Here is a 72,089-nt window from a genome sequence, read left to right as displayed (position 1 = left end):
ACCATTCATGACTATCAATCCAACAAATAGGTGACAATAGCCAAAAGTCACAATAATGAGCATCGCTCCCTTTAGCCATGTGACGATAGGGTCACCAGGGCTTAACTGATAGGTGATTTCTTTCATAAGCTTGCTCAGGACAGGTGCATGGTGATTGGTCACCAACATAACCTTCCTCACGACTCTAGAGTCAAAACTATGGACAACGTCCCTTAGCCACGTGACAAACGGTCACCGGGGTCATATACCTTGGCTATCGTCATCTGGTCGTAGACCAGGCAAGCGCTTATAAGTTCTTCGACCTTAGGGTCGGTCCCGCATTAATTCCATAGAGCCATTCAATGCGTGATCATCGACTTTAGAGTCGATCTCTGACTAGTCAGTGTCTCAAACAGGTAATCAGCGTTCACTAGCATTTAACATGCAATCCATGTCCACATAAGTCAACCAACATGCCTCAATATCAAACCATGCAGGTCATATACCTATACAGGGTGCAACTGTATTCATACACTGTTTTCTTACCCCTGGTTCGAGTGAGAGTATAATATGAACGACCCCTGAGAATGATCAACCTTTAAAAACCTTGAAGGTCACCTGGTCATAACCAAATTATAGAATTCATCAATAAAAATGATAACCGAGGGTTCCCTAACCAAATCCCAGCCCCCGAGACCTCAAATACTACCCAACCGGGTACTAGGTTCAACCCCGAGGCCTATGGTTTGAATCCCTAAGCTAAAAACCACATTTTAGCAAAATTGGCCTTAAGGGCCGCGGCCCCCCTCTGCTGCGCCGCGGCGCACCCCCAAACAGAGAGCCTCCCCATCTGCCAGACGCCAAGGGCCACGACGCTCCCCTGCTGCGCCGCGGCGCCCAGCCCAGAATGGCAATCGACCCAACATGAACCAGTTTTTTTCCCTGAGCTCTTTCCTCTCAAACCAGTCCCTCAAACCCTCTCTAAACCTCTTCCAAACACACAATTAAACCCCCAAATAACACCCATAGCTCACCCTCATCAAACCCCAATCAAAACAACATAAAAACTCCCTTTGATTCTCACTTCCCACATCAAAAACATGAATTGACAGCTATAAGCAAAACAGAGCACCAGCTATAATTAATGGCCAAAACTCACCTTGAGACTAGCTTTAAACCTCCCACACAGGCTAACACAAGTGCTCCAACCCAGCCTTAAGTTCCTCTAGCTTGAATTACCACCAAGAACACAAAACCATCAAAGGAGGAGTGAAGAAGATGAAGCAAGGAGAAGGTACGGGAATGAAGGAAGCAAACCCCTGTTTTTACTCTGTTTATTCTACAGCCTTCTAAGCCTCCTAAGTCACATATATCCTCCCAAAAAGACCAAAATACCCTTGTGTCATCCTAAGCCTCTCAAGCTACTCTAGGGGTAAAATTGGTACATTCCACTAAACCCGTTAATTATAATTAACGCTTCCCAATTCCCGCTAACCTCAATATCCTCAAACACCAATAATTCACATCCCGTTACCCTAAAATCTCCGGTAACGCTATAACCATTAATAACATCCCGAGACTCGCCCTGAGCCCCGAGCTCAAACCTGTTATGACCAAACCGATAAATCATGTTTAAAGATCGTCTCATGTCGATATACTCGAACCAATCCACATTATAATGTGGTCTCACAATATACCATTAACGCGCATACAAATATGCAATTATACCCTCAACGGGCCAATTTACCAAAATACCCCCTGTAAACAAATGTGGACTCACATGCACGCATTTAACACCATATTATAATATAATTCTCATAAACATGCATAAACACATTTAATGGCATAATTAAACAGTTATGGCCCTCCCGGCCTACTAATCCGGCCATTAAACCATAATAAGGAATCCGGGGCATTACATTTCGACCTCACCGGATAAAAAAGACCCATACTTTCTGCACAAAGGAAACACATTGGTTAGTCTCGATAAAAGAAAGGAAAATCACAACAGAATAAAGTGTGAGACCAAGCATAAAACTCCTCAGGAGCCCGACCATAATCAGGCTCCTCAAGGTGGAGGACAAAATGGGCGAATTCATGTATGAGTCGCCCCATCTCCTACATTAGGTTGGTCTTGTACTGACAAAACTAAGAGGTGTGCATGGTCGTCGTCTCATCAAGAGGCATGAGGCCTTAAGGGTGCCTCTTCCTCCTCAGGTTGCTAAGAAACACATCGATGAGGTCTTGGTAGTCTTGGTACTCCTCCTCGGACCAGCGACGCCCCGAGACTTGGTCGCATTCAAGAAGGGAGGGGGAAAAGGATGAATGGTCAGGACTAATTCCCTCCCATACACACCTAGCATAATGAATTATGATCAGAGATTTACCTTGAGGCATGGAAGACAACTTGATCACCGCCTCAAGCTCCGCCTCAAGCTCCTCGTCTTCCTTCACCTCTGCGTCTGCCTTGATGGCAAGGACGCTCCCAGTGTGCTTCTCGCGAAGGCACCTTGGCCGCCATGTACTCCATGTGTAACCTTTCCACATTCCAAGATTGCTTCAAATCCCATAATTCAGTTAGGACCACTGGATTTATGCTCTTCCCCACATGTAGTAGCCCGTATTGTCGGAGGTGGGCATCGGTGACAGGGAAGGGGAGCTCTAGCTCCTCGTTGCAGATGGACTCCATCGCTCGAAGCCTTTCATCAAAAGAGTCAATGAAAGGAGTGCGGCGACACAGACCTAATTAAGATGACACCGATAGAGATGAGTCGTGAGCTAAATATTATAATACTAACTTACGCATGGACAGAAATACCTACCAACTGTAGCGAAGTCCAGGAGTAGAGTAAGATTGGTCCTCTTTGGGAAGCCATCCACCCAAAAGAACAAGTCTTTGTAGCCCAAGAGTGATTCTTGTTACCGCTCCTGGCTTTGTAGTCTCTCCCTGAGACCGTATGCTTCATTAGGGTATAATATCCCCCTTTTTCCCCTTCTTTGTGCATTTTCGGAAACTGTAGATGTAAAGTATTTTGTGGGGGACGGAGTAGGCCAGTTCTGCCTTTTGTACAAAATGTACAGCCCTGCCAGACCCAATATCTGTTCGGGGACAACTGGATGGGATCTACGCCGATGAACTTAAGAAAGTCAAAATAGTATTGGTGCAGTGGCAGGGCTGCACCTGCTTGGAGATGGGAGGCGCTCCAGGGCCAGAGCCCGAGAATGCTCTCGTGCGCCCTCTCGTCCTCCCGAGCCAGGCTCACCAGTATTTCGCCATTGTCTACCCAATAGCTTTTTAGGATCCCCTGCAAGGCGCCTTTGTGTCGTAGTTTGCATGGGATGTCTTCTGCCTTGAACCCTATGGCGCGATGAGGGGAGTCTGATGCCTTGAACCCTAGAAAAAGAAAAGAAGAAAATAATGAAAAGTGTTGTCATCTCTCTCTCTAATTGTATAAAAGGGTGATTTTGGGTGTGGTAAAGAAAAATTTGGTTGGCTTTAAGGTTTTATGCTTATGGTAACGATTGAGCTTAAATGAGAATTTCATCTACCCTTACCTAAGCCTAACACTATAACCTGTGAAAGTCCTGTTGATTTCAAAACATGTGTTGTTGACATTAGTGGAGAAGGTCGAGTAATGCAAGCATATTGTAGATTTGGTTTGTGGAATTATCTGGAATGAGTTGAGCATATATGATAGAATGCAAGTGTTGTAGTCATTTTCATGATATATTATTGATTTTCCTAATTGAACTGTATAAGTTGGACTTTGAGGCAATTGAGCTGAAATTCTGGTTATAAATATTGCAATTGAGATTTCATGAGTGTTGGCAAAGCAGTGTAGATGGTAATGATGGTTTAGCTTGTTCGTTTTTGTGTTTGTTTCTTTTTGTTAGTGTAACTTGGTCTTTACTCGAGGGCGAGTAAAGGTTAAGTTTGGGGGAGTTTGATGAGTCTAGTTTTTATGATGTTTTGGTGATGTTTTTAGTAGTCTTTTATTTTGTTTTTCTTTGTTTTAGCGCGGGTTTACGCTTTGTTTGGTTGTTTTTGTGAATATCAGGAAGAATTGAGCATGTGGAAGGAAATGCCAAAGAAAGGGAAGAAATAATCGAGTTTTTCATCATATTTTGATCAAGAATGGTTCTTAACACAATTTGGAAGTGTTGGTGAAATTTTGGGATGAAAACTTGAAGAATTGAAGAATTCCTTAAGAGCCACGGCTTGATCAAAGTAGGGCCGCGGCTAGGGGGAGAAACAGAAGCATGGTTTTTGAGGACATCTTCGGGCCGCGGCATGGCTAGGTAGAGCCGCGGCATGGATGGGCATTCTGCCCAGAAGACAATGATGCGGGCCGCGGCATGGTTTCAGAGAGCCGCGGCATTGAAAGGATAGTCTGCCCAGAAATTTTGACACGGGCCGCGGCATAGTGTATGTAGAGCCGCGGCCCGCCTCTTTAAAATCTAAAAATCCTAGGTTTTAAAGGACGAAAAAGAAGAGAGAAAGGGGTACGGACGAAGGGAGGAGTTCTGGTGTTGAAGGCTCAAGCTTAGAGTATTTTTACATGTTTTTCTTCTTGATGTTATCTTTAAATTCTGTTGTGATTAGCACTATGACTATGAACTAATTTTCTGTTTAGGATGTTCAATTGAATCACTTGAATTTCTATTATGACCTAATGCAATTTTAATTTCCTCTTCTTCAATCTTCTTCAATTCCTTATAACCTGTTCTTATAGATTGATTATTGATTGGCCATCTTTAGTCATATATATATATGTTTTTTAAGTCAAAATCTGAGAAGTGAGATTTAATTATGCTGTGGTTATATTGGACATAATTCTAATTTAGAACGAAAGTATCTGAATTAATTGTGTAACTGTTATTAAGTTGTGGAATTTAATGCTACCTTTGTGGTTCAATTTACCATAGAAATATAGGAAATTGTCACCTAGGTTGAGTTTATAATTCATAGAATGATTATAGGCTGCTGTCTCAACTTGTTAATTGAATTAGGTTAAAATAAGAAGAATTCATACTTGGCATTAGGGAATAATAGGAAGGATAGTTGATGAGATTGAATATCCTAATTGTTTCTCAGTGATTGAATTACGAGTTTTTACTATTAGTTATTATTCTATTTAATTGTCGATTATTATTTCTGCACTCTATCGATTCTTTTGCTGTATTTTACAAAAATCAAGAAATTTTAATTCATCAAATAGAACAAGAGATTAATTGACTGGTAATTGATAATTCAGTCCTTGAGGACGATACTTGGTTTTACCATTTTATTACAAGTTTGCGACTGTGTGCACTTGCATAGCAAAATTATCGCAACAAGTTTTTGGCGCCGTTGCCGGGGACTGAAAATTATCAATATCAGTCTAATTAATTTTTATTCTAATTTGATTTTAATTTCTCTCGTTTCTAATCTGTTTAGTTGCTTAATTTGTCTATCTCAGGTGAATTTTGGTATATGCGTGGCAGAAAAGGAAAAGCCATACTTGTTCCTCTGAATCCCGAGATCGAAAAGTCTTGCAATCAAATCAGAAAGAATAAGAGAGAGACCCAGAAATCTGTGAAGATGACACAGAATGATGGGGATGGTAGGAATGGTCTAAATCCAGGAGTTGTCCAAGGGGTTCAGGCTCAGACCAACGCTGAGAGGAGTCTGAGAGATTATGTGCTACCCACTCTGACGGGAGTACAAAATAGTATACGCCCACCAGCTGTAGAGGCCAACAACTTCGAAATCAAGCCTGCTATTTTACAAATGGTGCAGTCCTCTGTGCAATTCAATGGGTTGCCCTCTGAAGATCCTCACACCCATTTGTCCAACTTCCTGGAATTGTGTGGAACCTTCAAATATAATGGGGTGAGTGATGACGCAATCAAGCTTAGGCTCTTCCCATTTTCTCTAAGGGACAGAGCTAAAAGTTGGCTGAATTCTCTGCAGCCAAACTCCATTGTCACTTGGCAAGATCTGGCTCAGAAATTTTTATCCAAATTTTTCCCTCCGTCAAAGGCTGCTAAATTGAGGGGAGAGATAAATAACTTTTGCCAGAATGACGGAGAGTCACTGTATGAAGCTTGGGAACGGTTTAAGGAACTCCTGAGAAGATGTCCTCATCATGGCATAGAACAGTGGATGCTAGTACAGAATTTCTACAATGGTTTATGTCCGACAACCAGAACCATTATTGATGCTGCAGCGGGTGGCACTTTTATGAGCAAGAGCGCAGCTGGTGCTTATGAACTGCTGGAGGACATGGCTACAAACAACCATCAGTGGTCTGAGGAAAGATCATCAGGAGTCAGAAAGGTAGCTGGGGTGCATGAGCTAGATGCAATCACTGCCTTAACAGCGCAAGTAGCCTCTTTGACCAAGCAGTTGCAACAGAGTAGTGTGTCTGCTAATGCGGTTCAGATGGCAGTGAGATGTGAAATGTGTGGTGGTGCTCATTCTGTCGATCAGTGCCCTATCTGTATGAATAACACCCCCATGGATCATGCTCAAGTTCAGGCGGTGGGAAATTTTCAGAGGCCACTCAATAATCCATTCTCCAACAACTACAATCCTGGGTGGCGAAATCATCCCAATTTTTCGTGGAAGAATAATCAAGGCCAACAACCTCAGTTTCAGGGTCAATTTCAGAATAACATGCCTCAGCCACCTATGAATCAAGCTTCGTCATCAATGCAGCCTAGGCCTCAACAATCAATGCCTCAACCTGAAAGACCTAATGAACTGCAAGCTGCCCTGTTGACTCTTACTAACACTCAGACTCAATTTATGACTGAGACAAGATCCTCCATTCGAAACCTTGAGACACAGGTTGGGCAGTTGGCAAATATGCTCAATAACAGACCCCAGGGAAACTTGCCAAGTAATACTGAAGTCAACCCCAAGGAGCAAGTTCAAGCAATCACTTTGCGGAGTGGGAAGCAAACAGAGCAGCCTAGACCTCCACAGGCAGTGGTTCAGAAAAAAGAGATGGGTGCACAGTCTGATTCAGAAAGGGTTACTGAAGACCATCAGAAGTCAGAACAGAGTCCCCCAGTTGTCATTGAGCAGCCAGTTAGAGTTCCATACCCTCAGAGGCTTAGAAAGACTACCCTTGATAAACAGTTTTCTACGTTTCTTGAGGTGTTTAAAAAGCTGCACATAAACATTCCTTTTGCGGAGGCCTTGGAGCAGATGCCCAGTTATGTTAAGTTCATGAAGGAGATTCTGTCAAAGAAAAGGAGAATGGAGGACTATGAGACTGTAGCACTCACTGAAGAGTGCAGCGCTATTTTACAAAGGAAGTTACCCCAAAAGCTGAGAGATCCGGGGAGTTTCACCATACCTTGCACCATTGGCAAGTTTGAATGCAAGCACGCCTTATGTGATCTGGGGGCAAGTATCAATTTGATGCCCTTATCTGTGTTTAAAAGACTTGGTTTGGGGGAGGCAAAACCAACAACTGTCACTTTACAGCTCGCAGACCGATCGTTAACACATCCACGAGGTATTATTGAGGATGTTCTTGTGAAAGTGGATAAGTTCATATTTCCCGCTGACTTTATTGTTCTGGACATGGAGGAGGACACAGATGTTCCTATTATTCTTGGTAGACCATTTTTAGCCACAGGCCAAGCTCTTATTGATGTTCAAAAAGGAGAGCTTAAGCTGAGAGTTCAAGGAGATGAGGTGGTCTTTAATGTCTTCAAGTCTATGAAGTATCCGGTGGCTAGTGACAGTTGCTTTAGTGTGGATATGATAGAAAAGGCAGTCTCCAAGAGAAGGATGAGCAGTGATGCCTTAGAGGCAGTATTATTGGGTGATGAGGGCGATGATGATGAGGATGCTGAGATCAGAGAATGTGTAAACTGGATCAACTCTTTCTTACCATATTGGAAAAAGTTCCAAGAATTAGCGGATGCGACTGATAAACCGCTAACCTCCATTCAGCAGCCACCACCGTTGGAATTAAAGGTCCTCCCAGATCACTTGCAATATGCTTATTTGGGAGAGAATGAAACTTTACCGGTCATTGTGTCAGCTGACTTGTCAAAGGTAGAATTGGAGAAACTGTTGAGGGTTCTAAGGGAGCATAAATTGGCCATTGGGTGGACATTGGCAGATATTAGAGGAATAAGCCCAGCGACAGTGATGCATAAAATTTTATTGGAGGAGAATAGCAAGCCATCCATAGAGGCCCGGAGAAGACTCAATCCAGCCATGAAGGATGTAGTATTGGATCAGATTCTTAAATGGTTGGATGTTGGGGTGATCTACCCAATTTCTGATAGTGCATGGGTGAGCCCTGTGCAAGTGGTACCTAAGAAGGGTGGAATGACTGTGGTGAAAAATGAGAACAATGAACTCATTCCAACCAGGACTGTAACGGGGTGGCGGATTTGTATAGACTACCGCAAGCTCAATAAGGCAACAAGGAAGGATCATTTTCCTTTGCCTTTTCTTGATCAGATGCTTGACAGATTGGCAGGCCACAGCTACTACTGTTTCTTGGATGGGTATTCTGGGTATCATCAGATCGCTATTGCACCAGAGGATCAAGAGAAAACAACCTTCACATGTCCTTATGGCACATTTGCTTTCAGGAGAATGCCATTTGGACTATGCAATGCCCCTGCAACATTTCAACGGTGCATGATGGCCATATTTTCAGACATGGTAGACCGGTGTATTGAGATTTTCATGGATGACTTCTCTGTTTTTGGCTCATCATTCGACCTCTGTTTGGGTAATTTAAAGAACGTGCTGCGTCGTTGTGAGATGGCTAATCTGGTGTTGAATTGGGAGAAATGCCATTTTATGGTGAAAGAGGGGATTGTCCTTGGCCATAAAATTTCAAGTGAGGGAATTGAGGTAGATAGAGCGAAAATTTCTACCATTGAAAGGCTGCCTCCACCAGTTTCAGTCAAAGGAGTTAGAAGTTTTCTTGGTCACGCTGGGTTCTATCGAAGATTCATCAAAGATTTCTCAAAGGTGTCTAAGCCTCTCTCGAATCTGCTTATGAATGGAGTTGTCTTTGATTTTAATGACGAATGTTTGAGGGCGTTCAATTTCTTGAAAGAAAAGCTTATTTCTGCTCCAATTGTGATAGCTCCGAGATGGGAATTGCCTTTTGAGTTGATGTGTGATGCCAGTGATTACGCAGTGGGGGCAGTTCTGGGACAGCGGATTGATAAGGTATTTAGGTCTATTTACTATGCTAGTCAGACTCTAAATGATGCTCAGCTTAATTATGCCACTACAGAAAAAGAGTTGCTAGCTATTGTGTTTGCTTGCGATAAATTCAGACCATATCTGATTGGTAACAAGGTGATTGTCTACACTGATCACTCTGCTATTAAATACCTGATGTCAAAGAAAGATGCCAAGCCCCGCTTGATTAGATGGATTCTGTTGCTTCAAGAATTTGACATGGAGATTCGTGACAAGAAGGGCAGCGAGAATGTGGTAGCTGATCATCTCTCTAGACTTGAGGTGGAGGAGACTGAAAATAAGAAAGCAGTGCAAATCAATGATCATTTTCCTGATGAGCAGTTGTTTGGGGTAAGTGAGACTTTAGCTGTCCCTTGGTTTGCAGACATAGTGAACTTTTTGGTTGCAAAAATTGTGCCTTCTGAAATGTCAAAGCAGCAATTAAAGAAATTCTTTTCTGAGGTGAAACACTACTATTGGGAGGAACCTATTCTCTATAGGCACTGTGTTGATCAGATTATCAGAAGGTGCGTTCCTGAAGAAGAGATGCAGTCCATTCTTAATCACTGTCATACTCAACAATGCGGAGGGCATTTTGGAGCATCAAGAACGGCGGCTAAGGTATTACAAAGCGGTTTCTATTGGCCTTCATTATTCAAGGATGCCAATGTGTTTGTCAAGGCCTGTGATAGATGTCAGAGAACTGGCAATATCTCGAGGAGAAACGAAATGCCTCTACAAGGGATTCTTGAGGTGGAAATGTTTGACGTATGGGGCATCGATTTCATGGGGCCTTTTCCACCATCTTACAACAATGAATATATTCTATTGGCAGTGGATTATGTATCCAAATGGGTGGAGGCTGCAGCAACTAGAGCCAATGACGGTAAAACTGTGCTTAATTTTCTGCATAAACATATTTTTACTAGATTTGGCACTCCCCGAGCTCTGATTAGCGATGAAGGGAAACACTTTGTGAATAAGCAATTGGATGCACTGCTGGCTCGTTATGGAGTTTATCACCGAAAAGCTTTGCCTTATCATCCTCAATCAAATGGGCAAGCTGAAGTTTCGAACAGAGAAATCAAGAGCATCCTTGAGAAGACCGTTGACAGTTCGAGGAAGAATTGGTCGAAAAAGTTAGATGATGCGATTTGGGCGTACAGAACTGCATTCAAAACACCAATAGGCATGTCTCCTTATAGGTTGGTGTTTGGTAAAGCGTGTCATCTACCAGTCGAATTGGAGCATAGGGCATTTTGGGCTATGAAAAAGTTAAATTATGATTGGAGTGCCGCTAGTGAAAGAAGACTGTTGCAACTGAATGAACTTGACGAGTTCAGAAATGAGGCTTATGAGAATGCTAAGATTTATAAAGAAAGAACAAAGGCTTGGCATGACAAGAACTTAATCAGAAGGGAGTTCCAATCAGGGCAGCAGGTACTTCTGTTCAATTCAAGACTTCGACTGTTTCCTGGCAAATTGAAGTCAAGATGGTCCGGACCATTCACTGTCGTTCAAGTTTTTCCTTATGGTTCTGTAGAAGTTCGGGGCAACTCAGGTGATTCATTTAAAGTCAATGGTCAGAGATTGAAACCCTACTTGGGTGGTAGTTTTGATCAAGCGAAGTCTATCCTCCTTCTGAAGCCTCTCTGAAGAGGGTTCCGCGTCCGGCTAAATGACGTTAACGACAGCGCTTGTAGGAGGCACCCTATATTTTACTCGTTATTTTTTTACTTTTGTATTTGTAAACGATGGATATTTGGTTTATTTTTGGACTTTAAGAATCGTGAAAAACGTGAAAAATGAAAAAAAATTTTAAAAATCAAAAAATTAAAAATTCCTTAAGGGCCGCGGCATAGCCCTATGATGCCGCGGCATTGGGGGGTTCCAGAGGCTCACGGATTTGGCATAGATGAGGAGGGCCGCGGCATAGATGAGGAGGGCCGCGGCATTGATCCCAAGTTTTCCCAGAATCACAAGGCGGGCCGCGGCATATGTCTGAGAGGGCCGCGGCATTCCAATGTGGAAATTTGATGCGGGCCGCGGCATAGTCAAGGTAATGCCGCGGCCCTAGTCCGAAAATTGGGATAAAAAGCCCTAAATCAGCCATTATCCCATTCATTCACTCTCACAATCTTACTCACACTCAAAACTTCTTTTCTTTCTAATTTTGTTTGAGACTTCCATCAGTCAAGGAGACCACAAGAAGGATTTTTGTGCCATTCAAGTAAGTGTATCTTCTCTAATCTAATACTTTTGATTAGAGATTAGATTGCATTGTGGTGTTGTGGATTGTTCTTTGTTGTTCTTGTGAGAAGATTAAGGGTTTTGTCAATTTTTGATTGTGGGAATTATTGTTAAAGGCTATTGATTGTGGGAATTAGTGTTTGGGGTGTTGATTGTGGTAATTAGTAAGTTTGGGGGGGAGTGACACCAAAAAGGAAAGTATATTCAAGTTCTTGAGAGCATATTTGGGGGTTTAGTTGGTTCTTTTTGAAAGATATTATGGGTCCTAAGAGAAATCCCCCTAGAGGCACCTCCTCCAAGAAAGCATCCTCATCACGCACTCAACCACCACCAACACCACCTGCCCCAGCTGAGTATGACACGAATCTTTTTGTGAGTAAGGATGCTGCCGATTTGTTTAAAAAGATTTATAAAAGATCGGTGGTAAGGGAAAGGGGGTTTGACTTTGATGAGGCCCCTGCTGTACAGCACCCTGGTTATGAACTTATAAAAGCTGAAATAGTGCGTCGAAGATGGAATTTGTTTTGTGATTCGAACCATGTGGATTCAGCCAACTGCTCTATTATATATGAATTTTTCGCCAATTTCTCCTATCAAGATGCAGAGCAGAATAATTTTGTCAGAGGCAAATTGGTGCCTACATCAGCCTATGCATTCAACCAATTACTGGGTCTTCCCTCTTTTTCTGCACAAGAGGATGAATACTGGCAGTTGGCCCATTTCGAGGAGCCAGACTATGATGCGGTGGCTGAGGTCTTAAGTATGGAAGGGGCACGTTTCAGTTATCATAATGGGAGGCCCAAAGAGTTGTTCAGGTGGCAGCTAAACCCAATTGCGAAGGCGTGGTTTTATTTTGTGTGTGCACGTTTACTGCCGACGTCTCACCTGTCTTCTGTTGATCGAGAGCGGTGTTTGTTAGTGTACGCTATCATGACTCAAAAGAAGGTCGATGTGGGCCGCATTATTCGATATAGCATACGCAACATCAGTCGATTCAACACTACCGCTGGTGTCGCCCATGGTACCTTCCTTTCGACTTTATGTAGCACTTATGAGGTACCAACCTTTTCCAGCGATCTAGTCCGGAGGCCAATGGGGGCCATCAATCAGACCTTGTTTACGGCCTTCCCTCCAGCCTGTCTTACGCAGCCTGACTCTACTCAGCCAAATAAGCGCAGCCGGGCTGATGAAACAGGGGGCCCTGATCGCGCTGAGGAGGAGGAAGTAGAAGAAGCGGGTCCCAGCAACCCACATGAAAATTTGGCAATTGGAGGACCGATTGACGAGCACACGCAGAGTTCGCATGCTCGATTGGATTACATTATTCAACAAAATCAATATTTAATCCAATCGCAGCAGGCGCAAAATCAGCACTATAATGACTTTATGGTGCAACAAAATGAATATGGGCGGTCTCACATTGAGGAGTTGAATACTTTGGTCACGAGGTGGACTATGAGTTCAGCCGATGAGAATTATTTCACTCCACCGCCACAGTACACTCCATATCAATGGCCACCTCCACCGCCATACTGATGTGGCGTCAGGTAAGTTCTCTTCCCTTGTTCTTTTTCTTTATCACATTGGGGACAATGTGCGTCTTAAGTTTGGGGGGGAGCTTATTTTGTTTTATTTTTGTTTTCTGCGTTGTTTAGTTTAGTTTAGTTTTCTGTAGTGTAAAAGTTAAACCATCATTCTTGTCTGTACTTGCTTTGTCTTTGCTTGTGAAAAGGAAATTGAATTCAACTGTGTGCTTGGTTCAATTGTTTTAGAGTTGAATTTAAAAAGTTCTATGGGAAATTTTTAATATGTTTTGAAAAGATAACATTTTGGATTGTATTATATGTGTTTGACTAGGGTTGGTGGAATGACAATTTGAATCTAATAGAACTTGCATTATTTGGCTTTTGAGGCGAAATTCTTGATGACATGTGTTTAGAAAAGTGATTTAGGCAATTTTTTTTTGGATCGATTGTGCCTTTCAAGCCGACCTTGAGTTAATTATCCTTAGTTACCCTTTTGAGCCTTGAATTTGGTTTTTGTTCTTGATCATACTATTTGAGCCTAAATTTCTTAACTTCTTTATTTTTGTTTTCCTTTCCTTTTGTTATCATAAGCATATAATCTGTGGGAAAGAAGAAGGAAAAATAGTAAGAGGTTGTTATGATTGGAATACAGTATGATTGTACAAAAAGAAGAGAGAGAGAAGTCTTTGAAAAAAAAAAAAAAGAATAATATCACTTTGTCACACTCCTTGATCATATTTATATATAGAAAATAATAAGTTTGGGGGAGTGTGATTTGAAAAAAAAAAAAGAAGTGATAAGTCTAGAAAAAGAAAAGAAGAAAATAATGAAAAGTGTTGTCATCTCTCTCTCTAATTGTATAAAAGGGTGATTTTGGGTGTGGTAAAGAAAAATTTGGTTGGCTTTAAGGTTTTATGCTTATGGTAACGATTGAGCTTAAATGAGAATTTCATCTACCCTTACCTAAGCCTAACACTATAACCTGTGAAAGTCCTGTTGATTTCAAAACATGTGTTGTTGACATTAGTGGAGAAGGTCGAGTAATGCAAGCATATTGTAGATTTGGTTTGTGGAATTATCTGGAATGAGTTGAGCATATATGATAGAATGCAAGTGTTGTAGTCATTTTCATGATATATTATTGATTTTCCTAATTGAACTGTATAAGTTGGACTTTGAGGCAATTGAGCTGAAATTCTGGTTATAAATATTGCAATTGAGATTTCATGAGTGTTGGCAAAGCAGTGTAGATGGTAATGATGGTTTAGCTTGTTCGTTTTTGTGTTTGTTTCTTTTTGTTAGTGTAACTTGGTCTTTACTCGAGGGCGAGTAAAGGTTAAGTTTGGGGGAGTTTGATGAGTCTAGTTTTTATGATGTTTTGGTGATGTTTTTAGTAGTCTTTTATTTTGTTTTTCTTTGTTTTAGCGCGGGTTTACGCTTTGTTTGGTTGTTTTTGTGAATATCAGGAAGAATTGAGCATGTGGAAGGAAATGCCAAAGAAAGGGAAGAAATAATCGAGTTTTTCATCATATTTTGATCAAGAATGGTTCTTAACACAATTTGGAAGTGTTGGTGAAATTTTGGGATGAAAACTTGAAGAATTGAAGAATTCCTTAAGAGCCACGGCTTGATCAAAGTAGGGCCGCGGCTAGGGGGAGAAACAGAAGCATGGTTTTTGAGGACATCTTCGGGCCGCGGCATGGCTAGGTAGAGCCGCGGCATGGATGGGCATTCTGCCCAGAAGACAATGATGCGGGCCGCGGCATGGTTTCAGAGAGCCGCGGCATTGAAAGGATAGTCTGCCCAGAAATTTTGACACGGGCCGCGGCATAGTGTATGTAGAGCCGCGGCCCGCCTCTTTAAAATCTAAAAATCCTAGGTTTTAAAGGACGAAAAAGAAGAGAGAAAGGGGTACGGACGAAGGGAGGAGTTCTGGTGTTGAAGGCTCAAGCTTAGAGTATTTTTACATGTTTTTCTTCTTGATGTTATCTTTAAATTCTGTTGTGATTAGCACTATGACTATGAACTAATTTTCTGTTTAGGATGTTCAATTGAATCACTTGAATTTCTATTATGACCTAATGCAATTTTAATTTCCTCTTCTTCAATCTTCTTCAATTCCTTATAACCTGTTCTTATAGATTGATTATTGATTGGCCATCTTTAGTCATATATATATATGTTTTTTAAGTCAAAATCTGAGAAGTGAGATTTAATTATGCTGTGGTTATATTGGACATAATTCTAATTTAGAACGAAAGTATCTGAATTAATTGTGTAACTGTTATTAAGTTGTGGGATTTAATGCTACCTTTGTGGTTCAATTTACCATAGAAATATAGGAAATTGTCACCTAGGTTGAGTTTATAATTCATAGAATGATTATAGGCTGCTGTCTCAACTTGTTAATTGAATTAGGTTAAAATAAGAAGAATTCATACTTGGCATTAGGGAATAATAGGAAGGATAGTTGATGAGATTGAATATCCTAATTGTTTCTCAGTGATTGAATTACGAGTTTTTACTATTAGTTATTATTCTATTTAATTGTCGATTATTATTTCTGCACTCTATCGATTCTTTTGCTGTATTTTACAAAAATCAAGAAATTTTAATTCATCAAATAGAACAAGAGATTAATTGACTGGTAATTGATAATTCAGTCCTTGAGGACGATACTTGGTTTTACCATTTTATTACAAGTTTGCGACTGTGTGCACTTGCATAGCAAAATTATCGCAACAGCACCCTTGCCGTTCTCGGCTCTTGCCGATCATTCACATATATGCATACATAGCATAACTAAACAAACACTTAAACATGTATTAACATAATCAATGGGTTATACCCTGCACATAATCATATAGGGTCATGCCCTGCAACACAACTATGGGGCCTCGCCCCGCTCTATGGGTACAGCAGTTTTCTTACCTGTGTCCCGAGCTTCTTGAGCACCAAAATCTCGAGCATGGTCTTCTAACCCGAGCCTCACTGAAAACCTAGTCATAACACATACATAGCACTCTCATTACTAACCAATTCATAATCATCTCTTGGAACCAATCCCGTGCTCTCGGGACCTCCCGTTTCCCCACACAAGGTAGCGGAAGCGTCCCCCAAGCCCCCTGAGCCAAAACCCTAAAAACACAACTTCCCCTGCCCAGAAATTGGCCTAGCACCGCGGCACAACCCTATAGAGGCCGCAACGCCCAGAGTGGTGCCCCCTTCCTGATTCAACCTAGCGGCATAGCGCGAAAGAACAGGGCCGCAACGCTCATACGCGAACCCAGAAAACTGGGTTTTTCCCCAACATTTTCCCGAGCCAAAACTCTTCCAAATCAACCCCAAGGTACTCCCAAGTCCCAAATCAACTTAAAACTCCAAATAGACAGTAAGGCAACTCAGTAACAACAACAACAAGCTCAAATACCCTATCAAACCCATAAATCACCTTGTGGTTTAAAACTTTATCAAACTTAAACCACAAACCAGAAACTTAAACCATTTCAAAGCATAAACCTCATCAATGCATGGAATTCTTACCTTAAACAAGAATTCGACCTTGAGCTTCCTCCAATTCCAACTCCAAGCTAAACCCCTTTGATTCCCAAGCTGAATTCTCACAATAACAAGCCACAAATCCAGCTTTCAACTTTCATTCTCAAACTCTCAAAAACATGCTTGGAAACTTAAAGAAAAACAGGGATGAAACCTTACCTTTGTGTTAAACACACCCTTGAATTGATTCCTTTAGCCACAGCAGGTAAAATTCTTCAATTCCTTAGTCTAAAATCCTCAAGATTCTTCAAGCTCTCAACTATCAAGGAAAAGGAAAGAGAGAATCGAATGTGAGAGTAAGAGAGAGAGAATTGGTTCCTTTTTTCTTTCTTCTGTTTTTGGCTAAGTGTTTCCCCGGCCCTTAACTGAGTATATCCATTTGCCCAAAATGACTCAATTACCCCTTAAGCTAACCTAAATCCTCATATAACACCAAGGGCGATTTAGTCTTTTAACACATCCCGCTAAGTCCTCCAGTACGCCTAAAAATCCCCGTTTAATCCCGACACGTCTAAACCATTACTGAATTACAAACTGCTACTCAATAATTCCCGTTCACTTTATAATATTCCTAAAATACCCCTAAGCTCCTCCCGAGCTGGGTATTTAACCCTGTTGTGCCTTTCTAGCTAAACAGCTCTCTACGACCATCTTGGATCATGCACCACAACTATATCACCACTCACACATGGTATCAATCACAATACACATAAATATAACATTTATGCCCCCAACGAGCTAAAATTACAAATATGCCCCTAACAGCCAAATGGGGCCCACATGCATATTTAATCACTTAAACATGCAATTCTAATCACATTTTCATTAAATTCACATATTAATACAATATATCAATTATTGCCCTCCAGGCACGCTAATCAAGGCCCCAAGCCTTATTAGCAAATTTGGGTCGCTACAACTATCCCCTCCTTACAGAAATTTCGTCCTCGAAATTACATGAACAACTCGGGATATCGCTCCCGCATATCTGATTCAAGTTCCCATGTCGCCTCCTCAACTTTGTTGTTCCCCCACAGCACTTTCACCAAGGTGATGGTCTTGCTCCGGAAAACTTTATCCTTCCGATCGAGAATCCGAACTGGTTTCTCCTCATATGATAAACCCAAATCTAGTTCCAAGTTCTCATAACTCAACACGTGTGAAGAATCTGATACATACTTCTAGAGCATGGATACGTGAAATACATCATGAACCCCTGATAAGGCTGGAGGCATTGCCAATCTGTAAGCTACCTCCCCAACCCGTTCCAGAACCTCGAAGGGGCCAACAAACCTAGGGCTCAGCTTGCCCTGAACACCAAACCGTTTCACTCCTCTCAAAGGTGAAACTCTAAGGAACACATGGTCACCAACCTGAAATTCTACGCTCCTGTGTTTCAGGTCCGAGTAACTCTTCTGGCGACTCTGGGAGGCGAGCATTCGAGCTCTAATCTTCTCAATCACCTCACTGGTCTTCTGAACCATTTCAGGACCCAAATAACTCCTCTCACCCATCTCATCCCAATGGATAGGTGACCTGCATTTCCTTCCATAAAGCATCTCATACGGAGCCACTCCGATAGTCGCCTGATAACTGTTGTTGTACGAGAACTCTATCAAAGGGAGATACTTACTCCAAGATCAACCAAAATCTAACACACAGGCTCGTAGCATATCTTCTAGTATCTGAATCTTCCTCTCAAACTGTCCGTCTGTCTAAGGATGATAGGCAGTACTAAACCGTAACTGCGTGCCCATAGCCTTTTGCAAACTCTCCCAAAACTTAGAGGTGAAGGTGGGGTTCCTAACGGATACTATCGACCTCGGAGCCCCATGAAGTCGAACAATTTCCTTCACATATAACTCGGCATATTGTTCCACAGTATAAGTCTTCCTGACAGGTAAAAAGTGGGCAGACTTGGTATACCTATCCACAATCACCCACACCGAGTCATGATGTCCCACGGTCTTCGGCAAACCAACCACGAAGTCCATGGTAATATCTTCCAACTTCCACTCTAGAATCCCTAGAGGCTGCAGCAACCCTGCTGGCCTCTGATGTTCAGCCTTGACCCACTGACAAGTTAAGCACTTAGCCACATAATCCACCACATTCTTTTTCATGCCCGACCACCAATACAAAGCTCTCAGATCTTGGTACATCTTCGTCGTACCTGGATGTAAGGAATAGGGAGTGGTATGCGATTCATCCAAGATCTCTCGCCGAATTTTAGAATCCATCGGAACACAAATCCGATCCTTGTACTTCAGTATCCCCATATCCGAGAGAGAGAAGTCCTTAGCCACTCCGACTAAGATGTTCTCCCTGTGAACTCTCAACTGGGAATCCTTCCCCTACGCCTCCTTGATCCTCTCAAGGAGTGTAGACTGAAGAATGATGTTGGCTAACTGACCAACCACCAATTCTATACCTGCTCTAGTCATCTCCTCCACTAGCTTATCGGATATCTGTCTTGAACTGAACAACTGTCCTGGGCCCTTCCGACTCAATGCATCAGCCACTACATTAGCCTCCCAGGATGGTATAGGATATCACAATCATAATCCTTAACCAACTCCAGCCACTGCCTCTGACGCATTCTCAAATCCTTCTGAGTAAAGAAGTACTTCAAACTCTTATGGTCGGTGTATATCTCGCATTTCTCACCATATAAATAATGTCTCCAAATCTTGAGTGCGAATACCACCACTGCCAATTCTAGATCATGCGTGGGATATCTTTTCTCATACGCCTTTAACTGTCTTGATGCATAGGCTATCAATTTTCCAACTTGCACCAACACACACCCTAAACCATGTCTGGAAGCATCAACGTAAACCACAAACTTCTCATCATCTGTCGGCAAACTCAACACTGGCGCGGTGATCAGTCGCCGCTTCAACTCTTTGAAATTGTTCTCTCATCTGTCTGTCCAAACATACTTCGTCTTCTTCTTTGTCAATTTCGTCAATGGTGTAGCTATCCTGGAGAACCCCTCAACAAACCGCCGATAATATCCTGCCAATCCCAGAAAACTTCTAACTTCCGGAACGTTGCTCAGTCTAGGCCAATCTCTCACTGCCTCAATCTTATTTGGGTCAATCATAATCTCCTCCTTACTAACAATATGGCCCAGAAACGTGACTTTCGGTGGCCAAAACTCGCACTTACTAAACTTAGCATATAGCTTATGCTCTCTCAACTGCTGCAATACCAAGCGTAGATGCTGCTCATGCTCTGTCTCTGACTGTGAGTGCACCAGAATGTCATCGATAAACACAATTATGAACTTGTACAAATAGTCCTTAAGAACCCTATTCATCATATCCATAATTGCTACTGGGGCATTGGTTAATCCAAAGGACATAACCAGGAATTCATAGTCTCCATACCTCGTGCAGAAAGCGGTCTTTGGTATGTCCTCTACTTTGATCCTTAACTGATGGTAACCTGACTGGAGATCAATCTTGGAAAACACTGTACTTCCCTATAGCTGGTCAAATAAATCGTCAATCCTAGGCAGTGGATACTTATTCTTAATGGTCAACTTGTTCAGCTCCCTGTAGTCAATACACATCCTGAGAGATCCATCCTTCTTCTTGACAAACAATACTGGATCACCCCCATGGTGAGAAACTCGGTTTGATGAACCCCAAATCCAGTAACTCCTGTAACTGAATCTTCAACTCTTTCAACTCTTCCAGAGCCATTCTGTAAGGTGTCCTAGAAATTGGCTCCGCCCCTGGTGCCAACTCTATAACAAACTCAATCTTTCGCTATGGCGGCAACCTTGGCAGACCTGCTGGAAACAAATCTGGAAACTCACTTACCAATCTGGTCTCCCTCGGTCCAACCGACACAACCCTACAGGTATCCACAACATTCGCTAGGAATCCTGTGCAACCTTCCTGCATTAGGTCTCTAGCCTTCAGTGCTGAAATCATAGGTACTCGCGATCTACTGACTGTTCCCACAAATACAAAGGATACCTCCCCTTCTGGTTCAAAAGTCACCATCCTGCGCTTGCATTCAATCGTCACCCCATACTTCGATAACCAATCCATCCCTAGGATCATATCGAAGTCATCCATCGCAAGCTCAACCAGATCAACAGACAACTCCCTACCATCTATCTCTACTGGTAAAGCTCTAATCCACCTCCTAGAGAGTATCAATTCCCCAGTTGGCAACAAAGTCTGAAAACCCCTAGCATACAATCACTAGGTCTACACAGCTGATCTATCACTCTAGCAGGCACAAATGAATGGGTAGCTCCTGAATCAATCAACTCAGTAAAAGATGAACCAGAACTAGAAATCTGACCTGTCATAACCAAGGGGCAAGCCTCCGCCTCAATCTGAGTCAAAGTAAACACTCTGGCAGGAGCGAGACTGTCGTCTGCTTCGGCTCCTCTCTCCTGGCTTGTGGGCAGTCTTTCTTCAGATGATTGGCACTCCCACAAACAAAACACACCCTGATCCTACACTCACCCTGGTGTTGTCGTCTACACTGAGGGCACATTGGAAAACTCTTCCAGTTGTCACCTCTGCCCTGACGACCACTAAAAGCATCTTGTGCCCTCCTATCCGAGCTAGGAGGAACAAAAGAATATGGGGCCTTTCTCTTCTGCTCACTGGAACCACTACCCCGACTGGATCCAATAAAAGGGGGCACCGTCCTCCTGGCATCGCGCCTAACAGCGCTGTCTCTCCAAATCTGATCCTCGGCCCCCTCAGCTCTAAGGGCCTTGTCCACAACTTGAGCATAGGTAGTAGCCTCTGGATCTAAGGTGATCTTTACATCACGAGCGATCATAACATTCAACCCCCGTACAAATCTGTCTCTCCTTGCCGCATCAATCGGCACCAAATCCGGTGCGAACTTCACCAACCGATCAAATTTCAGAGCATACTCAGTAACAGTCAACCGGTTCTAAGTTAGGTTGATGAACTCGTCAATCTTCGTAGCTCGGACTGCAACACTGTAATATTTCTCGTTAAAGATGTTCCTGGATTCTTCCCAAGTCATAACTGCCACATTCCTCCTCTGAACTACTACATCCCACCATATGCGGGCATCCTCTCTGAACATGTAGCTAGCACAAACTACCCTCTCATTCCCTTCAACCCTCATAAAATCCAGATTAGAGGAAATCATATTCATCCACTGCTCTGCCCGTAGTGGGTCTGGTCCACCCTCAAAGGTGGGAGGATGCTGCTTCTTGAACCTCTCATATAAAGGTTCCCACATGTTCTCCATCACAGGCTGAACTGGTACTGGCGCCACAACCTGCTGAACTGGCAACCCAATGACTTGTGGAGGGGCCTGCTGCCTTAACTGTCAAAGTTCTTCCTCTGTTCCTTGCAATCTTGCTTCCATTTCGGCAAAAATATCTTGCCAGTTCTATGGGGCAAGTGGAGGGTCCTGACCCTGGTTGTCATCCTCGGCTCTGCTGCCACGGAGTCTCGATGATTGTCGAGGCATCACAACAATATGCCTGCAATCAACAACGCCGCTCATCAGGCATGATAACAACATCCAAAACAACCTCCCAATCACATCAGCCAACCACAACCAGCAGTCCACATAACACAAATAGCATATAACACTTAACGGGCCATGCCCTGGCATCTTGCATATGTTAACTCATTCATCATGCTCTATATGAAATAGGCAGGCAAACAAGGCATGTAAGCACATATTCAAGCATGTAAATCAATTATTACCAACCAACCTTGAGTCGAGCTTGTCACTGATAGCGAGCGTACATGTTCGGTCAATCTCCAAGAACCATAAACCTTGGCTCGCTCTGATACCAAGTTGTAACGCCCTACTACCTTAGAGTCATTACTAAGTGAGTTTAAAATGTGCATTTAACTTACTAATCAACCATTTAGCTCAAAAGTGTAACTAAATTGTATTGAAATCACTTAATTTGAAAATGTAATCATTCATTGAAAATTATAAGTGTTTTACATTAGGGATCCCAAAATACTGTTTATAAATATTTACAACTCAAAATATGTTTAAAGTCGACTACACGACAAAATAGGATTCAGTACAAAGCATCTCCCAAAAAAGCCCTGGTCATGGCAGCCAGGCAAACCAAACATGTACGCGTTGCCTCACGCTCTCCGTACTCATGGTTGGTCGATCTTCCCATTGCCTTTACCTGCACCATAGAGCACCCATGAGCTGAAGCCCAGCAAGAAAACTCCACACAAATAGGTAACATATGCATATCAATCACTCAACATATAGAAAATCCGCCAACAGGCCAAACACATACGGCCATGCCGTCCCAGGCGCTTTACCAGGCCCTAGGTTCGCGGTCTACACCATAAGGATATCCCAGGTATCATTTAGGGTCTTACCCTGGCAACTCGCACTCCACGTGCTAAACGATGCTCCCGGCCCCCTTGCCATTCTCGGCCTTCACCGTTCCCGGCTCTTGCCGATCATTCACATATATGCATACATAACATAACTAAAAAAACATTTAAACATGTATTAACATAATCAATGGGCTATGCCCTGCACATAATCATATAGGGTCGTGCCCTACAACACAACTATGGGGCCTCGCCCTGCTCTATGGGTACAGTGGTTTTCTTACCTGTGTCCCGAGCTTCTTGAGCACCAAAATCTCGAGCACGGTCCTCTAACCCGAGCCTCGCTGAAAACCTAGTCACAACACATACATAGCACTCTCATTACTAACCAATTCATAATCGTCTCCCGGAACCAATCCCGTGCTCTCGGGACCTCCCGTTTCCCCACACAAGGTAGTGAAAGCGTCCCCCAAGCCCCCTGAGCCAAAACCCTAAAAAAAAAATTTCCCCTGCCCAGAAATTGGCCTAGCGCCGCGGCACAACCCTATAGGGTGCCCCTTCCTGATTCAACCTAGCGTCGCGGCGTGGAAGAACAGGGTCGCGACGCTCATACGCAAACCCAAAAAACTGGGTTTTTCCCCAACATTTTCCTGAGCCAAAACTCTTCCAAATCAACCCCAAGGTACTCCCAAGTCCCAAATCAACTTAAAACTCCAAATAGACAGTAAGGCAACTCAGAAACAACAACAACAAGCTCAAATACCCTATCAAACCCATAAATCACCTTGTGGTTTAAAACTTTATCAAACTTAAACCACAAACCAGAAAACTTAAACCATTTCAGAACATAAACCTCATAAATGCATGGAATTCTTACCTTAAACAAGAATTCGACCTTGAGCTTCCTCCAATTCCAACTCCAAGCTAAACCCCTTTGATTCCTAAGCTGAATTCTCACAATAACAAGCCACAAATCCAGCTTTCAACTTTCATTCTCAAACTCTCAAAAACATGCTTGGAAACTTAAAGAAAAACAGGGATGAAACCTTACCTCTGTGTTAAACACACCCTTAACTGATTCCTCTAGCCACAGCAGGTAAAATTCTTCAATTCCTTAGTCTAAAATCCTCAAGATTCTTCAAGCTCTCAACTATCAAGGAGAGGGAAAGAGAGAATCGAATGTGAGAGAAAGAGAGAGAGAATTGGTTCCTTTTTTCTTTCTTCTGTTTTTGGCTAAGTGTTTCTAGTGTTTCCCCGGCCCTTAACTGAGTATATCCATTTACCCAAAATGACTCAATTACCCCTTAAGCTAACCTAAATCCTCATATAACACCAAGGGCGATTTAGTCTTTTAACACATCACGCTAAGTCCTCGAGTATGCCTAAAAATCCCCGTTTAATCCCGACACGTCTAAACCATTACTGAATTACTAACTGCTACTCAATAATTCCTAAACACTTTATAATATTCCTAAAATACCCCTAAGCTCCTCCCGAGCTGGGTATTTAACCCCGTTGTGACTTTCTAGCTAAACAGCTCTCTAGGATCGTCGAATTACCTAGGGTACATAGGTACTCGAGAGCGATCCAAGGGTTGAGATCTGAAAGGTGTGGATCGTGATCATTGGCATTGGAAAAGGAAAATCTCGAGTATAGGCTGAAAGGACACCTAGGGTACGGAAAAGACGTTTTGGGCCGCTGATCTGACCCTTCATTAATTGCATGGATTGATGGGCCCAACAATAGGGGCTCAACACATGGTAGAAAATATCGTAGTGGCATTAGAAGAAGTCCAAACGTTTCCATCCGAGGACTATTCGATTTCTCCCCAGTTTTAAGTCTCCGTTGTCTGATGATGAGTAGAGACTTGGAGGGCAAATGTCATCCATGTTTTCACCAAAGGACACGTGGCAATCCGAGTAGGGCACGTGGCGAGGACACATGCCTCTTCAAGTGAGGCCACGCCCCGAGGGTCTGTCCTCGTAGGGTGGATATCTCGGCTAGAGGTCGCGTCCCTCGGATAAGGTAGGGCACAAACGTCTCTCTGAGGCCATGCCCCTAGGACTAGTTATTAGTCCTCGAATTCCTTACAAACAGTTGTCTTCCAGGGCAAGGACCTTGTCCTCGGGACCTAGAAGACTAGCCAGGTGTCAACCAATGCAGGTTTGCAGCATCAGAGGATCGCCTGACAATCTTTTCGGCGATCCATCCATAGTGTTGTCAATTGTACGACCCGACAATTAGCACTGCCACTACGCCACCTGATAAGGAAATACGTGCGGCATGCCCTGACAGTGCCAGGGGCATGTTCCCCATAAAGTAGGTAACTTTCAGCAGTGGGCCCCGCGTTTATCGCCTAGGCCGTGGTCTCTAGTTAATGCAACTCAATGCATTAAAGTGGTATTAATACGCCAATAACAGGGAGAATGTGTATTAATTAGCCCAATGTGTATTAATTATAGATGATTAGCAATTAATGACCCCAACCTCTATAAATAGGGATGGGGATCTCATTGTAAAATGTTCAAAATTTGTAGAAAAAGATAACATTGTACTCAGAGCAATATAAACGCTACCTAAGAAAATCCCGTTGGAGATTGCCTTAGCAAGCTTCCAATCTCCTTAATACCAGAGACTCGTTGATTATGACTCTTTTATAGCATGAACCACGTAAAAACTGTTGTGTTCTTGTTATTTATTTCTTTAATTTATCATCTTTAGGTTGATAGCGAAAAATGTAATCAACAGATTTTTATAAGAAAATATAATAAGTACATAAAGTTTAAATTTCTATGAAAATTATAAAAGATTAGGTCATGTTTTATTGCTCTAATTTTTAGTTTTATAACTTAATAACTTGATATTCTGTTACAATTATACATATCTATATTTCTTATTTAGTCATGTTTTATTGCTCCAATTTTTAATTTTATAACTTAATATTGTGTTATAATTATACATATCTATATTTCTTATTTTCATCTTATATTATATTTGTTCTCTATCACGTACCTTGACTAGTTGTTGTAAAAATCTGTTTTTCTTTCTAATACAAATTGTTGGAGGCCCACGATTCAACCCAAGAAAAACCACAAACCCAATGTAGGGAATAACTCTTGGGCCTTTCTCTTTCTTTGAAGAGTAAAAGTATGTTAAAGGTTACACTATAACTAATAAACATGCCATATCTGTACTCGTATTGTTTATTTGTCTTTCTTCCATTAATTTCTTTAAAGTTTAATCTGTCTAGCAGATAGTTATAATGGGCCTTTATTACCATCGTTACATATTTATGTTATTTTTTTAAGAGAGAGAGGGATAAATAGACAATTCAGCATAGTGATATTATTAGCTAATTAACTACACACCTAGGTATGTAGCTTAAAGTGGCAGTTGGCAAATTAAGATTGTGATCATAATTCAGAAGCAACATCGCCTACAAATTAGATTACACGACCTAACAATTCTTAATTATTTAACTGCCCTTCAACAAGATATCAAAAAACACACATATATATTAAGAGTAATGAATATCAAGCTACCAAAGTCATCCACCACTGTCATTCTATTTAATTCACTTCCTCTTTTTAAAAAAAAAAATTGTTGTCATAAAACTACTGTCATGTGTTAAATCTTGAAATCAGCGAAAGTTTTAGGAATGTTGCTTTTTTTTGATAAAAAACTATAGTTTCAAATAATTCTAACTCTTCTCACTTGCATTTAAGAGAGCAAAACAAACTTGCTTGTATTTAGAGCCAGTTCAGTACAACTGTACAGGGAAAAAAAACAATTGTAATTGTATTGGGACGAAAAACAGATGCAATGCAGTTCTATTGTGAAGAAAAAATATGAATGTTTGAAAAATTATAAATTTTAAAGTGTTGTGAATTGGAAAAATTATATCAATGTGTCATATTTATTTTATTTTATTAAAACAAATTCACATATTTAAATTAAATATGTTTTTAATAAGAGACTAATAAAGTGATCATAAATAAAAATATATATTATATAACTAGTCGATGTAGCTAAGATTCGAATTATAATGATAATGGTATTATAATCTTGTTCATGATATAATTATAAATATATAAAACTTAATTAAGTTATCTCAAAACTCTCACTCACTACTAGAAATATAGGTTTTGATTTCGTTTTTTATACTCAGCATACAAAAAAACTGAAGTAAAAGCCTTTTTAAACTCCTTTACTTTGTTTTTTAATTTGGCGCTTAAAAAAAATTAGATACTACTTCGCTTTTTTAAAAAAACGAAGTTAAAAATTCAATTGAAAGAGGGTCATGTTTGGTTTCACAGGCCCGTGACTTCTGTTTAGAAAGAATAAAGATGTAAAAAAACGGTCAAGCCAAACACGCCCCTTATTAATGGCTGTGCACTTTCTACTGTGGTTTTTATGTAAAAATTGAAGTGGAAAGTATACTTTCTACTCGGTTTTTACATAAAAACCGCAGTAGAAAGTGCATATCCCAACCCCCTTAAAACTTTTTTACTGTGATTTTTATATAAAAACCAAAGTAGAATGGTTTTAAAACCCCCTTCTTCGACCCGAACGGCCATAATCCCTCTCTCTCCTCTGTTGAAAACCCCAAAAAACATCCATTAACGTAACCATGCGGTAACACCATTTTCTTAAATCAAACCTTTTTTTTATTTTATTTTTTCATTATTTCTTACCATTTTCCTTCATTATAAACCGAAATATAGCCCTAAAATCCTTCTTTTTTTGTTTTTTAGAGGAAAAAATACATTTGACCGTGGGTATTATTTCTCATGGTTTCTTGGTGTTTTTTGCCAGATTTTGACCGGATTTTTGTTATTGCAAGGTGTTTTTGAGCTTCAAAACATGTATGGATTACTAAAACATTGTTTTGATGATTTGTTTTTATAAAATTTGGAATAATATAAAAAAAATAAAATAAAAAAACGTAGAAAAATAAAAAAATTTATTTTAAAAAAATTTCTATGTTTTTTTTTATTTTTTTATATTATTCCAAATTTTATAATTAAATTTATTTTTAATATTTTGTTAACTTTTCTAATTATTTGTTTATTTTGTTATTTTAAATAATGTGATAAAAATTATGTTTATTATAAATATATATATATATGTGTATATTAGTAAATTTTAGAAATTGTGACAAGATGAATTTGCTTTTTAAATATTTGAAAAGATAAATAGCTTGAAGATGATCAAAGTGTTGTTCATTAGTTTCTATAACTAGTTTGATTTGTTTTTTTTATTTATTGGTTTGATAATTAATTATGTAGTTTACTAATTATGTAAGTAATGTTTTAGTAGGGTCGTCGATTGAGTGGTGACTTTGTTGTTCATTTCGGGTGAATTGAAGAGTAATATTGAATGTTAGTTATTTTTTATTTTTATTTATATTACTACAAGATTTATGTATAAAGATAAGGTTAATTAAATAATGCATATTGGATTTAGTGAAAGTTATATTTGAAAATTAGTGAAGTAGGCTCTGGAAAATTTGTGTGTTGTGGTGATATAAGGATGGATTCATTTATGCTTGATTATTGTGTTTGTTTATGTTGTTTTTATAGGAAATTATGAAATTACGGTATGCTATAGAAACAAAGGATACTCTGCTGAATTTTTTAAAAATTTTATAAGACTAGAACCTAATAATAATGCATTCATCTATGCTTGATTATTGTGTTTGTTTGTATTGATTTTATAGGTAATTATGAAATTATGGTATGCTATAGAAACAAAGGAAACTCTGTCGATTTTTTAAAAAAATTATAAGACTAGAACCTAATATAAGTTTTTTTCTAACTTATTAGGAATTTAATATTATTATTAGTATGGATAAATAATGGATGCTTGAGAGGAGAGAAACATCACAATTTCAAGATGGATTCAACAAATTTTTAGAGTTTTGCATAAAGAAATGTAGTGATCCACAAAAAATTTGTTGTCCTTGTATCGATTGTGGTAATGGAGTAAAGGGGAATATTACCATGATAAAGGATCATGTATTTTGTCGGGGATTCGATATAAGTTATAGTAAATGGTATTGGCATGGAGAATTATTAAATGACGATCCATATCCATTAGGTAGGCGAGGTGTAGATGATTTTGAGAGTAATGATTTTGATGATCATCCTATAGAATTGCTTGGTGAAGCACATAAAGAGTTTTTTCATAATCCATAAAATTTGATAGTATGGTTAGAGATGCAGATAGACAATTGTTCAGTGGTTGCAATAAACTAAGATTGCCAACAATGGTTAAATTTTATAATATAAAAGCATAAAATGGAGTCACTGATAAGTGTTTTAGTCAATTTTTAGCTGCTTTCAAGGAGATTTTGTCACTAGAAAATTGTTTTCCGGAGTCTACATATGAAGTAAAGAAAACATTAAGTTTGATAGGGTTGAAGTATGAGAAGATTCATGCATGTCTGAATGATTGTATTTTATATCGTAAGGAGTATGCAGACATGGACACTTGGCGAGAATGTGGTTTACCACGGTAAAAACCTAACAAAAGTAAGGAGATTAGGAAACTTATTCCTTAGAAAGTGTTGTGGTACTTACCTTTGATTTCGCGCCTGAAGCGATTATATCGAAGCGTAGAACACTCTAAGAACTTAATATGGCACGAGACTGGACGAGTGAAAGATGGTAAACTCCGGAATCCTGTAGATTCACAGCCCTGGAAGAAGGTAGATTTTATCAATCCAGAATTCAAAAATGAACCAAGCATCTTCGTCTTGGTTTAGCTGCTGATGGAGTAAACCCGCATAGATCTCTTAGTAGTAGGCATAGTTCATGGCCTGTCTTCCTGGTTATGTACAATCTTCCTCCTTGGTTGGTCATGAAAAGGAAGTTTATGATGCTTTCATTAATGATTTCAGGCCCAAAACAACCAGGACACGATATCGATGTTTATTTGGCACCATTAATTGATGATTTGAAAGAGTTGTATGAAAATGGTGTTGAGACATATGATGGTTTTAAAAAAAAAGTATTTAATTTAAAAATCAGTGTTGTTATGGATTGTTAATGATTTTCCAGCATATGGTAACCTATCAGGGTTAAGCACAAAATGCTACCAAGCTTGTCCAATTTGTTACACCAACACAAGGGCCCATTGCTTGTCAAATGGACGCAAAATGTATTATATGGGTCATAGACGATATTTGCATTTAGTCATCCTGACAGAAATAAAGAAAAAGTATTTGACGGTACTGTGGAACGAGACCTTGCTCCTTTGCCATTGTCAGGTGACCAAATTCTTAAGGAAGTAGAAAAAGTTGACTTTAGGTATGGGAAAAAGAATACAAAAAAGTCAATGGATGTTTTCAAAGAAAATCAATTTTCTTTCAACTTCCTTACTGGAAAGATTTACTCGTTAGACATTGCTTGGATGTCATGCACATAGAAAAAAATGTGTGTGAAAGTATAATCGGTACATTACTTCATATCCCAGGTAAAACCAAAGGTGGTTTGTCTAGTCGTTTAGATCTTGTTGAGATAGGTATAAGACACCACTTGGCACCTGAAGAAAAAGGTAAACACACATATTTGCCTCCTGCTTGTTTTACATTGTCTAAAGAAGAGAAGCAAGCCGTATGTAAATCATTGGCATAGATGAAAGTGCCTGATGGTTATTCATCGAATGTTCGAAACTTGGTGTCTATGCAAGATTTGAAGTTAATTGGAATGAAATCACATGATTGTAATATATTAATGCAACAATTACTTCCAATTTCCATTCAGTCAGTTTTACCAAAAAAGAGTTCGAGATAGTGTGACAAGTGTGTGCATCTTCTTTAATCAACTGTGCGGAAAAGAATTAGAAATGAAGAAGTTGAATGCATTGTATGATGAAATAGTTGAAACTTTATGCAAACTTGAAAAATATTTTTCACCATATTTTTTTGACATCATGATACATTTGATGGTCCATTTAGTAAGAGAAGCTAAGTTGTGTGGGCCAGTTTGGGTGAGATGGATGTATCCATTTGAAAGGACTATGAATGTGTTGAAAGGATATGTACGTAATCACCATCGCCTTGAAGCTTGTATGGTTGAGTGTTATTTAGCAGAAGAAGCTGTGGAATTTTGTTCAGAGTACATGGTTGGAGTCGAAACAATTGGAATTAGCAAACCACGAAATAACTCGGATGGAGTTGATAGAGGATTACGAGGGAAAGGAACAGTAGTGACCATATCTCGTGCAGAATTAGATCAAGCTCATTTAGTTGTGTTGGAAAATAATCCTGAGGTTCAACCATATATAATGTAAGTTATAAATTTAATAAACATTATGCTCATTTTTATGTATAATTGAAATTTTAATGTTGTATTTTGTATTTGCAGTGAGCACATGGAGTTATTACAATCAATGATTCCAAACAAGGTTAAAAATAAACAGAAATGGATTATAGATGAGCATCATAAACTATTTAGTCGATGGTTGAAAATACTATTCTAGCAAGATTGGGAGAAGAAACCCATGGAGTGTCGACATAGTTAAAACGCATATCATTTGGAGCAAGTGTTCATGTAATAAAACACCATGCATACATTGTTGGAGGAAAAAGATTTCACACAATGTCAAGAGATGATGCTCGAATGGTTCAAAATAGTGGAGTAAGTATTGTTGCAGAAGCAATGCATTTCGCTAGTGCAAAAGACAATAATCCAGTAACTGGTACTATGACATATTATGGGGTTGTTGAAAAAATATGGGAGCTTGATTATTCCTTATTTCAAATTCCCCTTCTCAAGTGTTCTTGGGTGGACAACAATGTTGGGGTTAGAATTGATGAACTTGGATTCACTTTGGTTGATTTAAGTAAGAAAGGTCACAAGAATGATCCTTTCATCATGGCTACCCAAGCAAAACAAGTGTTTTACATAACTGATCCTGCTGATAATAAATGGTCAGTTGATTTACGAATCCCGGAGAGGTAGTTTATAGAAGATGAAAATGACGAAGAAAATGATGATTTGTTTCATGATAATTTTATTGTTGGACAACCAATACATGAGCAAGTTGAGCAAATCCATGATTTCAATGAAGATGATTGTTATCTCCAAAAATTGAAGATCGATGACGTGGCAATAGAGGTGACAAGTGGCAGTACATGGTCTGTAAATGACACATTAATTGTTAATAAATATATTGGCTTCTCGGAGTTGTGATAAAGTGATTTGGCTTAGGAGTGACCCGGTAGACCAATGAAGAATTTTGACTGGCTTGAGAAGTGTCATGACCAACAAGGCATGACCTTGTTCGACCAGTCATGTGTTTGTCTGCCCAGGAATGACCTTGTCTGCCCAGGCATGACCATGTCCGACCAGTCATGACCATGCCCGACATGACCTGTCTGCCCAGCCAAGTGAGTGTCTGCCCAGTCAAGTGTGTGACTGCCCAGCCAAGTTCTTGTCTACCCAACCAAGTGCATGACTGCCCAGTCAAGTGCGTGACTGCCCAGTGAAGGTATGTTCGACCAGCTTGAACGAGATATGGGTCAACCAAATAGAGGAGGACTACATCAAGATTCCCAGAAACGGCTTCAACAAGAATCGGTCTTGGCATACACGGGAATCTCTCAATTTATCTCACAAATTTAGTGTATTGTTACATTTTGAATATTAATGTAATTTAAATATAATGAGGATAATAAAATATCCCGATTATGGGGATATCATCTGTACGATCCTAAGCCTATAAATACAAGGCTTATGGCATCATAAAGGGGACTTTTCGAATTCTGAACTTTTGATCTGAATTTTCTAGAGAGAGAGAATACTTGTATTTAAGAGAATTCTTGTATTCTGGTAATCTATACTGAAGAAACTCAGTTGACTCAGGTTCATCTGATCTTGAGTGTAGATATATAATCATAACTCTAAGTGGATTAGGCTATTACCATTACATTGGGGCTGAACCACTATAAAAATCGTCTGTGTCGTTTATTTTCTCTTGAAGGTTTTATCGTTTTTGACGTCTACACGTCGTTGGCCAAAAACGCGGTCAACATTTTGGTGCTTTCATTGAGAGCTTGAAGAGAAAGACAGACGGTCCCTGAAGTATTATGGCGCCTAAGAACACCAATGCGGCCTCCAAGAAGACAGGCTCCTCTAAAGAGCCTGCCAGATCAGAAGGTCCTAGCCTTCAAGATCGTGAAACTGAGCCTAGGGTGATGCTCGAGGATGTGACTCCAGAGGTTGAAGAAGTCCATGAGGCCATGGGGGCCTTCCAGGAAGAGATGGCACAATTCCACACCAGACAGGAGGCGTTCGCAGAAGAGATGGCCAGGCAGAGAGCTGCGTTAGAGCAGCAAAGGTTCGATATGGAGGCTAGAAGTGAAGAGCTCAGACAACAACAGGAGGAGGTCAACCGGAGAAATCGTGAAGCAGCACTTGCTCTAGAAGCAGCTACCCAATTGGGCCAAGCCAATGCTCAAGCCGCTGCACAAGCAGCCACCCAGGGAGCAAGAAATAATAACGCTGGTCGGAGGACCACTGACAGAGCCGATTCTCAAGGACCGGGCAGAAGCAGGAGTAACCCCCTAGTCGGGATGATGATGGGGACAGATCCAGAACTGACTCGACGCAAAGGGAGCACTCTAGAACCCCCTCCAGGAGCCACCGATCAAAGACTTCTAGATCAGGGAGTCACCGGTCGGGCAGTAAAAAGACTCCACCCAGGCAGGATCAGACCAAGACTCCTCAAGAGAAGAGGACTTCACAATTCAAAGATGGGCATGGTCGTGATGAGACTGGTAGTCATCACACCAACCAATCAAATGAAAAGGAGGGCAATGACCAACAAGGAAGGAAAGACTGCCCAGGGCGTACCGAAAGGCCTCCACTGCACCCCGGCCAGCAGCGTAGTGGGAGAACACAAGTCCCGCGTAGTAAGCCCTCTGGGAAATCGAAGAGTACGGTGGTCGATCGAGCAGGAGAGCAGGCTTCCTAGAAGGATCTAAGGGATGTTATCACCAACAAGAGGAGGATCGTCCCGGTTGAAGGGAAAAATCTGGACCGCCCTGCCAATCAAGTAGAAATACTTGACGACGGCGCGCCAAATGGTAATGCCCGACCAGGCGGTCAAGACCTTGGAACCTCATCAGTTGCACCAGCCATCCAAGCCCAGCTTGACATGCTAACAGCTGTAGTGCAACGTTTGTCAAAACGACCTTCCGAGATAGACGCGATAGACCACCAGAATGGCAGCCCATTTTGTGCCTGGATTAGAGCAGCCCAGCCTCCGGCAAAATATAAAGCACCGGTTCTGCCAGTATATACAGAAAAGGCAGATCCCATCAGACATATTGGGAAGTTCGAGGACCAGATGGAATTGCTCGGAGTAAGTGACGATTATCGGTGTAGAGTTTTCCCGACTACATTGTCGGATACTGCCCAGGAATGGTATTGGAAGTTTAAGCCAAACTTCATTACCTCTTGGGAAGCATTCAGGAAGGAGTTTTGTAGACAATTCAACATTGCCCGGACTCCACCAGTTTATGCCAACCACTTGGCAGATATCAAACAAGGAAAAGATGAGTCTCTAAAGAATTATATACAGAGATTCATGAGAGAAGCCAATAAAGCAACTGGTGTAGGAGACGAGGGGAAGATGGTAGCCATATCTGCTGGGATAACTTATCGGAGTCCTCTGTGGGACAGTATACATAGAAATCCAATTTCAACACTTCAACAGTTTCTTGACCGAGCAGACAAGTATATGAAATTGGATGATGCAATCGAGAAAGAGGAGAATGGCATAAACAATCCGGGCGGATCAACTGACTCTCCTAAGGATGGTGGAAAGAAACGTGGAAATAACGGGTCTGACCACCATGAGGAAAATAAAGTAAAGTTGAGTTCAAATGAAAAGCCAACCAAGTATGAGCCTCAATTCACTAACTACACCACTCTCTCAACCAGCCGAGCAGAAATATATCTTGCTAGTCATGAAGAGGTTCCCTACAAGAAGCCTCCCCCCATCAGGAAAGAGATGAGGAAGAGAGACATGAATAAGTTTTGTCATTTCCATGGAGATTATGGTCACGACACGAATGAATGCAATCACCTTAAGGACGAGATAGAATTTTTTCTCCGGTTGGGCAAGTTGAGAAAGTACCGGGCAGAGACACCCCAGGGAGAAGGAGGCAGCAGCAATCCTGGTTTCAAGCGACAAAGATCTCCACCCTTGCAGCCCGGACCTGTGGACTTTACCTTAGACACTATATGTGGAGGTCCACACTTGGCTAAGGAAAGCAACGAAACAAAGGAGAAGTATGCTGAGCGGAAGTGCTAGGATCAGAAACCACTGGAGTGGCGAGCACCGAAGGATATATTATTTCTAAATACCGCTTTCAGAGTGGTAGCTTGATTTCGAGTTGTTAGACTTGTTATTTAAGTTTGGTTTATGAACTGGTTATTTGCTAACCAGTCATTTTATTTTTGAACAATTTTGGTTGTTTAAGACTCGTTATTAGACATGTTTTGTCCTTTTTAATTTACGAGTAATAAAAGAGACTATGCGCAACGTGGTCGATTCTTGCTACAAATATGCATGTGTGTTAGTTATCCGAGCAGTGTTCAACTGGTCGATAAAATCGGACAGTGTTCAATTGGTCGATAAAATCGGACAGTGTTCAACTGGTCGATATGCTCAAGCAATGTTCAACTGCTCGAATATTTTCCATATATTCTATGTGTTTCACGAGTAATTAACTGCTCGAACAGATTCGGTCAAGTAGCAAGTGACTAAGGATCTTTCAACCCTCGATCACCTGGGGGGCACATGGGGTATATTGGTATATAATTTAACATAGGCAATAAGAGCACGAGTTAATATATCTGTTTTTAGGCTGACTTGTAAATTTTCGAAGTCCAAAAAGGCCATTAAGCTAACTTGTTTGACAAAGCTTAAGTAACTTGGAATTTTTTTTAAAATTTCTAGTTAGGAGCAGATATTCGTGTGACGATAAGCATGCTCATAAAATATTAGAGCAATAAGAGTGTGAGAAAGTATACTTAGTATGGACTTATGAAATGTCTAGAATTTCTAAGTTAGAAAACTAAGTACTCATGCGAAAATATAAGGCATACATCAGAGTGACTTTACTATTCACAAAAAACTTATAACTTTTTAAGTCTAAAAAGACTTAGAATGTTTTAAGTTAACAAAGAAAAGTAAAGTATAAATGCCAACAGCTCGGTTGTACGAGAAAAATATCAAAGCTACTAAGAAACAATTGTCTTCACAACAAAAAAGAGTAAACTACTGACAAGGTACAAAGTCTAGCTAATTAGGTGCAACGTTTTCCCGGTCGGGAGGGATACAACTTCCCTGGTCAGCTGAGCATGTATCACTGGTCGAGTAGGAAACTCTATTGTTGAGCATGACTAACAACGAAGAGGCGCTACTTGGAGGAGTATCGCTCGATTGCAGATGGACGTATCAGAATTCGTGTGGTTGTCACCTCCTCTACAGTTAAAGCGATTCATCTACAAAAAATAAAAAATGGGGAGGTGAGTAACCATACAGATAAAATTCAACAAGAGCAAAATTTATTTTTCTACTTAGGAAAAATTTATCTAAGTAGTGAAAATTTAGTATGTATGGAGAAAAAATAAATTTTGGTGCCTAAAAGTGCTAAGAGTGTTAAAAAAAGGGGGCTGGTGTTCGAGTGGCCCATGTGGCGTCCGAGCAGTTTGCTTGGTGTCCGAGGGGCACGCCGAGGGTGTCCGAGCGGCTCGCCTGGTGTCCGAGCAGCTCGCCTGGAGTCCGAAGGGCCTGCCGAGAGTGTTCGAGCGGATGCTGGAGCATCCGACCAGAAGCAGCGCACGTTTGAGGCCCAATGCCGAAGTGACCGAGCGGATGCTTAGGATGACTGATCGGGTGCCGTGCCTGCCGAGGAGCTGATGCGCATGTCCGAGCAGCGTGTCGAAGGTCCGAGCAGATGTTTGGGGTCCGAGGGGTGTGCCATGCCTGCCGAGGAGTTGATGCGTGCGTCTGAGGGGAATGCTGAGCCATCCGAGTAAGTGCCGAGGGGCTGTGCTGGGACACATCCGGTCGGATGGCATTTTGGACCAAGGGTGTCCGAGCAGCCCTAACATACCCGAACATTCAAGAAACAAAAGCATGGCTGATCGGATATGACATTTTTTCATAAAGCCTATGCCGAAAAACAAAGACCCTAAATCCCTAGGACACAAACACCGTTTCTCATCCAAAACACATACTACAACAAGACAAGTTCAGTCGTGGGAGTTTATGTGAAAGTTATCAGCCAGATGGGAGCTTTTGAATGACCTCAAGAACATTTTGCTAGAAGAAAAGTTTATCATACGAGAAAATCGTATAATAAACTTGGGGGGCAAATGTTATCCCCAAAAATTGAAGATCGATGACGTGGCAATAGAGGTGACAAGTTGCAGTACATGGTCTCTAAACGACACATTAATAGTCAATAAATATATTGGCTTCTCGGAGTTGTGATAAAGTGATTTGGCTTAGGAGTGACCCGGTAGACCAATGAAGAATTTTGACTGGCTTGAGAAGTGTCATGACCGACCAGGCATGACCTTGTTCGACCAGTCATGTGTTTGTCTGCCCAGGAATGACCTTGTCTGCCCAGGAATGACCTTGTCTGCCCAGGCATGACCTTGTCTGCCCAGTCATGACCATGTCCGACCAGTCATGACCATGTCCGACATGACTTGTCTGCCCAGCCAAGTGCGTGTCTGCCCAGTCAAGTGCGTGACTGCCCAGTCAAGTGCATGTCTACCCAGCCAAGTGCATGACTGCCCAGTCAAGTGCACGACTGCCTAGTCATGTGCGTGACTGCCTAGTGAAGGTATGTTCGACCAGCTTGAACGAGATATGGGTCAACCAGATAGAGGAGGAAAAGTCAAGATTCCCAGAAACGGCTTCAACAAGAATCGGTCTTGGCATACATGGGAATCTCTCAATTTATCCCACAAATTTAGTGTATTGTTACATTTTGAATATTAATGTAATTTAAATATAATGAGGATAATAAAATATCCCGATTATGGGGATATCATCTGTACGATCCTAAGCCTATAAATACAAGGCTTATGGCATCATAAAGGGGACTTTTCGAATTCTGAACTTTTGATCTGAATTTTCTAGAGAGAGAGAGTACTTGTATTTAAGAGAATTCTTGTATTCTGGTAATCTACACTGAAGAAACTCAGTTGACTCAGGTTCATTTGATCTTGAGTGTAGATATATAATCATAACTCTAAGTGGATTAGGCTATTACCATCACATTGGGGCTGAACCACTATAAAAATCATTTGTGTCGTTTATTTTCTCTTGAAGGTTTTATCGTTTTTGACGTCTACACTTCGTTGGCCAAAAACACGGTCAACAATGATGATGATGATGGGGAATACATTAGAAGTGATATTAGAGATGGAATATGGGTAGATTGTGAATCAACCAAGAAAAGAAAAAGGAAAAGAAAATGTGTCCAGTGAATAATGTATTGATTTTTATGTTAAATATGTATTTATTTATGTCATAATTGTAACGTTAATTCTTGTTTATGTGCAGATGACAAATTATGAAGAGGAGAACACACCAAATAGGCGAGGCCCAAACAAAGAAGAACAATATAAATAATAAAAAAGCTAAGGGAATAAGGAGAAATATTACATTTAATGATAAGGGTCAACCCATAGGGAAAGTATATGACGAGATGCAATCGTACCTTGAAGTTAAAACTAGGAGAACAGTCTCTCTCAATTATAAGGATTGGAGACAAGTCCCACAAGAATTGAAGAATAGAATATGGGAGGATGTATATGTAAGAAAATATTTTAATTATTTTAATATATTTATCATTTTCATGAATTACTTTGTATTTCATTAATTATTTTCTTTCTATTTCAAGGTGGCTTTAACATTCCAGAAAATTGGAAACCAGAATTAATTAAATGTACGGGAAGAATGATGAGAGATTTTAAGACCAACATCACTAGTGACTACATCTACCCTTTGGAAAAAGCGGGTCTGATAGATGAACTCTAATTCCTTCCTAAGAAATATATAGAACTTGACCTAGAAGATTGGAGGACCTTTGTTAGCCATCGTTTATCTCCTGAGTTTATGGTACTATTACGTATATGATTTATTAGTTTTGAAGTATTAATAATTGCTTAAAAACTTATCGTTACTTATTTTATGTAGGCTTTGCGGGAAGCACAACGTGAAAGAGCTCTCAAATATACTTCGAGGCATCGTACATCTTGTAGAGGGCTTGCCAATGTTAGAGAGGACTTGGTAAGTAATTCACATCACTATTTTACAAATGTCAACCTGTTATGAAGAATATTGCACTCACCAACTTTAATTAACTATTGTATGTTGTAGAAAAATGAACTAGGTGTGGAAGATGTAGAACGGTACCAAGTTGGATAAGAGCACGAGAAAAGAAGAAGGTTCTTGTCATAGATTTGGACAAACAAATTGAAGCAAGAATTGTAAGTGGTTTGAAGCAAGTGTTTTAAAGTAATGTAGGAATGATAAAGTTCTTATAAGTTACTAATATAATCGATCACTGGTTTGTTTGACAGAATGAGCTGAAAGACAAAGTTAGTAGTGGAGAAATCATTGCAAATGGTCGGAATGACATATTAACGCAAGCTTTAGGGACACCTGAGCACCCAGGCCGTGTTAGAGCACTTGGGTATGATATTATTTTTTATTTGTTTCATTTAACTTCATTCTACAATATTTTAGTTTTTAAATAATTGGGTTGATTATTGTAGTTCATTTGCGAAGATTTCATCCGTCTTTGGAAGAAAACCAAAAATAGCAAAAGAAATGGCTGATGTTGTTAGTAAGAAAGATGCAGAAATTGCGAGGCTCAAAGCATAAATTAAAGCTTTAGAGGAGGAAAGAGCTAAACAAGCAGGTGGGATAGATGATATGGATGAACACGACAACGATGACGAGTAGAATGACGAAGAATATAATACACCGTACATGCGGGATGACGTGCCTCTACAATTTACAACTGATGTGTTACTTTGTTAAGATAATATTCATAATGTGGTGGCAGATGGTGTTATCATTGATAGGGTGGGTCCACTGACTATTCATGGTGTTCAACTGACAGACGAATACACGAGGGTGCGAGTCACCAAAAGGTTACAAGAGGATGTTGAAATCCCATGTTCTGTTGGGGAGATATGCTATGTTTGAGATACCTGTGACGTATTCATTCCTTGGCCAAAAGAATTAATTATGACTGATCATGTATAAAAGAATTCTTTAATTTGTTACCAATTAAAATATTTGTTGGTCCATTATTTTAATATTCTTTTTACTTGATGTTGCGTAGGGTCCTCTAAAAAAGAGACCTCCTATGTCAACAAGCCCATCCAAGGATAAGACAAACCATAATTCTACGACTAGCCCACATCTGTCATTAGCTGGATCTCACGTCAATCCAGAAAACACTCCGATAGAAGGCCAACCATTTGCTGATAACATCATGCATCACATCCATGTTAGCCTTCAGTTTATGGTGAGAGAATTTTGCAGAGTTAAGGGAATAAACAAAGTAGTCTCAATTCCAATGGACCCATCATTCATGAATCGCGAGTCAATCTTTATAACTTCAGAGGATGTGGAACAAGTTGCTATTTTGCATATGATTGGAGGCTCAGCAATGATATTCGGACTAAGGTATCCCTTCAACTAATTCTTTGGAATGATATGAAATTTAGAATGGTTATGAGTAATGCTCTATGATCTGTTGCATATTTTCATAGTAAATTGAATGTTTACAGGTTTGGGTAGTCCTATTTATAGGGGAAAGTCTGCCGAAATTTTTCAAAAAATATTTAACACTTAAGAAAATTTTGCATATGCATTTGGGAGTCCCTATTTCCAAATCAGCGTGTCTTTTACAAGTTTTTTGACACTTAGCGTCTTAGCATTGATAATGCTAACGATGTAGAACGATCAACCATTGACTTGGCAAATTGGTTGATGACCATGAATAGAGTTGGTCGACTATACTTTATACCTTGGAACATACGATAAGAAATACTATAAACTTTTCTTATTTGATTATTCATATAAAAAAATTAATTATTTTATTTAACACGCTTATTATGTTAAGGAACATTGGATGTTGGTGATTGCTATGCCAAAAGGAAAAATCGTGTTCTTGGATCCACTGAAAGCACACAAACGTCCTGAAGAAATTGATTCAATGATAATGAGGTAAGTTTTAAATTTTAAAAAATATTTCTTAATACGCAACAACTATTACATGTTACTACATTTTAATAACTTTTGTTATTTTTCTTTTTAAATAGTGCATATTATAAGGCTTCTTCCAATGAATTACTCGGCAATCCTACAAAGATATTCAATGTTGCATGTCCAAAACAACCACAAAGTCATTAATGTGGTTTTTATGTGTTGAAGTACATTAGAGATCTTGTACGTGCATCAAATGCAATAGAAACCTTAAAAAGAAAAAGTAAGTTTGTTTTTTATAATTTATTTTGGTATCAATAATCTATAAAATAATCAATGTTGTTATTAATTAATTTATATTTATTAATTTTACAGTTTGATGGGAAGAAGAAATATTGTGAGATTGCAAATCTCTTGCTAATCCAACAAGAATGGTTAGGTTGATTGATGACATACATTTATTAGTAAGCATATTTTGTTTATGAGTTTGTTTAGTTATAAGTTTAGTTTTATGTAAATGTATTAATGTTAATACTAGCTATCTTACTTAAGTAATTGTGTTATATATACTTATGTATGACATTTCTAATTAATGAAAGTTAACATATTTTCATTCAAAAAAAATTGATAACCAATTCCAATTGTAAAAATATATATGTTGACGCGGTTCTTCGCCAACAGGTAATTATACGAATAAATAGGATGGATTAGTGCAAATTGGTGAACCGTAATATGAAAATAATTATATTCTAGATTTGAGAAACTAATAGCATGGGAAGATGGTCACTCCTTTCTTTTTAGGTGGTTCGAAGGTTAAAATCCCTCTAGTCCACCAGTCGATATTATTGATATCTCTTGACTATTTCTTACAGAGTGTTTCTTTACAAAAATATGACAACCCCTTGCACTACCCAGGGTCTTGGTATTTATAGGAAGAAAATATCTGGGTTGGCAATGGGGTCATCCCGTGATCTCTTTATCCTTCACGTCATCTCTGTGACACTGATGATTAATTCCGAAAACCTTACAGTGAAGTGTGGTCTAATTAATAGGCAAGGATGGGTAATGGGCCGCATGACCCAAATCAGGCATGGCATGTCTGAACACGCACGTTTATACCGCGTGTCCGAGAATTCAGGAATAAAACAGACATGTGATGTCTGATATATGCACGTTTATATTGCGTGGTTGACTTTACAAGGATTCGGGTGTCAGATCTCTGCCGCATCACAAGCTTAATGTGGCGCTAGCTCGTGACACTCATACTGCTGACATGATGCCTCCAAGTAGCAATTAACTCTCTAATCAGCTCGGGCTGGACAGATTGAGGCCCGTAACAAATAGCTCCTAGTGGACGATTTACACGTGGCAGATCGAATTAGGCCCTTTTCTAGCTCGCCAATATGCGCGGATATTTAGGGCGTACAATATATAACTATAAATTCATATAATTAGACCATTTAAAAAAAATTAGGGCAAACAAAAAATATATAAATAGAATTGAGTCATTTAAAAATAATCAGAAATAATTATTAAAAAAAGGGGGGCTTTCTACTTCGGTTATTATGTAAAAACCGAAGTAGAAAGTAGGGATTCTATTTCGGTTTTTACATAATAACCGAAGTAGAAAGTGCCCAGCAAAGAAGCGTACCCCACTTTCTACTTCGGTTATTATGTAAAAACCAAAGTAGAATGTGGGGATTCTACTTTGGTTTTTACATAATAACCGAGTAGTCGAAAGCCTATTTTTCACTTCGATTTTTAACTACTTTTTATTTAGCTCCGAACTACTGTGGTTGCGAATTATAGCTAAAACTGATGTAAATCCAGCTCAAAAACCGAAGTAAAAGCCATTTTTTTCTTGTTGTGACTTTTTATGTCTTTAATTTATTTTTTCTAAAACATGTAATTGATATTTTTTTGATAAATTATAATTTGAAAATACTATGAGATACAAAAATAATATTAATGTATATAATAAATTATATATTAAAGTGTTTGTTAATTTGAACTTACTAAAATAAAATAATATCTAATAAATATAAATTATAAAAATATTTCTTGAATAAAAAAATAGTTAAGAATTAAATATTATTTATTTTATCATAATATTAATTTATTTAAATATTTTTATAGTGAGTAATATATAATAAATAAGTTTATTCTAAAAAAAATTCAAAAAATCATTTTTAGAAAAAGTTAAAAGCTGAGTTTTGACAGCTTTAACTTCTGTATAAATTATTCAATAAGTTGTTTTATGACTGTTTAACAAATACCATTATTACACAATTTTATTCAGAAAACAACTAGTAGCTTTTTTTTTAATGGTCTCAAATGGGGCCTAAAACTTTTCTACTCCCACCTTCTAGTAAGAGAAGTATATAAAAAAGTGTAAATTAACAAATATGTATTAATAAAAAATAATAATATAATTAAAGGGATAATCTTTTTTAGGGGGACCGGTTTTCTTACATATTATAAATAATTAAAATTAAAATAATTTGTAAATAAAATTGTAACCATGATGCTACGTGTTTATAAATAAAACAAAATTATTTAATTTCATAGGGTGTGTGAGTGTGAGTGTGAGTGTGATGAGATTAGTAATCAAGTTGAAGTGAGTGACCAAATGAGTTTTTTAATAAATGAATACAAAAGAGAAAAGTGATTGTAAGAATATATTAAGAGTAATCATTAATACATATTCAAATTACACTAGAATAATTAATCTCAATCGTTCAATTAAAAGTGGTATAGTTTAAAATTATATTATACATTTAAAATTTAACTATGTAAAAAATATGTACTTAATGTATTTAGCATTATTCATAAATTAATGCTGATCACCTAATTACGACGACCCTCATGAGGGATGCCTAGACTTTTTAACAAAGGAGTTGACATAGAATTCAGCTAATTCCTTGAACAAAATCAAATGAGGGTAAAACTTAAAAGTAGTGCCCTAGTAAGCACCATAATCTGTTTCGTAACCAGAGAAAATAAATAAAAACCACCAATATAACACCAAGTTCGAAACAAAAACGATTCTTCCTCTTCTTGATTAATAGTTAATATGATTAAGCAACATTCTATCAACTTTTTATGCTTTCTCTTGTACAAGTGTGCTACTTAGTCTGAGGTCTCTGAAGAAAAGAAATGGTATAATAATAATAATAATAATAATAATAATAATAGGGCATCAGATCCAAAGCACACAGAGCGAGGCCAAACCCCACTACTTACTCCCCAATCGCACGTGCAATCCTCCTCGTTCTATCCATTTTTTATTTTATTTTATTTCTTGTATAACTTGTTTTTGAATAATAATCAAAATATTATTATTTATACATTTTGTTTAAATTATCCACTCCTTAAAATAAATGAAAAGAAAAGAAGAAGAAAAACTATCTCATTGAACTTTCTTTAAATCCATTTATTGCACCTGCTCTCTGTTTTCTTTTCTTTTTAAAATTTTTTGTTATTGCAAGTTTAAAATCTCTCCTTAAATTTCTTAAAAAAAAAAAAAAATCTCTCCTTAAATATCTCAATTAACTTAACAAAAACAATTCACATGAAAATCCAAAATCTTCACCAAAATAAGTTAAATAGCAAAGCAAGTTAAGAGGACTGGGGTCGATTTCAAACGTACTTTTTGTATATAAACATTTTTCAAATTGAATATTTGTCAATTAACCATTTTATTTAGAAGGATGAAAGAATATATTTGGTTATAAAAAAACGCCTATAAAATGTGAAAAATGATTTGTAATCATTTTGAGTGAATTGTTTTACTAAGTTTTTTTTTTAAAAAAAAAAAAGAGAAAAAGATGTTGTCTGTTTTATTTTGTTTGACACTTACTATTTATAAAATTGATACAAAAATGAATAAATTGCTTATTTTTATGCTTGAAAAAGTGAAACCTGGAAGGCTGGAAGCCTCACATGGATTGAGACAGGATTGATCACTTTTCGACACGTGTATAATCATCATGCCCCTGTGCTTTTGTTTCCGACATCACCCTGATCTTCAACCCTTTTACCATTGCTTCCACCCCCTTCTCCTTCTGTGCCTCCCTCTCTCTCACTCCCTCCCAATAATTAAGTCTCTCACCATACCCTCTTAATTTACATGCTATATATACTTATAACGTATACCTTGAAGTAATAAAATAAGGTTTGAACAATTTTACACAACCACTCAACTGGTTGGCAAATTCTGTCTTACAATCTGACATGGAAATTAAACATAAAATATTAGTACCCGCAGATTATTGGTAACAGGTATTATCATGCAAAATCCTTTTATCTTGTTGTTTGGTCTTTTTATGTTTTGGCTCAATAGTTTGTTCAAAATTAATAATACTTGTCCATTATTTATTGTTATGAAAGCATTAAATTTTAACTTTCGTATATATTGAGTTACCATTCAACTATATGATATTGTTGTGAATATGGTCAACATTAATTGATTTTGAATTCGAGATATATTTTATGGATTGAATTGATCAACAAACTGTAGAATAATGTAAACAAAATCACAGTAAAAGGGGCAAAGTGTAACGAGAGGACCTGATGAAGTTTAAAGCGTAGGGAATCTTATCCTTGAAAGTTGATATTGTTCAATTATAACAACATGCTGGCCTTAGAATAGAACTCTTATTTTCACCTTTTTTTTAAGGCTATTAGCCATTTTTTTTGCTTTCTGTGGTCCCTAGAGAGTGGTACTACTCCACCACTCTATTGTTATTATTGTCCTATCCTTACAGAAATAAGGGAATCGTTTCAAGGGGTACTTTAACGCATATCCCGGAAGAAAAGAATCTCTCAAATAAGAAAATCGTGTAGTAAAAACAAACAACAATAAAAAGGCAAAGTAAACAAAAGCTGTAATATAATATTATATAGCAAAACGTACAAAAACAAAATGGCTAGAGCAGCAAACTGGAAATATCAAAACAAATCTCGTAACAAACAGCCAAACACACACCCAAACAAATACCACTTTACTAAGCATATACAATACCATTCTTCGTATTCTTCCAAACAATTAATAAATTGCATCGAATTTGTATATATATTTTACTGCCATTGAAATTTAATTCAAGGTTCAAAAATAAAGACGCGTGTGGTTATTACAAATTTGGAGGAGAGAAAGAAGCTTCTATGAGTTTAGTACAATTAGTAGCTAGTAACAGAGCACGAACAGCTTCTTCTTACATGCATATATAGATATAGATAAAAGAAAAACTGTACAAACGACAAAGTAAACAGAGCCCAATCCTCCAAAACAGGTAATGTCGTATGCCCATTTTCGTCCTACCCTATGTCATTTTAGCTTAATTCCATTCCCAACATATATATATTTATATATATTTTAATTTATCTTGTTTTTTTTCCCTTCTAAGGCTTCAAACAAACCCACTGGTACCGACCCTCCAAAGGCGTATCGTTCACAACATCAAAGTTGTACCTGCACCGGAAAATGGGAAAGTTGTTAGTTAGTTAGAGAAGAGGGCTGATTCCACTCAGTGCTAAAATGCGCATGTGATGTAGGATAGTACAATATACACTGCTGCTTATCCTACGCTACTCTCAAAAAAGTGTACTCACTTTTCTGTAAAGCGCTTTTGCTCAGTCTTCTCGGCTATGGCGAAGAATTCCTCGATCTCGTTTCTCGGAGGAGCCATGCCCAACGGTGGCCTTCTCCTGTTACTCGCAGCTGACGCTTCCTTTTTCTCTGAATCTCCACACAGTTCGCTTGACGGCGTCGTTTCCCTGATGAGTGAAGAGAGAAAAATGGTCAATGAAACCGAAAATATATTATTATGCATATTGATTATAAGACGAAATAGTTTGAGTTTCGTAAGAAAAATCGATGAGAGAAGAAACTTAGTGAGACCTGAATTTGTTCCTGTTGTTGTTAATAGAGATAGAGTGTGCGGTTTCAAAACTCTTGACTACTTCATCCTGCAATATTATCCCGTTTAGACATTCTGAATCAAATTCAAATTCGAATTCGATGTTCGTTACTAGCAGAACATATTCATTATGAAAGAAGCTTATACAGAGCTTTTGAAAGAAAACGGATAATTTTGAGCTGTTTGTTTCTTTCTGAAAAAAAAAATCATGCATGAACAAGTACATGAGAATAATAAATATAATACGCATAACAATAATATATGATTATCCAGTCCACTGGAACCTAAATTTTTTATCTCGTTCAATGCTGCTTTTTTTTCTCGTCCTTTTTCGTCTCAGCCAAACAGCAGATAACACATTACAAAAGAAAAGAAAACAGCAAAAATAAATAATTAAAAATTTAGAAACAGAAGCCGACCTGCAAATCTACAATTCGCAAGCTGCTGTCGTTGACGACATTGTCGCTCGATTCATTGCTGGAGCAGCAAGACGCCAGCGGCGACGACCAATCCTTTGAAAAGATGGAGCAGGTTGTATCTCCGGTGTTGGAGATTGCCACCACATTGTCGAGCTTAGTTGGCGAAGAGTTCACGGTCAAAGTACGGTTTCCGAGCTCATCAATTGTGGTAGATGAGGAGTGTAGTCTAAGCTGCTGGTTGGAGCTAATAAATTTCCTTCTCTTGGACGCCATGGCCAGCGCGGTGGGTGAAGTTTCCATCATAGAAATGGTTGCATTTCGCTTACAGTCTCCCATTTCGGTTTCTCTCTCTAAATCTCTCTTTGTTCTTCCGGAATGTTTAGAGTGAGAAAGTTGGAGATCCGAGAGGTATGTTGATGAAGAAGGGAATGTAATTTAATAGATGGCTATGATTTCAATTTTTATTTCACATAATTGTTTAATTTATAATTAAAAAAAAATTGCTGCGCTGGCTGTTACGGTTAAAAAGTGTGGGCCTGACGGGGTAAAGTGCGACAAGGAACGGGAACGGTGCCGTTACGAAGATCTGGGCCATTGAGGGATCCCATTCCCATGAATAGGAACGAAAAAAATACCAAACTCTTACGCCGTTTTAAGTAGACGACAAATTACCGCTGTATTATTTATTAAGTAATTAATTACTTAATTAGTCACCGTAATAATTTATAAGCGGAACGTTCCGTTTTTGCTCTAGTGTAACTAGTTAATGATCATTTAAATTAATTGATTAGAATTAATTTCTAAGCCAATAGTTGGTCCAACCATTTCTTTCTGTGTTTATTTTACACAAAAATAAAATAAAAAGTAAATTAAAGTACTGAAAAACTCAATTGGATACAATTCTGGTATCTGGATAAGATTCTTTTCCTTTAATTGATAGTTGAGACAAGTCCAGGGCTACAAAATTCCGAGTTTGAATTGACTAAAACATGGCCAGACATTTATGAATTTTGAATTTTACATATTTCTTTGGTTTTATCCCTTGAATTTAATTTATTTCTTTGGTATTGTATTTTATTTTTGGTTGGTGATATTTCCCATCTCAGTTTGTATCTTGTAAAGCATATAATTTTTTCAAGTTCTAATTTCAGTGTTATTAGTTCTGGTTATTGCACGTACATAAGTTTTAGTTTCCAAATTTATTGTTTTCGTTTAAATTCTATCTCAAGCTAGCTCGCTAATTAAAAAAATTTCAATGAGTAAATGAACTTATAAATTGAGAATTATATCATTAAAGACCATAAAAAATAAATTATATGTACTATATAAGCAATAATACACTATTTTACATTTTCTTTAAAGCTATTTTACATTCTTTTATTATGCAACGGTAATATACAAATTTTAATCTCATATTTTTTAAAATTCTAAAATACCTTTATTATTTTTCAAACATAACGAAGTCATTGGTTAAATTTTATTCTTAATTTATCAAAATACCTTTAAATTAGAAGGCAAGTAAAATATAATTAAAACAATAAAGTAAAATTTTTGGCTAATAAGTTCACCTTCTTTTGTTTGTATATTTATACTAGGTGCAAGCGACGTGTGGTGCATGTTTGTTTAGTTTTATTAAGTTTTTTTTATTATCATATTAATTTTAAATAAATAAATAATATTATATATAAAACAATGACATATACATTGTGTATCATAATTTCAGCACGAGTCTTTCACTCAAATCGTGTACAGCTGACAAATAAATGCATGGAAGAAATAGCCAAGGAGTCCATATATTCTCCACGTAGACAACACGGTTTTCATGATGGTTGTACGAGCTAGGGATGCATAAATTGATAAGCGCAAGCTTATAATATTTATAAGGCACAGTCTCCACAGCACAAGCTCGACGGTATATCCAACTCGTGGTAATTTGAAGATATGGCGTGACCGCGGATCCCCGAAGATCCGGATACTTTATACAATCATTTATGGCCAGCCTATGATATTTAATGTACCAGATATTAGGAGACTATTTATTTCATGATCAGATCATATCCTAGTATAAATGAGAATATTTCATATTAAATGTAATAAATATGTAAATCCGTGATTGACTTACGCGGTTACCCAAACCTGTCCAAGGAATTTCTCTATAAATACTAATAATATTGGACAGGAAAAGGGACGATTATTCTGTAATACCGAAACTCTGTCAAAATAGAGAGAGAAAAGCATTAATAATATAGACTCGTGGACTAGGTGGATTTTAATTACTGAACCATGTAAAAAGATCAGTCTTCTTGAGAGTTATTTTCTTATTTCGGTTTATCATCTAGCACTAATTCAACCTTGTTATTTTCTTAATTCACTGTTGGCGAAAAACCGCATCAACAGTTTGGTGCTCTCATTGAGAGTTGAGATTAGTGCTTTCATCAAAATCCCAATCAAATCTCATCATGGTGGTCACTTGCTTGATGCACGACAATGAGATGGAACAGCTTGGTGGGCAGGGGGCCCACCATACCACTGTTTCAAATGAGCATGGCCTTGAAGTTCAGCAACGACCGAGAAAGCAACCGGTGGGCCACGACGATACTGGGAGTTCAATGTCATTGCCGCCGAATCCAAACCTAGACTACTTAACTGTGGTAGAACTGGAAAACATGTAGTTAAGAAGCCATCTTGCTAAGGCAAACAGGAAAATCGATGAGGTTTTGGCTCAGTTACCCCCTCTTGCATCCGACGTTAATGCCAGAAAGAGGCAAAATGGGTCTCATAAGTCCTACAGGAATAACCGATCCAAACTAAGTTGGTCAGTCAGAACTGCCACCCCAAGTTTTGTGCCCATAGCGCGAGATCGCCAAAATGCTTAACTTAGTGGCCCTCCTAGGGGTCATCGGTAGGTCAGTCGATCAGTTAGAACCATGACCCCAAGTTCAGTACCACCATCGCACGCGCCTGGGAATACCCATGGCGACCCACAAGGAGAGGCCGGAGCAGGTTCACTGAGACAACATATTCCAGCCAACCCTCCTGCGTCGCGATCAGATCGCCAGATGTAAAGACCTAGAAATGGTGGGGCGGAGCGACTGCGGGCTAATTTAGTTCGCCCTGATGGGACAAGAATTGCCTCGCCAGTCAGGCATCCCCCATCACTCATAAGACATCTGACACCGCCTCGTTCTGCACGGGACATTCTTGCTTATGGGGACAACAGGAGAAATCCTCCTCCATCTGCCCCTACTTATGTCCCGCGGACACGTGTCAATAATCCAGATCCTCAGCCTCAACCGCGAGCAGTGAGCTTCGCTAATGGAATTTATTGGACTGAAAGCCATCAAAGTGGTAGGTCCGAAGGCAATATGAGAAATCACCTAAGTTCGGCTTAGAGTCCTCAATTCGATCCACAGCCTGATCTGCGAGATCGCCTAAACTCACAGAGAAGAAATTTAGCCCGAAATGAAGGAGTTAGTTACACTCGTCATGGGGGAGGTCCTTCCGAAGTACGTGATAACGAGAATGTCCCACAAAACCAAGCCCGAACTTGGAGGGACAACAACCCGCCGAACGCGTACGATAGGACAGGATCTGTTGAACAGTCCCAGAATAACCAAGGAACCAGGGACCAAACCCTCGAAAGGTTAGCCCAGATGGAGGAGCTAATGAAGAGGCTCCTATCAAAAAAAGAGAAAGATGAGTGTGATTCAGAGGATGAGCTCGAGCCTTTCTCCCTGAATATTGCGGTGACTGCATATCCACAGGGTTTCAGAATGCCACATTTGTCAAAGTTCGACGGAGATGGAGATCCGTCTAATCACTTAGGGATGTTCAACACCATGATGATGGCCCACAATATCGGGCCCGAGCTAAGATGCCTAATATTCCCCTCGACTCTGATTGGGCCAGCTAGGCAGTGGTTCAAATAGTACAAGGGGCATTCAATCAACTCGTGGAAGAGCTTTTCTGCCGATATCAAGAGAGCATTCAGGGCTTCTCAAGCAGCTCGGATTAAGGCTGAGTCTCTAGCAAATGTAAAGCAGCAGCCCAGTGAACTTTTGAAAGCATATCTAAGTAGGTTTGCCAATGTTGTTGCGCGAGCTAGAGACGCCGACGAGAGTTCTAAGCTCATGGCAATAAGGATGGGAATCCTTGTTGGAGGTGACCTGTGGCAAGAGCTACAGAGGAAAGGAGTTAATACTGTGGATGAGTTCTTGAACCGAGCTCAAAGGTGGGTTAATCTAGAAGAGACGCGAGCTTCTGTTGCAGGAAGCAGCCAAGTCCCTGTCCAGCCCATTGGAGTGGTAACGGATATAGCAGCTACGGCTCAAACTGTTGCATAGAATAACCAAGGTGGAAATAATAAGAGAAAGGGAAATGGTGAGGGCGACCAGAACAGAACAAAGAAAAATAAGTCCGTGGAGAAATTTAAATTGGTCTACACAACATATACCAATCTCACGAATACTAGAGAATGCATCTTCTTGGAAAATTCTACTCGCCTTCCATGGAAGAAGCCAGAACCGTTAAAGAATCAAAGGGCGAAGAGAGATCCTTCGAAGTTCTGTCAATTCAACAATGATATCGGTCATAATATTGATGACTGCAGACACCTGAAGGATGAGATTGAGACTCTCATCATGGCAGGACCTTTGGCTCAGTACGCCCAGAATCGAGCAACTCCCAGTCAACCCGCTGGACAAAACACTTCGTCAGCTCCGGAAGCTCCAGTGAATCAAGCCGGAGCTCAGGTGAATCTGGATAATCCTCCTCCGATAACAGGAGGAGATATAGTCACCATTTCGAGAGGTCCTCATCTTCCAGGCATGAGCAGAGGTGCCCAGAAGAGATATATCAACGAACTAAAATCCCATAATGGAGTAGAGTTCGTCCCAGAACAACGGTTATCAAAGTAGTAGCAATTGGAAAAACAACCAATCATTTTTATGGAGGAAGATGCCAGCCATGTCCAGTTCCCACATAACGATCCTCTGGTCATAACAGTTCAGCTCGCCAACCGGAGAGTTAGGAAGACACTAGTAGATAATGGAAGTTCTGTGAATCTACTCTTTAGATCCACCCTAGAAAAAATGGGATTGTCTGTAACCGAGCTGAAGGCAACTTCCATGATTCTATATGGGTTTTTTGATGAAGGGTTGGCAGCTATCAGAACGATCAAATTAGTGGTAACATTGGGTGAAGGTCCACGAACTGTCTCCAAGCTTCTTGAGTTTGTGGTCATCGATTTTCTAGCCGCATACAATGCGATTTTGGGCTGACCCGCGTTGATGGCGTTTGAAGCCATAACCTTTATCCGCCACCTAGCAATCAAATTCCCCTCATCTGCGGGAATATGCAATGTTAGAGGTGATTAGCTCGCTGCCAGGGAATGCTATAGCATTTCCATGAAGGGAAAATCACAACCCGGGCAACAAGCAATGGCCATAAGTGACGGAGGTGAGGAGTCCCAAGAAGTGGAAGTTACCCCTGGGACGGAAGAACCTCAAGAAACAAAGGATAGAGACGTCGCCCCAAGTGATGATATCGACCCACGAATGGGCGAGGACAGGTCAGAGATCCAAGCTATTGAGGAGTTCATGGAGATAAATATAGATCCCAAAGACGCTTCAAGAGTCGTTAAGATTGGGAAAAATCTTGGAAATGATAGGAAAAAGGAGCTGGTTAAATTTTTACAAGGGAATCTAGATGTGTTCGCCTAGTCTCATGAAGACATGGTGGGAATAAGCCCGAGTGTGATCATGCGCACCCTAAACTTGGATAAAAGCGTGCTTGCGAATTTCCAAAAACAGAGACGTTTGGGAATAGTTCGAGCTGAGGCATTGGAAGAAGAAGTAGCTTAGTTATTAAAGTGTGGGTTCATTCGTGAAGCAAAATATCCGATCTGGGTCCCGAAGCCAAATGGAAAGTGGCGGACCTGCATCGATTTCTCCGACATGAATAAAGCTTGTCCTAAGGATTGCTTCCCATTGCCGAGAATTGATCAGTTGGTAGACGCCACCACGGGACACGAGCTAATGTCCTTTATGGATGCGTACTCTGGATATAACCAGATCGCGATGAATCCTGTGGACCAAGAGCATACTAGCTTTATGACTCCAACAAATGTATACTGTTATAAAGTTATGCCCTTCGGGCTGAAGAACGCCGGAGCTACCTACCAACGGTTAGTCAACAGAATGTTCATTGGTCAGATCGAAAAAAATATGGAAGTGTATGTCGACGATATGCTAGTAAAATCCAAGATTGTCGATAACCATGTTTTCGACCTAAATGAATGTTTTAAAAACTTGAGGAAATATAATATGAGGCTGAATCCCCATAAATGTACTTTTGGAGTGGCATCGGGAAAATTTATGGGATTTATAGTCAATACAAGGGGGATAGAGGCGAACCCAGATAAAATCAGGTCATTATTGGGTATGCCTTCGCTTAGCTTGCGTAAATAATTTTAGAGCCTGACTGGAAAGGCGGCATCGCTAAACCGATTTATTTCAAAGTCCACTGACAAGTGTTTGCCATTCTACAACTTGCTCAGAGGAAACAAGAAATTTGAATGGACTGAGGAGTGCGAGCAGGCATTCCTCGACCTAAAGATGCATTTGGCCAAGCCCCCAGTATTGTCTAAGCCTGTATCTGGAGAGCCCATGTTCCTTTATTTGGCCGTGACAGAAAATGCAGCCAACGCCTTGTTAGTTCAGGAAGAAGAACATGCTAAAAAACCAGTGTACTATATAAGCAAAAGACTTCTCGGGGTTAAATCACGGTATCCACTGATAGAAAAGATAGCATTCTACCTGATATTAGCTTCCAGGAAGCTTAGACCATACTTCCAGTCCCATTCAATCCACATCATGACCAACCAACCTCTAAGGCAGGTATTACAAAAACCCGAAACGTCAGGACGTCTTTTAAAATGGGCAGTTGAACTCAGCCAGTTCGAGATACTGTACGTACCACGAACCTCGATAAAAATCCAGCCCCTTACCGATTTTGTGGCTGAATGTACCAGATTTCAAGAGGAGCTTTTGAAGGAACTGGTGCAGGAGTTGTGGAGAATATTCGTGGACGGCTCATCTAACGAGAATGGGTCCGGAGCTGGGATCATATTGTTCTCTCCGGAGGGGCATCAATTCCATACAACTCTGAGATTCAGATTCAAAGCATTCAACAACGAAGCCAAATATGAGGCTTTGTTAACCAGACTTAGAGTGGAAAATGAATTGAAAGCAAGGGTCATCCTATGTTTTAGTGATTCCCAACTCGTGGTCAATCAGGTGTTGGGGGAATATCAAGCGCCTGGTACCAAGATGGCGACTTATCTAGCTAAGGTGAAGGGAGAGCTATTAGAATTTGAATACAGTACTGTTGAACAGATCCCTCATGAACATAACTCTAACGCTGACACTTTGGCAAGGCTTGCCACCACCAAGGAAGCTGAGACTTTGAATGTAGTACCAGTGGAATTCTTGGAGAGTCCCAGCGTGGCAGAAAAAATGGTAGAGGTCGAGATGATTGACACTAGGTCGACCTGGATGACCCCCATAGTGGAATATCTTACAACATGAAAGCTACTTGAGCAAAGAAAGGATGCGAGAAAAATACTCTATCAAGCTTCGAGGTATGTGATAGTGGATGGAACATTATACCGACGTGGTCATTCACTACCTCTTCTACGGTGTGTTCTTCCTAAGGAGGCTAAAACCGCATGAAGGCTTTTGTGGAGATCATGCTGGGGGGCAAAACCTAGCCTTAAAAATATTAAGGCAGGGTTTTTTTTGGCCCACTTTAACAAAAGATTCCATCTCCCATGTTTAGAAATGCGACAAATGTCAAGGCTTCGCCACAGTCGCACAAGCTGCTCCAGTCGAGCTAACGATGATCTCATCCCCGTGGCCATTTGCAGTATGGGGAATTAACTTAATAGGATCCTTACCTATGGGAAAGGGAGGAGTTTGTCATGCGGTGGTGGTAATTGATTATTTCACGAAGTGGGTAGAGGCCGAGCCATTGGCAACCATCACTTCAAGGAGATTCATGGACTTCGTAGTGAAAAACATTGTATGCCGATTTGGGCTTCCTAAAAAGATTGTGTCAGATAATGGAACCCAGTTCGACAGTGATCTTTTCACTGACTTCTATGAAAAGCATGATATTATTAAAAGTTTTTCTTCGGTAGCATATCCACATGCCAATGGACAGGTAGAGGCTGTGAATAAGACCCTAAAGGCGAGCCTTAAGAAAATGTTAGATGAGGCCAAAGGAGTCTGGCTCGAGCAGCTCCTGCAAGTACTTTGGGCATATCGAACTTCCCACAGGACCTCCACTGAACACACTCCTTTCTCATTGACCTTCAAAAGTGAGGTCGTCCTTCCCGTCGAAGCAAAGGTTACCACACACAGACTAAGGACATTCAGCCAGGAGCGGAATGATGAGTTACTTAACGCGTCTCTCGACTTGATTGATGAAAAGCGAGAGGATTCACAGTTACAGCTCGTGCATTACCAACAGAAAATAACTCGTTATTTTAATTCTAAGGTTAAAAGACGTAGTTTTGGACTGGGCGACCTAGTTCTCCGAAGGGTGTTTTTGGCAAACAAGGATCCTAAGGATGGGGCTTTAGGCCCAAACTGGGAAGGACCTTTTCAGATAGTGGAAGTTTTGCGTGAGGGAACTTTCAAGTTAGCTCGACTTAGTGGAGAAACAGTCCCACGGACCTGGAATACCATGCATTTAAAGAAGTATTACCAGTAGTATTACCAACCATCTATGTAAGGCTTAGTTATAAAAGCCATTTAATTAAATAACGGGGGATTTTCATGTAATTTTTCTTGTTAGCATGTTTTTAAATAATTTTTCATTATAAATTAGCTCGTGTAAAAGCAACCAAGAAAGTTTACATTATGGTTACTTGGGGGGCATATAACCTGAGGTGGGTCAGAACAAGGTTGCCGATTGAGTTTAAATTACTTAAAATCCTAGATACAACCAGGTACAAAACTATCCTGGATACAACCAGGTCAAAAACTTAGAAACTTAGAAGCTTGGAAAATTGATTATCCAACGGCTTTTTAAGAGCTCGAGGTGTCAATAAACCTAGCACGAACTAAGTTCAAATCACTTAAAACCTGGATACAATCAGGTCCAAAACTTAGAAGTTAGCAAAATTGAATATTTGATGGCTTTTTTAGAAGCTCGAGATGTCAATAAACCTAACACGAACTAAGTTTAAAATATTTAAAATTCTGGATATAACTGGGCCAAGGCCTGACACTTAACATGTATGATATAAATCAACACATTAAATTTAACCAACTTCAAAATATCTATTCCAATCTTAAAATCGATTCCTAAAATCTTGAATGTGCAAGTCTAAGAAAGCATAAACATGAGAGATAATCAAGGAAAAGACAAACAGATTAAAAGTTAGATATATGAATTGAAATTCAAGTTGTCCCGAGGAGAAAACCCTCGAACTAAGCCCAAGGGCAATTGTTTACAAACATATAAAAAAAGAAGAGAAAGAGAAAAACAACGAAGACTTCATTGAGCCCCTCCAGGACGTTCTGAGGATGTGACCTCCTGCTCGCCCGCTGTAGAAGCATCCCCTATTTCCGACGGCTCTTGTAAGATCCGGGCCTTGAATTTTTCAAGGTACGGATCCCACAGCTCGGGAGCCATGAAAGAAAAGTTTCCATCCTAGTTAAAAGCCTAGCAATGGTACAACATGTCTTCCATGGAGGATAGTGAGGCCTCCTTCTCTTCTTTAACAGCAGCCTCAACCTCTAGCTGTTTTGTTTTGGCCTCAGCAACCTCGACCTGGAGAGTAGCCAAGGAAATCTTTGCGGCCTGCTCGCTTTCTTGAGATGATGCAAGGGCGAACTTAGCATCGTACTCACTCTTTTGAGCAGCTGCAAAGGCAGCTTTGGCGGCTTGCTCGCCTTCTTGAACAACGGCCAGGGCGGTCTTGGCGGTATTGAGCTCAGCTTGGAGTTCATCATTTCTAGCCCTAGCTCAGGCTATACTGCGGTGCTGAGCCAGTGCAGACTGAAAAATAAAGAGGCAAGTTAGATGTATACTTTGGCAAGATAAAAAAAAATTCACTAAGGAATGATATCTTACTGTGAGGGTCATCCCCAAGGATGACTCCAAAACGTTCTTCGGACTTCGCTCTTCTATCGTCCTCAGGTCCCTCGGGTTGTCTTTATAAGCATGCCCCACCATGTGGCTCATCTTCCTCTTGCTCCTCGCCTTCAGTAGCTTTTGAGTCTTCTTCTTGGGAAGGAGGGAGCTCGTGGACTACTGGAAGGGTAGCCTGGGTCCTTCTTAAGGCCAACGTCTGGCCTTTGCCGATCAACTTACACGCCAGCATTGTGACGTCATTCATGAGCTAGCAATAGTCCTTCTCGCTAGGTGGGAGCCCAGACAGTGTTTCATACTGACCCCCGAGGGTCATTGACTTCCCTGTCCTCGCGAATATGGTTGCACAAAAAATAAACTCAATTAACATATGCACAAGGAGTATGTCTTAAAAAAAAGAATGAATTTATGAGCTAAGGAAAGAAAGAAGACTTACAAGGAGGGTTGAAGTATCGATGCTCACAGTTTTGGAACCCATTCGACATAAAGAACTGATCCTTGTAGTCATTGGGGTGGCTTGGGAGCTCGATGACCAAAGCGGAGTTCGGGAATCTGGTGAGGTAGTAGAATCAGTTACCTTGCCCTTTTTGCTTTGGGCTAGCCTTAAGGTAGAAGAAGTATAGAATATCTGCTGGAGTGGGGACCTCCCACTCGTGCTTCAAAAAGAGATATTTCAACCCCTTTAGAAGTCTATATGAATTTGGGGGGAGCTAAAAAGGTGCCAACTTCACGTAGTTCAAGAAGTCAGCAAAGTATTGATCTAGGGGAAGGAAGGCCCCCACCTTTAAATGCTCGTCACTCCAGGCTGCGAAGTCTTCCTGGAGAGGCACGCAGCTTCGTTCCCCTTTAAGCGGAGGTTGGGCAATAAGGACTCCGGACCCGACCTCTATATTATGGCTCAACATAATTTTGTTGACCCTTCCTTGGGTCGTAATCTTGGAGGCGATTGTCTTTGCCTCGAAGAATGTGTTGGGATCAACCACAACCTCCCTCTCCACCACTGGGCCAAAGTGAGGAAGAGGAGATTCGGAGGCAATCTCTTTCCCCTTGTTTGCTTGTTGAGCAAACGAGCCAGATGCATTCTTCTTTGGTGCGTTCTTCTTGGGTGCCATTAGATCGCCTAACGAACAAGAATGATGAGTTACTTAGTAGGCGACCTAAGATTTTGTAAAGGTTATGACACAGATGTACGAGGGAGAATGATATCTCTGATATACTAGCTGAGTTAGTCTCAGCCCGTTGTGTGATCCCACGCGCTACCCTATGCTACACGCCTCAGTTTCCCAACAGGCCCCTGATGTTTAGGGATCCGTGTGTCAGAAAATCCGGCCACTATAGTCCTTGAGGTGCAGTTTAGAGAAAAACCACCCAAGAAGTGTGTTCCCTAAGTAATCTGGTTTCGAACCCTAGCCTTTCATCTTCTATACCCCAAATGGGTATTTCCTAAAAATCGCCATAAGCTACCCAAACTTACCAAGAAATTACCCAATTATATGAATATCATTGTTTTCAGAGATATTCTAAGACCTTCTCAATAAAACTAAGTTGGAGCCTATGTGCCAAAAAATTTGAGAAAACAACCTAATATTGACTATGGTGAAGCATGGGTGATCATGGTAAATAAAACACAGAAATTAGTAAAGAAAAAGTTTCTTCGAAACAATAAGACTTACAGTGTGTTCTTCGACAGAAGAAGTAGATTTCGCAAGGGAGAGTTCCTGGAAGACTTATGAGTAATTGAGTAATTGGGTTTCAAAGAGTTTTTGCAACAAATGGTTTTTGGGTTTTTCTCTGAGAAAGAAGAAGGGTTTGAAAACGCAGAAGAGAGAAGATGAAGAAAGATTTTGAATAAAAGGTGTTGAACTGTGGAAATTGTCTATCCTATTTATACGTAAACGACATAAATAAATTTGAGCCATCTAATTTGGTCAGTACAAGATCCAAGGGCTATGTTTTAAAGGACAAACCAGCGGCAAAATGTTGACAACACAATTATTTCAGTCCTCGAAACCCGGACATGCGCCAATTGTAGTGTTCCACGTGTCCAGTACTCGAGTAGTGGGCAGGCATGGTTTATTGCAATAAAAGTCTAAGAGTCCCTACTGTGTAGGTCAGAAGGTGACGTCATAAACCACGAGCAGGGACTTGGGGGGCAAATGTGTATCCTAATTTCAGCACGAGTCTTTCACTCAGATCGTGTACAACTGGTAAATAAATGCATGGAAGAAATATCCAATGAGTCCATGTATTCTCCACGTAGACAGCACGGTTTTCATGATGGTTGTACGAGCTAGGAATGCATAAATTGATAAGCGCAAGCTTATAATATTTATAAGGCACGGTCTCCACAGCATGAGCTCAGCGGTATATCCAGTTCATGGTAATTTGGAGATATGGCGTGTCCGCGGATCCCCGAAGACCTGGATACTTTATACAATCGTTTATGGCTAGCCTGTGATATTTAATGTCCCATATATTAGGAGACTATTTATTTCATGATCAGATCATATCCTAGTATAAATGGGAATATTTCATATTAAATGTAATAAATATGTAAATTCGTGATTGACTCACGCGGTTACCCAATCCCATCCAAGGAATTTCTCTATAAATACTGAGAATATTGGAAAGGAAAATGGACAATTATTCTGTAATACCGAAACTCTATCAAAATAGAGAGAGAAAAGCAGTAATAATATAGACTCATGGACTAGGTGAATTTTAACCACTGAACCACATAAAAAGATCGGTGTTCCTAAGAGTTATTTTCTTAGTCCGGTTTATCATCTAGCTCTAATTCAACCTTGTTATTTTCTTAATTCACTGTTGGCGAAAAACCGCGTCAACATACATATTAAAAGAAAAATTAACTAAAACATTGTTTATGATTTTAAAATAATAATAATAATAATAACATGATAACCTTTTAAATCACAAACTATCATATTTAAGGTCAAAACAATTACGATATTATTCAAATCACACATCAATAATTAGAGAAGAATCTTGAATATTCTTGATAAAAGAGAAATTTTATTCTAATTTCTTATGTAGTTACACAATTATACTATTTGTACATACAAGACACTTACATATAATGTATTTATAATTATGATATTATTCAAATCACACATAATATTTTGTAGCACTTGAATTATATTAATATAATTATTAAATATCTAGTCTTGTATTATATATATTATTATAATAATTATTTATAACAATTAAAGTTGTTGTCCCTTGTTGACCCTTGATTTGGCCAACGACACAGACTCAAATAAAACGACAGGAATGAGATGAATTCAAGTCAAGAAAATAAATGACTCAAGGATTTATAGTGGTTTGGCCCCAAGTGATGGTAATGACCTACGTCCACTTAGTGTTCTTATTAATGTAATGAAAACCTGCGATCAGTAAACAATGGTTTATCAAGTTTCACAAGCTTAATGATAGTTACAAAGAATTGCGTAAGGACAATGATTTTCTCTCTCAGTCTCCAAAGATTCGAAAAAACTCCCAGATCCCAACCCTTTGAGACTTATTTATAGGCTCAAGGATCTCCTTATGGGCCGATGGGCCTTTATTACATTTAATACAAACGTATCTGAGTAATAATGGTAATTACACTTTTTACGTAAATACAGGGTTAAATATCTCTAGAAAATATCTGACATACTGTGACCAGCCCTGGTCGCCTATGAAACATCCCCTTTGCCGTGTGAATTCCCCTCTGGTCAATGGTCGACCAGAACATAACCACTTAAATTTCCACGTGCATCACACGTGTGTACTAATCTTGACACGTCATCAAGTGAATCTTTTTTGGGTAAACATTTGCCCCCCAAGTTTATTTTACTGCGACCAGCATTTAATAAACTTACTCGGCCAACTATTCTCCTGGCCTGTCACATCTGTCAGCGCCTTTTCGAAAAAGTGAGCAATCATGACTTTTATAGTTTCCCAAAAATATTTTGACGGCTATTGCAGTTTCCCATACATTGAAATCCCACTCCCATCATTACCTTTTCAACTGCACCACGACCAGTATAAATACACCACCTTTCCAATTTTCACTTTTTACCGAAGCTCTGTCTCTTCAAGAACTCAGAAAAAAATTTCAAGAAAAAATCCAGAAAATCTCTGTGATCCGAGATGCCTTTGACTAGCTTTGTGCAACAATCTTCGCGATTCCTCAGCAAACTGCAATCTAAGTAAGTCTCGAACCCACCTTCCCTTTTCTGCATTCTAGAATAAGTTCTGTGAGTCTTCTGATTTGGACCTCCATTGTTCTTGAGGAATTTTTTTTGGGTAACTGGGTTTGTACAAATATATGCAAAAACATGCTAGAATAGGAATTCTACGCAGTATAAAACACTAGACGATGTTTAGAAATTATTTTGGGAAATATGAGTACTGATTTAAGGCCCAAAATCGAAGTAAAAATTCGATTTTACTATTTTCGAAAAAACTGGGTTTTTCCCGCCTTTTTTCATAGTCAAAAAGTTTTCTTGAAAAAGCTTTTTACATGCACTTTTTGATCTATTTTTTCAAACTGCTCGCATGTTTGTAGTGTTTATATTAGGATGTTGCTGGTCGTATAAAAACCTAACTTTTATACACGAGCAACGTTATCCTCATATTTTTCTTCTTCTATCTATTGGTCGTAGATTCTCACTTTCCCTCTAATCTTCTCAGATATTCATGCACGATCCTTGGGGAGGTGAGAGACCAATAGAAGACGATCTCCTCGCTTTGCTGTTCCAAGATCAGGAACAACCTCCACTACCTTTTCTCGAATTTCCATCTCCACAACAAAACCCCCCGACTAGTCAACCAAATATGGGTCGCGTGAAGTATACTACTCGTAGAAAAAGGAAAACGACCGATTCTCCTTCTAACCAACCTACTTCCCGTGGTCCTTCAAATGATCCTCAACCTATAAATTTTTCACCACCTGATATTCAACCCAAAGCCCGGCCTAGCGATGGCCCTCGAGAAGAAGTTGACTAGTATGGCGCACCTCCTAGTGTCATATCGGCTAGGATGGTGGCAAAATATCCCAAGAAGTACGGTCTTCCTGGGATTACTTTAGTCAAACCTACACTCGACCAAAGGGCAAACATGCCTGGAGGCGCCTTCAACACCTTGTCGAGGTATCACATAAAGGTAGGGACAATCCTGCCCTTGCACGACTTCTTCCAAGGGGTGGCCAATTACTTCGAGGTCGCCCCTTTCAAATAACACCCAACAAATATAGAGTACTATCAACACTCCATATCCTTCATAACCATAAAAAGTCGCCTGTACCTACACCACATGAGATCAACTATCTGTTCGATCTCAAGTCCAACCCCAACCAAAGCAACACGAGGTTTTTCCATTTCTACCACCAAGAATATGCTTGGACATTTCTATGAGATGTCACCCACAAGTCCAATGTAGGGAAGTACTTCCAAGAGTACTTCCTCACAACTGATCTAGTCACTGAAAACCTAGCCTTCACACGAGGAGGTAAACTTTTCAATCTCTGGTCGATGATTGCTTTTAGTTTTTCCTTTCATTGTCCTTAGAAAATTGGTGTTGTGTCTAGGTCCATGGTATCGACTAGACCCCACTCCAGAGATGGAGATGAGGGCCGCATCCCTAGCCAGCATGACGAACATTGAAAAGAGCGTCAAGGAGTTTGTCACTGAGAGCAATCTAAGGCTGGTCGGCCTTTTGGAACCTCACCAGGAAGTGAGGGAATCCACCGCGAGGAGTGCCACTGGAGAGGGTACTGGACAGGAAATCCCCAAGCAGCAGCAAGATGTGTCACAACCCCCGAGGCGATGGGAAATGGGAGTGACCATCCAAGAACCATCTAGCAACCCTCGGGCTGCTGCCACCCCTGCCCACCATGGGAGGGGGAAACAAAAACTACCAGAATACACCAACCCTATATCCGAATCCTTTGATGAGAACGGTATAAATCTCTCGCTCTTAGATAACTTGCCCATCCCTTATCATCTATTCGATAGGGATGGCAACTTTAATTTTACGACCAGTAATTTTAATTTGGAATTCTTCAAGGCAGATAGTGATTGTAGCTATAGTTCTATAGATAATATATCGACCAGTAATAATAGCTCGGGTATATTACTTAGAATTTCCCTTTTCATTATTCCATTACTCCTCTAAATTACATTGCCTGATTGTTTGTTTTTGTTTTGCAGTCATGCCTTCTGAAGGCGCTTTCGATATGTACGCCAATGCTGAAGCTCTTGCGAGCAAAAAGAAAGCGAGCAAGAGGCATCCTGGGGAGAGCAATAGTGATCCCTCCAAGAAAAGGGCTCAAACAGAAGACCCTCCAGCACCCACTCAATCTAGGACCACGACACCTCCTCCTCCTCCTCCTCGCAATAACCCTCCCCTCGAACAGGCGGGGAGATCCCTGGCCACTGACCTGCTGAGTAACACCTACAACATTACTCACGAGAAGTTGCAAAGGCTATCCAGGCACCGTCGTAGCCAGGAAGCCTTTTCCCATCTCCGTACAGAAAAGAACTGCCAGGTTATCAGCTGCGGGCTGTTTGAAGTCCTCAGTGTATGTGTGTTTCTTCTTTTTTTCTTTAGTCAAGCATATTTTCTCTAATTTCCCCTGACTGGTTCACTTTTCTTTTTCTGTTCGTAGGGTATCCTAACCATGGGCCATAGTTGGCATTGTGTTGAGGAGACTGAGGCCAAGCATATAAGGAGAAGGCTAAGGCGGTCGAGACTAAGTTTACCAGCCTGAGCGAGGAGTTGAAGAAGTGCCAAGAGGCGTTGGCCAAAGTTATTGTTGCCAAAGAAAATTTTATGGAGGCTTCGGAGATTAACTTCAAAGAAGCAACCAAACTCCAAGATGACCTGGCAGCCAGCCTGAAGGAAGCCACTGAGCTGGAGGGGCGAGTTAAACTGCTCGAGGAAATCATTGCTCAGAACTTGGGGAAGTTTAGAGGGGCAACTTTCAATTACTTCTACCTCTTCTAGAAGCACAACCTAGGGGCAAACTTTGACTACCTCCTCGAGAATATAAGGCAAGTCAAACTGAGAAATGTGCTGCTCACCTGGAAGAGGAAAGAAAAGCTCAGGAATCCTCTGAAATTTCCTTGGTGACAGGCAGTGATGGCGTTGAAGAAGTGCAGGGACAACAGTCGACCAGCAGTCTCAGCCAAACCCTCCCCCAGCTCCACAATGATTTCTAATAATAGGAATAATATTTTTTTAACTAAAACACACGAACCACGATTCGTAATGTTGAAACAACTTTGCTGCTCAAGGCTGTTTTTCTTTTAATTTATTAATTACATCTGAGCAGTAACTGCTCGTGGTGTAAAAACATTTCGTTATGATATTATAATGTTTGGCATTATTATAACATATGTTCGTATGACAGAACTTAGCATAGCACTTTGTTTTGATTTTACAAAATTTAAACTAATTTTTTTGAAAAATACTCTAAGTGTCGTAGTATGCTTTCCCTTATTTTGCTTGTGTGTTTACATATGCCTGTTGACCTGCTTTGCTTGCTTGGTATCTTATATGCCCCCTAATTGATTGAGGAGCTTAGGGTTCTTGGTCACTTTCCATGACCAATTCCTGTTTGAACATTACTGCTCACTTACTTATAATAAAAAATGGTAATATAGCAAAACAACACACGTAATGAGAAAATACTTGTAATAAATACAATAATTGGCAAGAATAACTGGCTGCGCACAGTTTCTTTTATTTCTCATAATAATTGGACAAAAATCGTGTCTGTATAAGTGATCAAGAATTGATCTTACACTTATAAGCGACCAGACAATTAATTGACTAGCCCTTGTTCATAAACTTATAAAAAGTAAAATTAATACAAGCCAATTCTTTAAAAATAATCATTTATTGATAATACTTGCGCAGGTGTTCTCCATTCTAATAGCGAGGAATGAGATCTCCATTTAAGCGAGCAAGTTTATATGTGCCTGGTTGAATAGTTTCTTCAATCTGATACGGTCCTTCCCAATTTGGTCCGAGTACTCTGGCAGCTTGGTCGCGAGTGTTGAGAAAAAATCTAATAAGTACCAAATCCCCTACGTTAAAATTTCTTTCACGTACTTTAGAGTTAAAATATCAAGCGACCTTTTGTTGGTAAGCTACTACTCGAAGTTGGGCTTGCTTGCGTCTTTCACTTACTAAGCCCAAACACTCCATCAATAATTGATCGTTAGTGCTCTGGTCGTACGTTAGCCTTCTATGTGATGGTCGATTTAGCTCAATAGGCAACATGGCTTCATACCCATAAGCCAAGGAAAATGGTGTGTGGCCTATTGCTGTTTGGTGGGATGTCTTATACGACCAGAGTACTTCTGGTAATTATTCTGGCCACACCCCTTTTGCTTCTTCGAGCCTTTTCTTCAATGTGTCCTTCAGAGTCTTGTTAACAGCCTCGACTTGTCCATTTTCCTGTGGATGAGCTACCAATGAAAAACTCTTTATAATTCCATGTCTTTCACTGAAATCAGTGAAAAGATCACTGTCAAATTGCGTGTCATTAACTGAGACAATTTTCTTGGGCAACCCATATCGGCAAATGATGTTTTTGACAACAAAGTCCAATACTTTCTTGGTCATTATTGTTGCAAGTGGCTCAGCTTCGGCCCATTTAGTAAAGTAGTCAACATCGACTACTGCATACTTGACATTCCCTTTTCCTGCTAGTAAGGACTTGATCAGATCAATTCCCCATACTGCGAATGGCCATGGGCTTTGCATCTGTCTGAGCTCATTTGGGGCTGCTCGTGGTATCTTGGAGGATCTCTGGCACTTGTCACATTTTCAAACGAAATCCATAGAGTCCTCATTCATGGTAGGCCAGAAATATCCTTGCCTTAAGATCTTTTTCAACAAACTCTGCCCCCCAGCGTGATCTCCAAAGAAGCCTTCGTGGACCTCTTGCATCAGCTCCTTGGCCTTCTCCTTAGAAACAAACTGTAACAAAGGAATTGAGTATCCTCTTCTATACAAATTTTCGTCGACCAGAATAAATCGAAATGATTGTCTTTGAAGCATCCTCGCTTTGTTTCTCTCTACTGGCAGCAATCCCTGTTCGAGATATTCGATAATGGACGTCATCCATGTGTCTGTAGCCTGAATCACTAGTGAGGATTCTTGTATTTGAATGCTTGGTGCCAACAAATGTTCAACTGGTACTATGCTCAAGGTGTCGACATCTTTTGCACTTGCTAACTTGGCCAAGGCTCAGGATCTGAATTTTGATCACGGGGCACTTGTTGGAGAGTATACTTTTCAAATTGTGCTAGTAAGTCCTTTGCTATGTTCAAATAAGCAACCATCCTAAGACCCCTAGCCTGATATTCCCCCGTCATTTGATTAACTACTAGCTTGGAATCGCTATATATTTCCAGTGACTTTATATCCATGCCCTTAGCTAGTCTTAATTCTGCGAGTAGAGCTTCGTACTCGACCTCATTGTTGGACGCTGTAAAGTTGAATCTGATTGCATTGTGGAAACGATGTCCTTCGGGAGTTATTAAATTCAAACCTACTCCTACATTATACTTGTTGGAAGAGCCATCTATAAACAACTTCCAGGAAGGAGCTTGATGTTGACTTTCAGTTTCTTCCATTGGTTTGCTAACTGGGATTCCGGTGAATTCTGCGACGAAATCTGCTAGAGCTTGTCCTTTCACAGCTACTCATGGAGAATAAGAAATTTTGAATTGCCCTAATTCAACTGCCCATTTTAATAACCGACCAGCAGCTTCTGATTTTAGCAAGACTTGTTGTAATGGCAGGTCAGTGAGTACCATGATTGGGTGAGCTTGAAAGTAGGTTCGCAGTTTTCTAGAGGCCTGAATCAAGCAATAGGCCAACTTTTCTATGGGTGGATACCGTAATTCTATCGCCACTAGCCTCTTGCTCACATAATATACTGCTTTCTGAATGTTGTCTTCTTCTTTGACTAGAACAACACTAGCAGCGTACTCTGTGATTGCCAAGTAGATGAACAAAGTTTCTTTTTTGACTGGTTTGGATAGGATTGGTGGTTGCGACATGTGGGATTTTAACGCCTGAAAGGCCTGTTCGCACTCTTCTGTCCATTCAAACTTCTTGTTACCCATGAGTAAATTAAAAAATGGAACACACTTGTCCATCGACTTAGATATGAATCTACTCAGGGTGACAATCCTTCTAGATAGGCATTTGAACATCTTTAACCTTGACAGGAGACTGCATCTCGATCATTGCCTGAATTTTTTCGGGATTTGCTTCAATTCCTCGTGAGTTTACCATGAATCCCAAAAGATTTCTTTATCCAACACCAAAGGAACACTTGAGAGGGTTCAGCTTCACCTGATATTTGTTCAAGATGTTGAAACACTCTTGCAGGTCCTTGATGTGTTCTTCAGCCTTCTTTGACTTAACCAACATGTCATCGACATATACCTCCATGTTAACACTGATCAGCTCTTTGAACATATGGTTGACCAGTCGTTGGTAAGTCGCACCAGCCTTTTTCAAACCGAAGGGCATTACTTTGTGGCACTAAAGTCCCGTATCTGTTTGAAAGCTAGTGTGATCCTTATCAGGTGGATGCATACTGATTTGATTTTATCCAGTGTATGCATCCATGATTGATAAAATTTCATGCCCTGATGTAGCATAGACCAGTTGGTCGATTCTCGGAAGTGGGAAACAATCTTTTGGGCAGGATTTATTAAGGTCTGTGAAATCCACACACGTCCTCCACTTGCCATTCAGCTTGGGAACCAGCACGAGATTAGAGACCCAAGACACATAAAATGCAACCCTGATGAATCCATTTTCCTTTAGCTTCTCGACTTCTTCTTTTAGGGCATTCGATCTGTCTTTGTCGGCCAGCCTTCTTTTTTGTTGCACAGGCGGAAAGTTTTTGTCTATATTTAAGACACGGCTGATCACCACTGGGTCTATCCAAACCATATCTTTATGCGACCAGGCAAACACCTCCTAGTGCTTTTTCAAAAATTCTACTAGTTTGTTTTTTGTTGTTGTCTCTAAGTTTTTACCGACTTTCATAACCTTGGTCGGATCAGCTTCTTCTAATTGGACCTCCTCGAGGTCTTCCACAGGTCCCATGCTCTCTTAAAAATCCCCAAAGTGAGGATCTAAATCCCTATCCTCACTTTGGGCAACACCCTATTTGGTGACATGTTCACTTGATTGGGTTTGTATTTCATTTGTCACCAGCAACCTTTTCTCGACTTTTTCTCCCGATCCACTTCTCTTTGCTTTGGTGATCGAGGAGTTATAACATTCCCGTGCTTCTCGCTGGTTTCCTAACACGCATCCAATTCCTTCATTGGTTGGAAACTTCATGGCCAAATGCCATACTGAGGTCACTGCCCGCGGATCAACGAGAATGGGCCTTCCAATCACAGCGTTATATGCGAAAGGACAATCGACTACTATGAAAGTAGCGAGTAATGTCCTGTTCGCAGGTGCAACCCCTCCTGTGACTGGAAGTCTGATTGATCCAGTTGGTGCGAGCCCTTCGCTGGAAAAAACCATAAATGGTTTGGTTGCACAGTTCCAAATCTTGCAATGAAAATTTCATCATTTCCAGTGAAGAATTATACAAAATGTTGACTGAGCTTCCTGTATCCACCAACACTCGCTTGACCATCATGTTGGCAATCTGAACATCAACGAACAGAGGATCTGAGTGGGGAAATCGAACATGCTGAGCATCTAGCTCGGAGAAAGTTATTGATTCTTCCTCTGTCCGAGCTTTTTTGGGAGTTCGCTCCTCGATGTTCATCATTTCAATATCCTGATCATGACGTAAGGTTCTAGCATACCTTTCTCTTGCCTTCCCACTGTCACCTGATATATGTGGTCCACCGCAGATGGTCAACAATGTACCAGCGACTGAACCTGGCTGTAAAGGAGACGAGTGTTGGCGTACGGGTACCTGCTCGTTGCTTCCTTGAACCCTTGCTGAGAACCTCCAGCTGCTTGCACATACCTTCTCAGATGTCCTTGTCTAACAAGGAACTCAATCTCATCCTTGAGCTGGTTGCACTCGTTTGTGTCATGGCCATAGTCGTTATGAAAACGACAAAACTTGGTGGTGTCTCTCTTGGATATATCTTTCCTGATTGAGGTTGGCCACCTAAAGGGAACAGTAGTGTGACTGGCCTGGTATACTTTCGCTCTGCTATCGAATAGGGTTGTGTAATTAGTGAACCTCGGCTCATATCTATTCTGTTTCGGGCGGTTGTTATCATACGCTGTTGGCTCGTGGTTCACCCTTTCCCCCCCGTTCTTCCCATTATTTTTTCCACTGCCATTGGTTTTCCTAGACCCACTGGCGAATTTGGTGGGATCTTCTTTCTGGCCCTGGTCGTCTGTAGGAGACTTTCCTTCATTGGCAATGGCCTCCTCGAGCTTGATATACCCGTCTGCTCGGTCTAGAAACTCCTGAGTGCTCTTGACTCTATTCTTTTGCGAACTGTTCCAAATAGATGAGTGGCGTTGTACCTCAGCAGTGAGAGCCATCATCTTTCCCTCATCCCCAACCGTCTTGGCCCTAGCAGCTGCTCGCATGAATCGTTGAATATACCCCTTCAGGGTCTCTCCTTCCTTTTGGCGTATTTTGACCAGTTGATTGGCCTCGGTCAGATGTACTCGACCATCATAGAACGTGTCCATAAAATTCCTTTATGAACATTTCCCAAGAAACTATATTGGCCGGAGGGAATTTGAAAAACCACTCTTGAGCAGTTTCAGATAAAGTTGCTAGAAAAGTTTTGCACCGAGCATCATCTGACACCTTTTGGATGTCCATCTGTATCTCGAATTTGTTAACGTGAGATACAGGATCTTCTAATCCAGTGAAGTTGGGCAAAACTGGCCTTTTAAATTTGTTGGGTGTCTCTGCCATAACAATTATTTGCACAAATGGAGTTCCCTTTCTCTGATCAAACTATATATGGGATGTTCGGTTCCCACCCAGTTGGTGGACGAACTGATTTAAAGCATCTAGCTGGGCCTGTACAACATCTGGTACTACTGGAGTGACTAGTGCTGGGGGAAATACTCGTTGTGCCTTTCCCTTCAATCATTGAGAACATCCCTCAGATCTTCATCCCTACGCCTTTGCTCGCTCACACCTAGTCGGTCAAAGACATTGGGTTGTTTAGGTTGCCCCCCCAGCATTCTAACTTATTGGTCGGTTCTCCATTGGCGGGGGGTTCTGTCCTTCACCCCTCTCCTCTTACCGATGACTAGCATTCCTCCTGCTAGAGTCCACCTCATTATAATCATGGCCATCTCTAAATTGTGACCTATGACGGTGCGACCTGTTGTTCGCACTATTTCCCTCTCTCCTTGCCGGAACATCCTGATAGATAGGTGAAGGTCTGCGTTGGTCGGTAAGTCCCCTGGCATTGTTATGTTGTGAGGGACCCCTGACTACAGAGCCTAACTCCACCTGCCTTCTGCTCCTCGAAGGACGTTGCTGTAACTAAACATCCTCTTTGTTGAATCATTTTTCATTAACTCGTCTAACACCCATAGAACAATATTGAGAAGATTTGTGAGAGCCAAATAAAGCATATGGGATGCTTCTAGTGCCCATTAATAATGTATAGAGAGAGAATTCTATAGTGGTTCAGCCCCAAAAAGATGGCCTACATCCACTTAGTCAATATTATTCATCTTGACAGGCATGGGTTACATTGTATTTAGCTTTTAGCTATTTGGCTCCATTGAAGATGGACAGCTCTCTCTGCAAAATGATGCTGCCCCTATCTCCCAGGGCTACACTTGAGTGGACTTAAGTTGTTGGGCTTGGCCCAATAATTAGAGAAAATAACAAGTGATTGGGCCTTAGGCATGATTTGGGCCGATGGGTAGTGACACTCCAAAAATTGGTATAACAATTTCCCCCCAACATAAGGCTAACTTATCGTGTGAACTCTCTTTGTTAAAATGACCAAATCTTCAGGCCTTGAACATATCATTAATTGACTTTTTCAGTCTTTAAATATTTATTATGGTGTGCATAGCCTCACAAGTCTTCTTGTAAGCCATTTGAAATTCCTCAAACCTGAGCGTGGAAAATAGTGACTATAAAAAGATTTGAGCTGATCGTAGGCTATTTGGGCGAGCATTGTCCGAGACGTCTTATTCTTGAGCAAGGCGAGCGGCTCCAAGATCTGAGATAGACGAGACGCCCTAGGTACCGAGGACCAAGCAAGGCTATTGCTCCAGGTTCCGAGGTTCTCTAGGTTCTAAGGACCTCTAGGAACCGAGCAAGATGAATGCTCCAGGTTCCAAAGTTCTCCAGGAACCAAGCACGACTATTGCTCAAGGTTCCAAGGATCTCTAGGAACCGAGCAAGATGAATGCTCCAGGTTTTGAGGACCTCAAGGAACCAAGAAAGAGGAATGCTCAATTTTTTGAGGACCTCT

General features: G+C 40.1%; 1 protein-coding gene and 1 non-coding gene across 2 annotated transcripts; both read right to left on the bottom strand.

Moving 5' to 3' along the window:
• Positions 1–6,007: 6,007 nt before the first annotated feature.
• Positions 6,008–6,114, bottom strand: LOC133813670 (small nucleolar RNA R71). The gene has a single exon (XR_009884675.1). It is a non-coding gene; the product is annotated as a small nucleolar RNA R71 (small nucleolar RNA).
• A 40,047-nt stretch (positions 6,115–46,161) lies between these two features.
• Positions 46,162–47,885, bottom strand: LOC133817899 (cyclin-dependent kinase inhibitor 7-like). Its single transcript, XM_062250539.1, has 4 exons — positions 47,452–47,885; positions 47,014–47,081; positions 46,725–46,889; positions 46,162–46,584 (listed from the first exon to the last, which is right to left on the bottom strand). The coding sequence occupies exons 1-4, from the start codon at positions 47,785–47,787 to the stop codon at positions 46,515–46,517; spliced, it is 639 nt and encodes a 212-aa protein (XP_062106523.1). The 5' UTR covers positions 47,788–47,885; the 3' UTR covers positions 46,162–46,514.
• Between the last annotated feature and the right edge of the window lie 24,204 nt (positions 47,886–72,089).

Source organism: Humulus lupulus, chromosome 1, assembly GCF_963169125.1.
Source record: "Humulus lupulus chromosome 1, drHumLupu1.1, whole genome shotgun sequence".
In the NCBI taxonomy this organism is placed as follows: Eukaryota; Viridiplantae; Streptophyta; class Magnoliopsida; order Rosales; family Cannabaceae; genus Humulus; species Humulus lupulus.
Note: the sequence above shows the minus strand (reverse complement) of the source record. Positions and strands in the feature narration are given on the sequence as shown.

Coding starts and splice junctions, on each gene's coding strand:
- LOC133817899 (XM_062250539.1), bottom strand. CDS start 47,787: ATGGGAGACTGTAAGCGAAATGCAACCATTTCTATGATGGAAACTTCA. Junction 46,890..47,013: donor AACAACAGGAACAAATTCAG/GTCTCACTAAGT, acceptor TTCACTCATCAG/GGAAACGACGCCGTCAAGCG. Junction 46,585..46,724: donor CAAAAGCGCTTTACAGAAAA/GTGAGTACACTT, acceptor TTTCCGGTGCAG/GTACAACTTTGATGTTGTGA.